Source organism: Phyllobates terribilis, unplaced genomic scaffold (genome assembly GCF_046119375.1).
Source record: "Phyllobates terribilis strain yellow unplaced genomic scaffold, ASM4611937v1 Scaffold_5__5_contigs__length_657084704, whole genome shotgun sequence".
In the NCBI taxonomy this organism is placed as follows: domain Eukaryota; kingdom Metazoa; phylum Chordata; class Amphibia; order Anura; family Dendrobatidae; genus Phyllobates; species Phyllobates terribilis.
Genome location: NW_027362765.1, coordinates 100,670,228 through 100,742,316, shown reverse-complemented (window position 1 = coordinate 100,742,316; position 72,089 = coordinate 100,670,228). Strand labels below are relative to the sequence as shown.

The 72,089-nt window shown below is 44.6% G+C and overlaps 2 non-coding genes and 4 pseudogenes across 2 annotated transcripts; all 6 read left to right on the top strand.

Annotated features, from left to right (window-relative positions):
• Positions 1–24,407: 24,407 nt before the first annotated feature.
• Positions 24,408–27,160, top strand: LOC141271476 (uncharacterized; annotated as a pseudogene).
• LOC141151185 (U2 spliceosomal RNA) lies at positions 24,906–24,997 on the top strand (annotated as a pseudogene).
• Positions 27,161–36,739: 9,579 nt separating the features above from the next.
• On the top strand, positions 36,740–36,920 carry LOC141150909 (U2 spliceosomal RNA; annotated as a pseudogene).
• A 16,961-nt stretch (positions 36,921–53,881) lies between these two features.
• On the top strand, positions 53,882–54,072 carry LOC141150733 (U2 spliceosomal RNA). The gene has a single exon (XR_012246856.1). It is a non-coding gene; the product is annotated as a U2 spliceosomal RNA (small nuclear RNA).
• A 1,108-nt stretch (positions 54,073–55,180) lies between these two features.
• LOC141151231 (U2 spliceosomal RNA) lies at positions 55,181–55,272 on the top strand (annotated as a pseudogene).
• Positions 55,273–56,062: 790 nt separating this feature from the next.
• Positions 56,063–56,247, top strand: LOC141150432 (U2 spliceosomal RNA). Its single transcript, XR_012246636.1, has one exon. It is a non-coding gene; the product is annotated as a U2 spliceosomal RNA (small nuclear RNA).
• Positions 56,248–72,089: the final 15,842 nt, after the last annotated feature.

Genomic DNA, 72,089 nt, shown 5'->3' with positions numbered 1-72,089 from the left:
CGAGGTAACAATCATGCTTCCTTCCTCTGTCCTCTCCCCCCAACCTCGCACAACAGAAATGTGATCAAGGTCTCCCTCATCTGATGAGTCTTCCATCAGTTCGTCCTTCACTTCTTCCTGGGCTCCTGCACCTTCCTCACTAGTTTGGCTGCTACCATGCGCCCTGGTAAAACCATCTCCCCCACCCTCACATGCCTGCCGCCTTGGTGCTGCCGACCGTCTGGACCTTGCAGATGTTAGCCCTTCCGCATACAACTCCTCCTCCTCTACTTCCTCCACCTCCTCTTGTGCCACCACCTGACTCCGAATTCTGTTTAACATGTGCTCCAGCATGTAAATCACCGGAATAGTCATGCTGATAATGGCATCGTCAGCACTAAACATCTTCGTCGCCATTTCAAAACTGTGCAGAAGGGTGCATAGGTCCCTGATCTGAGACCACTCCTCCAGCATGATTTGCCCCACCTCTGGATCTCGTTGGCCCAGGCTATACGTCAGAACATATTGCACCAGGGCTTGTCGGTGCTGCCACAGTCGCTGCAACATGTGCAGAGTTGAATTCCACTGGGTAGGCACATCGCATTTTAGCCGGTGAAGTGGCAGGCCCAACGACTTCTGTAGAGATGTAAGTCGCTGAGCTGCGGGATGCGAACGGCGGAAGTGAGCACACAGCGACCGTGCCCTCTGCAGAAGGCCATCTAGTCTGGGATAGTGGGCTAAAAATTGCTGGACAACCAGGTTCAACACGTGAGCCATACAAGGCACGTGTGTGACATTGCCCCGGCGAAGGGCCGCACGCAGGTTTGCAGCATTGTCGCACACGGCCTTCCCTGGTTTCAGGTCCAGTGGAGACAACCATTCATGAAATTGGTTCTCCAGAGCTGACCACAACTCCTCAGCTGTGTGACTCACATTTCCCAGACATTTCAAAGTAAAAACCACCTGATGACGTTGAGCCCTACTGCCAGCATAGTAAGTAGGTGTGCAGGATCCCTTCTGCGCAGTTAGAAAGCTTGTGGCATGACCAGACAGGCTTTGGGTGCAGGTGGAAGACCGAGAGGAGGTTGAGGAGGCAGAAGCAGTGGAGGAACTTTGACATAAAGAGGATTGACGCACAACTCGTGGGGACGGCAAGACTTGGACAGCAGCCCCTTGTCCTGCTGTCACCATAGTTACCCAGTGCCCAGTCAGCGACATGTAACGCCCCTGTCCATGCCTACTCGTCCAAGTGTCTGTGGTGAAATGCACCCTGTCACACACAGAGTTTCTCAAAGAAGTGGTGATGTTGTGTGCGACATGCTGGTGGAGCGCAGGCACACCTTTCTTTGAGAAGTAGTGCCGACTGGGCATCTGGTACTGGGGCACTGCGACGGACATAAGGTCTCGAAAATCCTCTGTGTCCACCAGGCGGAAAGGCAGCATTTCTGTAGCCAAGAGCTTGCAGATGGTGAAATTCAACCTCTTAGCTTTCTCATGGCTAGGAGGAAATGGTCTTTTACTTGTCCACATCTGAGGGACCGAGGGCTGGCTGTTGTGCTTAGACGGGGTTGATAAGGTTGTCCCCGGCAAACTGCCGGTCTGTGAGGAAGATGCAGGCGGACATGTTAGGTTGCCTTGATCCAAAGGTGGTGCTATCGATGTCGGACAGCGCTCAACACCAGCTGGTGTTACCACCTCCAAAGAAAATGATGACCTGCCAATCACGCTGGCTGTTGCGGGTAAAGAGGTGGCAGGTCTGCGCCCCAAAACAGGTGTGACTGCTGTCCCCCCAGTCACAGAGGATGAAGAGGCCGCGGATGCACAAGATATGGCAGACGGTGGTTGGCCCGGCCGGCTAGGCCGCATTGTAGCACACTGAGCTTCCCACTGCAACTTATGCTTCATGTCCATGTGCCGGTTCATGCATGAAGTACTCAAACTATGTATTTTTTGGCCTCTACTTAGCTTTTGCTGACAAATGTTACAGATAACACGAGTTGGGTCATCTTTATCGATCTGAAAAAATGCCCAGGCTATGCAAGGCTTAGCACCCATGCGACCTGAAGAGCCACCACGACTTGTGGTGAGAGGCAGAGTTGTGTTTGAGGATGCAGTTGTTGACGTGCTTCCAGTACTACGTCTCTGTCCAGGAAGGCGCAACCTGACCTCGTCGTCACTAGCATCTTCCTCCACCTCCTCTGCTGACCTCATCTCTTGGCTGACTGTGGGTTGACAGTAAGTGGGATCTCCAACCTCATCATCATCACCCTGTGCGTTATCACACCCGTCGTCCTCAGAGCCAACCTGTTCCTGCCCTGACAAAAAACTAAAGTTGTCGCTCCAATCAGGTATTTGAGTCTTATCATCGTCTTCCTCATTGTCTCCACCAACAGGAGTTACAGTTTGGGAATGAGGGTCTACATTATGGTCAGAACCTTCTGCATCTGGTCCTGCATCCGACTCATAAAGATTCTGGGCATCAGTGCAGATCATTTCCTCGTCTGGATTCACAGAAGCGCTGGAGTCGACCTCTGATTCCCAGGCTATAGTATGAGTAAACAGCTCTGCAGACTCAACCATCTGTTCTACCTCATACTCAGACGGGCAGCTGGAGATTTGGGAGCTGTGAGGAAGCAAGTGCGATTGGGGTGACACCTTTGAGGACTGAAGTATTTGTTATGTTGAACTTGATGTGGAGGAGAGCCCACTTAAAGGAGCACTTGATATCCGTTGAAGCACCTGCTGTGTTTTTTGTGCCTCATCTGGAATTTGTAGCGATTGGCGTGGCCGTAAGAAAGGGATCTTATCACATTGTCCGCTAAAAGAAGTAGACATTTTAGTTTGGCTGGAAGATGGTCTTTCTTCTGCAGATGTTACTGTTGCTTTAACACCTACCCCACGGACACAACCTTTTTTCCCCTTCCCAACACGCCTATTCCCCTTTCAACCAGCAGCAGGCCTTTTTACACTCATTTTGGTGGTTAACTAATTCACAACTCTGGAGTTGTTTGCACAAAAAAACAATGGATGGGAACCGAGCAGAGCTGAGTGGCCAAACTGTGGTATTAGGCCAAAACTATTGGCTGGGTTAGATGCAGAAAAAAATTATATTCAATTTGCAACCTGATGGAGGTCAGTATAGATGGACTAATAGAACAAGTCCCACACACAGCTAGAAGCCCAAATATTTTTTCAGAGCTAGATGCAGACAAAAAATTATTTTGAATTTGCAACCTGATGGAGGTCAGTATAGGTGGACTAATAGAACAAGTCCCACACACTGCTAGAAGGCCCAATATTTTTTCAGAGCTAGATGCAGAAAAAAATTATATTCAGTTTGCAACCTGATGGAGGTCTGTATAGATGGATTAATAGAACAAGTCCCACACACAGCTAGAAGCCCAAATATTTTTTCAGAGGTAGATGCAGATAAAAATTATTTTTAATTTGCAACCTGATGGAGGTCAGTATAGATGGACTAATACAACAAGTCCCACACACAGCTAGAAGCCCAATATTTTTTCAGAGGTAGATGCAGAAAAAAATATATTCAGTTTGCAACCTGATGGAGGTCAGTATAGATGGAGTAATAGAACAAGTCCCACACACAGCTAGAAGCCCAAATATTTTTTCAGAAGTAGATGCAGATAAAAATTATTTTTAATTTGCAACCTGATGGAGGTCAGTATAGATGGACTAATAGAGAAAGTCCGATACACTGCTAGAAGGCTAAATATTTTTTCAGAGCTAGATGCAGATAACAATTATATTCAATTTGCAACCTGATGGAGGTCAGTATAGATGGACCAATAGAACAAGTCCCACACACAGCTAGAAGCCCAAATATTTTTTCAGAGGTACTGTAGATGCAGATAAAAATTATTTTGAATTTGCAACCTGATGGAGGTCAGTATAGATGGACTAATAGAGAAAGTCCCACACACTGCTAGAAGGCCAAATATTTTTTCAGAGCTAGATGCAGAAAAAAATTATATTCAGTTTGCAACCTGTTGGAGGTCAGTATAGATGGACTAATAGAGAAAGTCCCACACACTGCTAGAAGGCCACATATTTTTTCAGAGGTAGATGCAGAAAAAAATATATTCAGTTTGCAACCTGCTGAAGTTGTATGGCAGATCCCTGTACACATTTAGGCTCAGGCCACATGCGTCATTCCACACTGAGATCTCAGTGTCACATTGCGACATCTCATCTAATGATTCCCTACGGTATCACAGTGTGAATTGCGTCCGAGTGAGACTACGAAAAAAGTCACAAATGTTCCAGATGTGTTGGATTATTTATTTCTTGTCACAAGTCACATGCCACTTACTTGCCATGGACTTCTATGCGACTTGTCTGCTTTGGCTCTATATTTCTGCCATAGTAAGTCGTGGACAAGCTGCACAAATGTTTTTGGCTGTGTGACTTGTCTGGTGACCCATGTCGTCGTGTGTCCCTGGCCAGATGGATCGGCAGTGATGGGGCAGCGAGGAGACCAAAAACGGCAGTGACATTTAATTGTTAAATTGGTGCCTGATTTTGCAGGAGGATAATTGGTTCGACCATTACACCCGGCTGCACAGTTTTCCTATTTGGCTGTAAATTATGTTTACCATATATATATATATATAATTATCATTGTTTTATTGGGCTTCACCTGTGCTAGCTAAAAAATACAGCAATTAGCAGCAAAAGCACTGGTGTTTTTTGCTGGACGCTTCTAGGCTGCATGACAACTGCTATGTGTGAACAGCTCCTCACTGTGAAGTTCATATGTTGGATCACATGGACCTGTCTGGTGAGGAAAGCGTTAAAGATTTCAGATCCCACTGTGGAGGAGGCGGATCTTCTCCTATAAACACCAGGAAGAAAGCACAAGCTCTTGATAAAGGTGTCACCATCTTGTAGGAGGAGGTTTAGTAGCTGCAGAGTTTCTGGAGGATTTAGCTGGAGACTGTTAGTATAGCTGAGCTGTACCGCCTTATATCAGGGCATAGGGCGGCTTTATATTAGAGCAGGGGAATTCCAGGTGCAATAGTCTGCAAGGACAGATATCAGGATTCATAGGTGACGCATAAATGCAAAAAGTGTGCAAAACTCCCCCTGTCTGCACTGTGGCAACCGTCCCTTTATCCTATAAGTGTCTCATTGTCTTCGGTGTGTAGAAACCTGCACTAATGTCTTGTAGAGCGGCTCTCACCCGAAATTTACCAGTCAGCCCATTAGTATATGTCAGGGAATGGTGCGGCCCTATAGTCAGAGTAGGGTCAGCTCTGACGTACTGCAGTTTATTGCCAATCCTAGATGTGTATTTTCTCCTGTCTGCACGCTCCTCTAATGCTCTGGCAGCAAAACAAAATGCAGTACATTTTTATTTTCTCTAGTTTTCAGGATTGCAAAAATATCTGTGCAAATCTATATATTAATGGGAAACACTCGGGTCGGCATTGAAGCAATGCACAAATTACATCACATATTAATTTTTACTTGCTCAGTGCACTCAGATAATTGATATTGCAGGTGGTCGGTCACCTGTGGGGGCTCAACTTAAATTTTGCAGGTTTTTTCTTTGTCTTTAGCAAAAGATTTACATAGGGCAAAATCAGAACAGTCTCAACACAACAGAATTTTTTAATTTAAGTGCTGCTACATTTCCAGGCTTCCATTAAAAATATGTGGGAAAATCACCAGGAAAATATTATATCCAAAACATGGGGCATTATAAAAAGTCACAAAACACCATAAAAACCAAGTGCTTTGTATGTGGTGCGTTTTATATTTCCCTATACAAATGTGTCCACAGGTATCAAGCTGATCTTATAGCAATGTGGAGATTCCTATTTCCCCCGTCTTCCCCCTCCCAAAAAAAACTAAAAAAATAATCAAATTGGCCTATTATTCCCACTGATTTCCATCAGCCTTTTGATGATATTACAGTAAATCACTGACTGATACCAAGCGGCTTTATAGCCATGTTCCCACATGTGCAAATATAGGGCAGCGGATTAATCTCCGTACTGTCCAGCCGTTCAACAGTGAATATATATTTCTTCAGGAACAAAGATCACATATAACTCTTATTTTCTATATCTTAGGAAGGATCTCAGCATCTTGTGTTTCCTATATCTTATAACAGTGCTTTACTGACCACATAACACTATTGCTGGAGACAGAAACTCATGCACTATTAAACAGTAGTCGTTGCAATATATACAATAATAAGCATTATTCCAACAGTTTCCACAGCTGCCTGCACCAAAACATGTTAAAGGAATTTGCTCTGGTTATTGCGCTTTTGCTGCTTTTTTTTATACATTTACCCCTTTATATGTGTCTGGTGCAGATTTGAGACATTTTTTTCTAAACTCTCCCCCTCTTTGGGCTCTGGCTCTGAGCTGCATGTTTTCAGGCACATGACAGCTGATCTGATCATTTATAGCAGATGAGCATTTCTGCTACACATAGCAAGGCTGAAGCCCTGCTATGTGTAGCACAAGCGATCAGAAAATCACAGCTTCAAGTCTCCTATGGAGACTATTGAAGCATGTAAAAAAAGGTATTTAAAAATACTAAATAAAAATATAAAAGTTACACCTTTTTGCCCCATAAAAAAAAATCAAAAATACACATTTGTTATTTCCGCTTTCAGAAATGCCCGATCTATCAAAATATAAAAATAATTAATCCGATCGGTAAAAGGAGTAACGAGAAAAAAAAATCAAAATGCAGGAATTACAGGTTTTTGGTCACTGCAACATTTCAATAAAATGCAATAACAGGCAATCAAAAGATAGTATGGTAACAATAAAAACATCAGCTCGGTGTGCAAAAAATGCCCAAGATCCCAAAAAATGGAGTGCAGTACGGGTAGCAATTTTTTAAATTTTTTTACAAATTTTGGAATTTTTTAGCACCACTTAAATAAAAAAGAACTTGTACATGTTTGGTATCTATTAACTCATAATGACATGGAGAATCATATTGGTAGGTCAGTCTTAGCATTTAGTGAACATGGTAAAACAAATTCAAAAAAACAATTGTGGAATTGCACTTTTTTTTTGCAATTTCACCTCACTTGGGATTTTTGTTCCCCGTTTTCCAGTACAATATATGGTAAAATAAATGGCGTTATTTAAAAGTATAAGTCGTCCCACAAAAAAACGAGCTTCATATTGATGGAAAAATAAAAAAGTTATGACTCTGGGAAGAAGGGCAGCAAAAAATAAAACGCAAAAATGGAAAATCCCAAAGTGGTGAAGGGATTAATGCAGAAGCCCTGGGTTTCCATACTTAAAAATAAAATTGTGTTTTAGTTCATGCATTTTTTCAGGCTGCTCATGGAAACTTATGGGGGAAAATGCAGCAAAAAACTCATGTTTACATCAATTATTATATTTTGCATTTCGAATTCTCACCAAATTTTTATTATTTATTTTTTTTCCAATAGAGCACAACCTTATGAATTATCCACATGTAAATATAAAAAAAAGTCAAGGTTCAAATATTATACAGTACAGACCAAAAGTTTGGACACACCTTCACATTTAAAGATTTTTCTGTATTTTCATGACTTTGAAAATTGTACATTCACACCGAAGGCATCAAAACTATGAATTAACACATGTGGAATTATATACTTAACAAAAAAGTGTGAAAGAACTGAAAATATGTCTTATATTCTAGGTTCTTCAAAGTAGCCACCTTTTGCTTTGATGACTGCTTTGCACACTCTTGGCATTCTCTTGATGAGCTTCAAGAGGTAGTCACCGGAAATGGTTTTCACTTCACAGGCATGCCCTGTCAGGTTTAACAAGTGGGATTTCTTGACTTATAAATGGGGTTGGGACCATCAGTTGTGTTGTGCAGAAGTCTGGTGGATACACAGCTGATAGTCCTACTGAATAGACTGTTAGAATTTGTATTATGGCAAGAAAAAAGTAGCTAAGTAAAGAAAAACGAGTGCCCATCATTACTTTAAGAAATGAAGGTCAGTCAGTGCGAAAAATTGGGAAAACTTTGAAAGTGTCCCAAGTGCAGTTGCAAAAAGCATCAAGCGCTACAAAGAAACTGGCTCACATGAGAACCGCCCCAGGAAAGGAAGACCAAGAGTTCCCTCTGCTTCTGAGGATAAGTTTATCCGAGTCACCAGCCTCAGAAATCGCAGGTTAACAGCAGCTCAGATTAGAGACCAGGTCAATGCCACACAAAGTTCTAGCAGCAGACACATCTCTTCAACAACTGTTAAGAGGAGACTTTGTGCAGCAGGCCTTCATGGTAAAATAGCTGCAAGAAAACCACTGCTAAGGACAGGCAACAAGCAGAAGAGACTTGTTTGGGCTAAAGAATACAAGGAATGGACATTAGACCAGTGGAAATCTGTGCTTTGGTCTGATGAGTCCAAATTTGAGATCTTTGCTTCCAACCACCGTGTCTTTGTGCGACGCAGAAAAGGTGAACGGATGGACTCTACATGCCTGGTTCCCACCGTGAAGCATGGAGGAGGAGGTGTGATGGTGTGGGGGTGGTTTGCTGGTGACACTGTTGGGGATTTATTCAAAATTGAAGGCATACTGAACCAGCATGGCTACCACAGCATCTTGCAGCGGCATGCTATTCCATCCGGTTTGCGTTTAGTTGGACCATCATTTATTTTTCATCAGGACAATGACCCCAAACACACCTCCAGGCTGTGTAAGGGCTATTTGACCAAGAAGGAGAGTGATGGGGTGCTACGCCAGATGACCTGGCCTCCACAGTCACCAGACCTGAACCCAATCGAGATGGTTTGGGGTGAGCTGGACCGCAGAGTGAAGGCAAAAGGGCCAACAAGTGCTAAGCATCTCTTGGAACTCTTTCAAGATTGTTGGAAGACCATTTCCGGTGACTACCTCTTGAAGCTCATCAAGAGAATGCCAAGAGTGTGCAAAGCAGTCATCAAAGCAAAAGGTGGCTACTTTGAAGAACCTAGAATATAAGTCATATTTTCAGTTATTTCACACTTTTTTGTTAAGTATATAATTCCATATGTATTAATTCATAGTTTTGATGCCTTCAGTGTGAATGTACAATTTTCATAGTCATGAAAATACAGAAAAATCTTTAAATGAGAAGGTGTGTCCAAACTTTTGGTCTGTACTGTATATTTCTGCTTTATTGTGGTTTACATTTTCTTATTTTATCAAAAAAACTGACACACTAAATGGTTCATTATTAGCCATCATCACCCTCAAATAGTGATGAATACCCAGTAACACTGGAGCCATACAAAGTATATTGTCAATTTACCATTTTTTATTTTTACACAGTCTTATGACTATAACAATTTTGGAGATTATAGTGATATCTTTTCTGGGTAGATCATCTAAGTGTAATGATATCAGTGGAAAATCTGGTTCCCAATATGGCAAATAAATAAGTATATTCAATATGGCAGAAAACCAAGCACCATATCCTGCATATCAATCCAATACATGAGAATATCTATACAGGGTCACCATGGGGCATTCTTATCTCTTTTTAAAACCTCAAGCACAAACTGTGAGTTTTGGGGTGGATTTTAAACGTACAATATGGGGTATAAAACCATCTGTACAGGAGTTTTCATGAACTTTTCAGGTGATTTGTTACTAAGGTGATACAGCAGGCCAGTTTTTCAGTTTGAAATTTCTTGGAGCATATATTCTAGGTTATACAGTCCTCATCCACAGTAAAAAATAAATAATTTCTTCTGTTACTAACGTGATACAGTAGGCCAGATCTCAGTTTGAAACTGTTTGGAGCATATATACGATTTAATACAGTCCTCATCCACAATAGAAAAAAAAAAATCTTCTGTTACTAATGTGATACAGCAGGCTAGATCTTAGAATATATGCTCCAAGTTATTTAAAACTATGTGTTATAGGCCTCATCCACAGTAAACAAAACAATTTCTTCTGTTACTAACATTATACTGTACAGTCATGGCCAAAAGTATTGAGAATGAGACAAATAGTAATTTTTCCAAAGTTTACTGCTTCATTTTTTGTAATGGCAATTTGCATATACTCCTGAATGTCAGAGTGATCAGCTTAACAGCAATTACTGTACTTGCAAAGTCAATATTTGCCCAGAAAATGAACTTTAACCCCCAAAAACACATTTCAACATCATTGCAGTCCTGCCTTAAAAGGAGCAGCTAACATCGTTTTAGTGATTGATCCATTAACACAGGTGTGGGTGTTGATGAGGACAGGGCTGGCGATCAATCAGTCATGATTAAGTAAGAATGACATCACTGGACACTTTAAAAGGAGGCTGGTTCTTGGTATCATTGTTTCTCTTCAGTTAACCATGGTTATCTCTAAAGAAACACGTGCAGCCACCATTGCACTGCACAAAAATGGCCTAACAGGGAAGAGTATCGCAGCTACAAAGATTGCACCTCAGTCAACAATCTATCGCATCATCAAGAACTTCAAGGAGAGAGCTTCCATTGTTGTCAAAAAGGCTCCAGGGCGCCCAAGAAAGACCAGCAAGCGCCAGGACCGTATCTTAAAACTGTTTCAGCTGCGGGATCGGACTACCAGCAGTGCCGAGCTTGCTCAGGAATGGCAGCAGGCTGGTGTGAGTGCTTCTGCACGCACTATGAGGCGGAGACTCTTTGAGCAAGGGCTGGTTTCAAGGAGGGCAGCAAAGAAGCCACTTCTCTCCAGAAAAAACATCAGGGACCGACTGATATTCTGCAAAAGGTACAGGGCGTGGACTGCTGAGGACTGGGGCAAAGTCATTTTCTCTGATGAATCCCCTTTTCAATTGTTTGGGACATCTGGAAAACAGCTTATTCGGAGAAGAAGAGGTGAGCGCTACCACCAGTCTTGTCTCATGCCAACTGTAAAGCATCCTGAAACCATTCATGTGTGGGGTTGCTTCTCAGCCAAGGGAATCGGCTCACTCACAGTCTTGCCTAAAAACACAGCCATGAATAAAGAATGGTACCAGAATGTCCTCCAAGATGGTACCAGAATGTCCTCCAAGCAACTTCTCCCAACCGTCCAAGAGCAGTTTGGCGCCCAACAATGCCTTTTCCAGCATGATGGAGCACCTTGCCATAAAGCAAAGGTGATAACTAAATGGCTCATGGAACAAAACATAGAGATTTTGGGTCCATGGCCTGGAAACTCCCCAGATCTTAATCCCATTGAGAACTTGTGGTCAATCATCAAGAGACGGGTGGACAAACAAAAACCAACAAATTCTGGCAAAATGCAAGCATTGATTATGCAAGAATGGACTGTTATCAGTCAGGATTTGGTCCAAAAGTTGATTGAGAGCATGCCAGGGAGAATTACAGAGGTCTTTAAGAAGAAGAGGCAACACTGCAAATATTGACTTGCTGCATTAACTCATTCTAACTGTCAATATAACCTATTGGTACTCATAATATGATTGCAATTATATTACTGTATGTGATATAAACATCAGACAAACACTAATAAAAACCAGAGGCCAGCAGATCATGTGAAAATATAATTTTGGTGTCTTTCTCAAAACTTTTGGCCATGACTGTACAATAGGCCAGATGTGAGTTGGAAATAGTTTGGAGCATATATTCTATGTTATACAGGTCTCATCCACAGTAAAAAAAAAATAATAATTCTTCAGTTACGAAGGTGATACTGCAGGCAAGATCATAGTTTGAAATTTCTTGGAGCATATATTCTATGTTATACAAGCCTCACCCACAGGAAATAAAATAATTTCTTCTGTTACTACCATGATACAGTAGGCCAGATCTCAGTTTGAAAATGTTTGGAGCATATATTCTATTTAATACAGGCCTCATCCGCAGTAAAAAAAATATTTCTTTTGTTACTAAGGTGATACAGCAGGCTAGATCTCGGTGTTCAAGCTATACGTGGGGTAGGTGGTAATGTTAATGAAAGCACTAGTGAACCAACACTATCGCGTCCTATCCAAAAACAACGGACAACTTCTGTTACTGGTCAGGTTACTCCACTCCCTTTCTTTGGCAGCTGTACATCTGTACGCCTTGTACATGAGAGCCATAAAGAACATGTGCTCCAGTAGATGGCAAGAGCTGCATCAAGTGGTGTCTCCTCCTCTTCCTGCACCTCAACATCACACACAGTACAGTCCTCAGAGTTGGCACCACAATTACCCTTGTTTCCCCCCACGTCACAACTCTCCAACCACCCAACTGACTGTAGGGAGCCACAGATGGGTGAGTCTGCAGCGCTGTTCACACATTCTATGCCATGGACATCAGAAGTCTGCTCCAAAGATTCATAGACTCAAGAGGAGAAAATCATCTGCACCGATGCCCAAATATTTTTTAGGTTAGATCCGGGCAGGGCGAAGTAGGGTCCAAGCAGCATCCTGACATTCATCACCAGACATTAACCCCCGGAAGGGAGGTGATCCTAATGAGACTCAGCTGTACTGTGCTGTCAGGGCAGGAAAAAGAGGGTGACTCTCAGGCGAGGAATCTGATAACACATTGGACTATGATGAGGTTGTAGATCCCACTTGGAGAGAACCAAGAGGCACGCATCTGAGGAGCTGGAGGAGGAGAAAGATGAGAAGGATATGTTGCACCCTACGGCACAGACACGGAGTGATGCAACCACGATGAGCACTGCATCCTTTGCCACAACTGTGGCTGTGGCTATCTGAGGTCACGGGTCTGCAGCTCACAGGGGCCAGCAAGGATTGCCTAGCCTGGATTTTTTTTTAAAACCGTATAGGATGAGCCAACTTACATCATCTACCAACTTTGCAAAAAAAAGACTCAGTAGAGGAAAAAAGTGCAATAATTTGACTACTAAATGCATGAACCTGTCACATGCGCGATCAACATGAGTTACTATGGCAATCTCACTGTGATAAAATGCGGGCCAGCAGGCCCCATCAACCGCATCTGCTGCTTCTTCCTCCTCCTCTGTCACCATGCCAAGTGTTGTCACGCAGGTCTAAGACCGCAGAATCTCCACTTGTTTACCAGCTCCATTCAGGCTGAGTGGGAGCCCGTCAGCTGTAACGGAAGTGGACATGCCTGCTGTAACGGAAGTGGACATGCCTGCTGTTTTTGCTTCAACGAGCACACCACATCTTTCTCAATCCACCGTAACATCTCAGCCTGCACCTCACTCATGGTCCAGCAGTTTGTCTTGTTCACCCTACTCCGCCCCCTCTCAGCACTGCCGTCAGCCCTCCGTCCTGCAGTTGTGGTCACGTAAAAGATTGTTTCCTCCTACAAATGACAAAGCAAAGATGTTGAACTCCACCATCTCCAATCTGTTGGACACAGAAATGCTGCCTTTCCACCTGGTAGATACAGACTGTTTCCGAAAGCCGATGGCCGTACCAGTTGCTTAGTCGCCATTACTTCTCTAAGAAAGCTGTGCCTGTGCTACACCAGCATGTCGCAGACAACATCATCCATTCCTAGACTAAATCTGTCTGCCAGGGTGCATTTCACCACAGACACCTGGACGAGTAAGCATGGCCAGAGGCGTTACAGCTCGCTGATGTGGCTGTGGGGGCAGGCGGGGAAGGGGCTGCTCCACAAGTTTTGGAATCCCCAAGGCTTGCAGGACAAACCTCTGTATTTAACACTTTCTCCACTGCTTCTGCTGCCTCCACCTGCGCAATCAACCTCTGCCTTAACGAGACACGAGTTCCAAAAGTGCAGAGTGAATCCACACCACCTCCGTACTGCGCAGCAAGGGTTCACCGCAATCAGGCAGTTTTCAAATTAATATGCCTTGGAGATCGCAGTCATACAGCTGATGACTTGTGGACAGCTGTCCAGGCCGAGTTTAAACAATGAGTGTCTCCGCTGAACCTGGAGCCAGGGAAGGCCGTGTGCTATAATGGTGCAAACCTGGTGTTGGCCCTACACTGGGGCAAGCTCACACACAACCTGGTGGTACAGCAATTTCTCCGCCACTATCTCGACCTGTATGCGCTGCTGCAGAAAGCACTGAAGCTGTGTGCCTCCCGAAAACAATGTTCCCATTATAAGGAAGTGGGTCTCCCATAGTGTTGGCCTATGCAGTGAATGCAAGGGCTGCCAAAAATTGGGTGGCACTCCAATACCCCTTGGAAGAGACGTAGAAGGCCTCATGAAAAAAATGTTCCCATTATTAGAAAGTGGTTCTCCCATAGTGTTGGCCTATGCTGTGAATGCAAGGGCTGCCAAAAATTGGGAGGCACTCCAATGCCCCTAGGAAGAGACGTGGAGGAGGGCCTCATAAAAAAATGTTCCCATTAGAAAGGAGCGGGTCTCCTATACTTGTAATGCCCATGTACTAAGTGTATGGGTTGACAAACATTTACCCCTGGGAGGGGTATACATGAACATACTGTATACATTTTTTTTTACAGGCATCATAAACACCCTTTAAAAAAATTATGTGGGTGTTCCATCACGGACCACGGTCACCCTGGTGATATGGTGGTGAAGGATGAGGATGATGAAAAGGAGGAGGACAAGAGTAAATAGCCAAAATCAGGAAGCGTATACCCATGTGAAAAGGTGCATGGGAATACACCTCCCAAAAAAAGACACTGAATTTGAGTTTGTTACGCTGCTATCATTCGGTGGTGTTGAGAAGTCTGGCCCAATCCAGCCCTTGTTCATTTTTATAAAAGTCAGCCTGTCAGCATTTTCAGTTGACAGGCGGATGCGTTTATCTGTTATAATTCCACCAGCGGCTCTAAAATCCCACTCTGATAAAACGCTAGCGGCAGGGCAGGCCAGGACCTCCAAGGCGTAGAGAGCCAATTCATTCCACGTATCCAGCTTGGATACACAGTAATTATAAGGCACAGAAGAATCACGGAGGACATTGTACGGTCGGCAAGGTGCTCCCTCAGCATCTTCCCAAACTTTGCACTCTTTGTGAGAGTACCCCACGACTTAGGGCATGTGCGATGGAAAGGGCTGAGAAAATTCTCCCAGAACTTTGACAGTGTTTCCCTGCCTCTGCTGAATTGGAGTTGTCTCTCTCTCGCCTGTAGTCCTTGGTTGTGACTGTGATCTCTGCCGCCAGCGATTTCAGATGGAAATTTTTTTAATAGTTCTGCAACAAGGGCCTTCTGGTAATGCCCCATTTTTGTCAACCTGTCCACCTTAGGAATAAAAGATATAAAGTTCTCCTTGTAGCGTGGGTCTAGAAGTGTCACCAACCAGTAATGACTGTCACCAAAATTTTGAGAACGGTTATTGGAAAGGCAGCGTAACATAAACTCAGCCATGCGTGCCAGACTGCTAACAGGCAAGACTTCAGTGTCCTCACCAAGAGGATGACTGACCATGCTCTCCTCCTCCTCCTCTCTGTCCTCAGGCCATCCATGCTGAACAGACGGTATGACAGTTGTGCAGGTAGTACCGTCTATAGTGCATGAAACTAGCTCCTGTTCTTACTCCTCCTCCTCATTGTTACACAATCCACATTTGCATGAGATGAGGCTGGGCTGTGTGTAATTACCCTGTATGGTTCCTTGCTCCATCTCATCGTGCTCAGCCTGCAATGCATCCTATTTATTTGTGAGCAGAGAGCGTTTCAGAAGACAGAGAAGCAGGATGGTGAAGCTAATTATGGCATCATCGCCGCTCACCATCTTGGTGGAGTCTTCAAAATTTTGGAAGATGGTAGATATGTCTGACATCCATGTCCACTCCTGAGGTCTTACGTGTGGAGTCTGAACTGAATACCGATGGCCTTGTTGATGCTGGTACTCAACAATTGTCTTCTTCTGCTCACAAATCCTTCCCAACATCTGCAGTGTAGAGATCCAATGCGTGGGGACATCACACACCAGTCTGTGAGCTGGAAGCTTCAAGCGCTGCTGAAACACGGCAAGGGCGGCGGAAGCTGTAGGTGACTTTCTAAAATGAACACACAGGCGGCATACTTTAAGAAGCAGATCCGGCAGCTCCGGGTAGAATTTGAGAAATCACTGAACCATAAGGTTCAGCACATGGGCCAGACATGGTATATTTGTGAGCTCGCCTCAGAGCCGCCACCAGGTTCCGGCCATTGTCACACACAACCATGCCTGGCTGTAGGTTCAGCGGTGTGAGCCACAGAACTGCCTGCTCTTTCAGAGCTGTCCACAACTCTTCAGCATTGTGCGGTTTGTCACCTAAGCATATTAGCTTCAGCACACCCTGTTGCCGCTTGGCCGAGGCAGTGCTGTAGTGCTTCCAGCTTGTGAATGATGTGGTAATTTCGGAGATGGAGGCTGAAGAGGATGAGGTGCAGGAGCTGTAGACTGTGGGGGCAACCCTGATTGACCTAGGGCCCGCAATCCTTGGCATTGGGAGGACGTGTTCCGTCCCAAGGTCTGACTGGGTCCCGGCTTCCACTATGTTAACCCAGTGTGCCGTCAGCGAGATGTACCGTCCCTGCCCACAAGCACTTGTCCACGTATCCGTGGTTACGCGGACTTACTCGGTTTTGGGACACGTGTTTGTGTAATGCGGGGACGGCACACCGGGAGAAATAGTGGCGGCTGGGGACTGAGTACCGAGGGACGGCAGCCGCCATCAAGTTGCGGAATGTTTTCGTCTCCACGAGCATAAAAAACATTTCGAGCACAAGCAGTCGCAAAATGTGGGAATTTAGTAGTGTGGCCTGTGGGGCTTTGGCTGCATATTTGAGCTTGCGTTCCAAGGACTGGGGTATGGACAACTGAACACTGGGACAAGGACGTGAACGTGCTTCCTGATGCTGCTACTTGAGTGTGTGCAATGACAGGTGCAGGGCAGGAGGCATCTTCACATGCACCATGGACAGGGGATTGGCTTGCATGCACCACAGCAGAAGAAGGTGTGGTGCCACCCGGAGACACTGTTCCTGGACCCTGGGGTTCGGCCCACAAAGTCGGGTGCTTTGCTGCCATGTGCCTGATAATGCTGGTGGTGGTCAGGCCGGTAATTTTGCCACCCCTGCTGATGCTGGCCTGGCAGGTGGTGCAAATGGCCTTTTTGGGGTTATCGGCTGAGTCTTTAAGAAACAACCAGACTCGGGAAGACCTAATTGTACTGGCAACTTCCCTCGTGTTGGTGTTACGGGGAACGGTTGCCTGCCTTCTGTCTGCGGCCACCACACTGCTTCTTCCTGCCTGTTGGGGTGCTCTGCCTCCCTCCCCCTGTATTTCCTCCTGCCAGGTTGGGTCAGTTACTATATCATCCACCACCTAGTCTTCCACTTCCGCACCCTGGTCCTCCTCCTGACTCTCTGGCAATTGTATCTCATCATTGTCCACCTCTTGTGACACTTTTCCACGTCGCCTTCGTGTGACCATGGCTGCTCAAATATTTTGGCACCGCTACATGCGATCTCCTCTTGCCCCACTTCAAGTGGACCAGACGAGAGGCCCGAATCTATAAATGGAAAAGTGAACGGCTCTTTGGAGTGTCCAAGTGTGGGATCAGTTGTCTCTGGGCACTCGGCATGGTGGGAAGAAGGAGGTTCAGGGTGAGGAATATGCAGTCCAGACTCACGGCTACTGAGACTTGACCGTGTGGAAGACAGGGTGGTGGTGGTGGCAAAGTGACTGGAAGCATTATCTGCTATCCAACCACAACCTTTTGACACTACTGTGTTCAATAGTGGTGTTCTGCAGTCCCCTAGTAATTGGGACAAGAAGGTCGAGCGACAGGATGTGAGTGTTTGTTGTGGCACAATTTCAGCTTGCCCACGGCCTCAGCCTCTGCATGCACCATCACCATCAGGTCCACTTTCCCATCCCTTGCCACGTGCCATGCCCACTTTAAATGGAGGACAATATTTTCCAAGTAAACTACAAATGGCTGGATTTGAACAGCAGTTATATGTGATATGTCTGATGGACAGCCACGGTTTTATATAGCAGCCCTGTAGTTTACTATTCTTCACAGCAACCACATGTGAATAGCTTCACTGACACACTGCAACAAACTGTAAATGGAGGACAGAAATGGCTGAATTTGGACCACAGTTATATGTGATACATCTGATGGACAACTACGGTTTTGAATAGAGGCCTTGTAGATTACTATTCTAAACAGCAAGCACGTGTGAATAACTTCACTGACACACTGCAACAAACTGTAAATGGACTAATTCACTACAAATTTCTGGATTTTTATTGCTGTAATATGGAAAAGATCTGGCTGTATTCTGCAGTGCTGACAAGCAAATGGAGCAGAAAAATGATGTACTCTGGATTGCTTTTTAAGCATAAAATCAGGATAAAAAAAATAGCCCTGGCCCCTGATATCTGGGGCTATGTCTACGGATATCTGTAACAGCAGCAGACAGAATGTGCAATGGACCCTCTTGTGCTGTATACACAGTCTGCCACAAACCCCACCTGCCTGCTATCACCACTGAATATATGCAGCTGGATTAGTGTTCAGATGGATATATAGATATGTTGTGGAATCTCTCCCTGACTCAGCAGCAGCTCTCCCTACTCTGCCTGTTTCCGGTGTAGACTGTGACGAGCCTAGCGTCACCGTGTCTTAAATAGACCCGATGACGCTATGCGGCCAGCCAGGCACTGTAATGCCACAACCAACATGGCTATGGCATTACAGTGCGTGGCAAGCAATCCCTGCTTGTTCATTGGCTCTCTAAAGAGCGCCAAACATGCAGGGTGGGGACCCGAGCTCCCTCCTGAGCAAGCCGGAAATAATTGCCGAGTGCCAAGCTTGTCAAGCACCATGATGCTCGGGCGAGTATCGGCGAGCACGTTTGCTCATCACTAGTGGAGACTCCTGGTTGGGTCGGCTGTAGTGTAAGAGGTGTCGGTCCCCATTATACTATTTCTACTCTAGTGAAATTGATGCCACTTTGGTGGTGTCAGCCCCTAATTTTTTTTAATTTGAAGACTCCTTGGTTGGGTCTCCATCTGCTGAGTTGTCTGTAGTAGAAGAGGTGTCGGTCCCCATTATACTATTTCTACTCTAGTGAAATTAAAGCCACTTTGGTGGTGTCAGCCTCTAACTTTTGGAAATATGGAGACTCCTGGTTGGGTCTCCTTCATGTGTGTTGCCTGTAGTAGTAGGCCTCCCAGACCGGCAGGCCTCCACTTACTTTCAGTCAACTGCCTTTGTTGTTATCCTTAAATTTCTGTATCAATACTACTCTAGGAAACTGATTATTCTGCTATCTGAGTGTGGCTGAGTAGAAACGCTGTTTGGGCTGCTGCATGTGGTATCAGGGCTCCCAGCACAGCAGGCCTATATCGATTCCTCACAAACCTCATCTTAATTTGAAGTTCAATTCAAAGCTGTAAATGCTGGCCTAGACCCTGATACCTCATGCATGGCCCATGGCTAACTGCTGCTGTGCCATTATAAGATTTGTACAGAAAAATTGATGCCACTTTTCCTGGTGGCTGCCCCTAATTTGAGCTGTTTTGGCAGCTTTTGGGCCCATTTGAAGGTGTTGTGTATGCGTTTGGTTTTGCCTCCCATTGAACCCAGTGGGGTTCGGTATGTTCGCCAAGCTTGGACAAACTGAACATTTAAAGGTTCGCTCATCTCTAGTCAGGAGGGAGTTTAGAAATAAGGAGATATCAGCAAAAGGAACTTCTACATATTATACGGTTTTGGGACCCTACTTGTGCAAGATGTATGGTAATTTTCTATTTGTTAATGTGTTTAGAAGTAAAAAAAAAAAAAAAAGTTTTAACAGTAATCATCAGTCCTATGGAGCATTTTTCATCAAAACTAGTAGATAGGATCTGGGTGAACATAAATTATGATTATTTATCAAATGAACATAGAGATTTATTATGGTGCATAGTAAAGGATTGCCTGTCCACTTGTGAGTTCCAGCATTGGCATGGGCTTGTCCAGTGTCCAAGGCCCAGATACTGCGATGGTAAAACACCAATACATGTATCATTTTTTTCGGATTATAAGAGCCACTTTTCCCCCAAATTTTCCCTCAATCTGCACATGCGTTACCTCCGGCAGCCATTTTCTTGAAGTCCACCGCATTGAAGAGGATGGGAAGTGTAGGGACTCCAGACATTTTGTGATAGCCCGGGGCCTCCAGCACCGCCTCTCACCCCCTCCTTCCAATTCAGGGCCCGCAGCATCGCCCCACTCCTGCCACCAGCAGCGACCCAACCTCCTGGGACTCCGATAATCTACTGTACAATCAGACTAAAAGATGCACCACCATTTTAGTAAAAAAAAAATGTTTTTCTATTTTCCGCCCCAAAATTTGTGGTGCGCCTTATGCTCTGGTGCATTTTATAATCCACAAAATACAGTATTTTGAAATTGTAGTTTTGCACAGACAGTATGGCGGAAAGTGTGTAATCTAATAAAAGGTGTGAGTAATGTGAATTTTTTAGATTTTAATAGGGTATTTTATGGGATGAGTATAAATGAAGATTTTAAGATGGTATGGGTAATTATTACATGTGTAAAAGTGGCACTTTGGAAAGTATAGATATCTTGATTTTTAAACATAATACAGTTCCAGTAGAGCATTGTACTAAGTTATGTCAAAGCTATTTATTTATATACTTCTGAAAGATAAAGTGTTGTTAGAGATAAAAAAGGCAAATGTGATATAGAAACAGTGAATTGAATGTAATCACTGTTGTCCTTTATAACCTGGTTTTGGGAAAACAAGGTTAAACATAAGAAAATAAATATATGTAATAATAAATAAGGAATGATAAAGCAAGAAAAGAGGAAATAATACACTATGATGGATTTGAGTCTTTAATCCTTTTTTTCTGAGATTGGATTTCAGATTTTGTAATCTTTGTGAAGAAAAAAAAATGTTATCGGTTTAATATCTGATACGTCCCCTATCTGGGGACCAGATATTAAATGGATTTTTAGAACAGGGAGATGGAAAAAGACGTTGCTCTGTCCACGCCACGCAAATGCCCTTTTTATCAACTGCACCTGTTTAAACTCACTTGACCCAACAGGTAGGTGTTGCTAATTACCCTGCGCTTAAAATTAGTTTTTTGGCTTGCTACAATGTCTTTTCTGAAATGTTGTCTCCCTCTGGTGGAGCATTGACTTCTTTAATTTTATGCCTGTGGATTATAAAAAATATCAAAAAAAGTTTGGTCTGTGGAGTTCTTTTAAAGTGCTGCCTATGTCTGTCTGTGTGAGCTTCCTATTGGTGTTCAGCCAGCCAGGTCTCCTGCCTGCAGTAGATGGAGTGTGGCAATGGAACACTGCACGTGTCACAATAGGCTCTGACGCTTATCTGGCTGTGTACAGCAGCCATGCTCAGTCTGCTCAACAACCAGCAGCAGCAGTTAAGTAATCAGCAACACTCATGCTAAGGGTAGACAGCTCGTTTATTTTCGTTAATTGGTTCTCCTCCCTCCCCCTGGTGTTGAGGCGCGTGAGAACATCAGGGGGTGAGGGTGGTGTGTTAAAATAGGTGGAGTTATGCAGATATAAAACGAGTGGATTGCAGCAGCAACAATCCGAAAAGTGGAGGCATGTAAGGGATCTAGAGTTTGACAACATGTCTAATTAACGGGAATCCTGGTGCCCATCTCCACAAAGGGAGGGTTCAGGATACGAGGATGCTACACTAGGCCGAAACCAATTCGGGTTATTGCTTCTCGGCCTTTTGGCTGCGATCATTTGGTTGCAACCTGATATTTGCGAGCTCTCTGGAGGAATCCAGGTCTTTTTTCAAAATGATTTGGCGATTTTCTGTGGTATTATACTGACAGGTTTTGAATATGAATTTCGTGAAGAACACCATCTGAATTGGAGTGGATCCAACAGGTTCCGAGAGGAATAATGTGTCCTTCATTGTGGAAAAACTCTTGGAAGGTAAAGCCGGAGCAAAATGAGGCAATTTCTACAGCGTCAACGAGTTTACTAAATCAGGTATATATGACGTGATTTTTGTAGAAGAAAATTCTTGCCTTGATGTGTATGAGTGGCTTCGGAGTCACACTGATGATCCTTTCTTGGAAGGGGTGCGGTTTGAACCCTTGTTTGGACTTCAAGAAAAGATTGTGTGGGTAACAGTTTATAACCCTTTTACTGACCCAGCATTGCTTGAAGGCTTCCTTGCACGGTACTGTGATTATATGAGGAAAGGGGAAAAGCAGTTTAATTCTCTGGGTATTTTCAACTACAAATACAAGTTTCGGGTGAAACTGAAGAAGGATCCTGGAAGTGTGGGAGGCTTTAGACATCCTCCTGCAAATTTTTCTGTGGCAGGACATAGGGGCTTCCTTTACTATGTGGGGCAGCCTATGTATTGCTGGAAATGTTAATGCTTTAGACATGTGCATGATGCATGTAAGAAAGGGCAATGTTGCCGTAACTGCAAAGAGGAGGGGTATGTGGCAAGTGCGTGCCCGAAGCCCAAAGCTTGTGACATGTGTGGAAGTGGTGAGCACATGTTTAAGGATTGCCCGCAAGGTGTGCCTAGGAAAACTGATAAGGAGAGGAAGAAGGAGGAGGAGGAAAGGAGGCGTGTGCAGCAGATAGAAAGAGAAACTGCCAGAATGGGGAGAGAGCAGAGGAGGCAGATTGAAAGCTCTGCCCCTGAAACTGTGAGTCTGAGGCCTGCTTACCAGAAGGAGAAGGAGGCACCAAAAATGGAGAAGGGGTTTGGGAAAGAATTGAAGAAAATGGAGAAGCAGATGAAAGCAGCGGGAAAAGTAATGTGTCCAGATACGTTGTACTTTCAGGACACTGTAGATGCTGCAGATTGTATGGAATCTGGGGAAGGTTCATCACACTCTTCAGATCCTGAAAATATTGATGAGTACTTCTCCGATGAGGGTGCGGGGAGTAGAAAGTGTCACAGGGAGGGTGGTGGGGCAAGTGATGAAGAAGATATCAGGGAACCACAGAGAAAAGTGGTTGTCAAGAAAGCAAGGTGGGGTGACGGTGAAGCTGCTAGCGGCTCGGAAACGAGTTGCTCGGTTCAGATGGTGGAAGAAGATGGTGGGGGTGTTGGTTAAGGTTGCCTTGCAATATGCATGATAATACCTATTATGAGCTTTGACTTAAGTCAAAGGCTTTTTTGTGAGTGGAGTTTTGTAGTAGTTTTGTAACTTTTCTGTATTTGTTTTAGTATGTGAAATGGGTTTTACTATAATTTCACAAAATGTGAGAGTGTTTAAAAATAAAATCAGGAGGGCTTCAATTTTTGATTTTTTGTTTGCAAGAGTGTGATGGGGTGAGAGGGGATGAATGGTCTCATGGAGTGTCTGTGTGGTCGGGGAGTGCCTGTAATAAAAATGATGGTGTGGGGATTTTAGTTAAAGGGAGGGAGGTGGTTTTGAGTGATTATGTGGGGATTGATGTGGGGAGGTGTATTTTAGCTAATTTTGAGTATAAAAATGTTAAATTTTGTGCTATTAATGTTTATGCACTGGTGGAGAAAAATGACCGGAAAAAATTAAACTTTTTGTTCCGGGAAAAATGCCTGTGGTGATTGTGGGTGATATGAATTATGATGTGGGGAGAGTGAATGTGGATGCGTCTGGGAAAACTTTGTTAGAGTTGGTTAGTGATTTTGATTTGCATGATATGCAAAGTGTATGTAAAGTGAGGCCTTTATTAAATACCTTCTTTTCCGAAAGTGGAAAAATACAATCCAGATTGGATTATTGTTTTATTTAAAAAAATATGATTCCTGTTGACTATAAGCAGGAGAATGTTTTGTTTTCAGATCATGTGTGTATGTCGTGTGAGTTGGATGTGAATGGAGTGTTTGGGAAAGGTTTGTGGAAGTTGAATGTTAAGTTATTGGAGCATGAGGAAGTAAGAAAGGAATATGCAAGGCGGTATGAGAAGTGGTGTGAATGTGGAAATGGTTTTGGAAATGTTTGTGGGTGGTGGGATTGGGTTAAAAAACCAAAAAAAATGTTAAAAAAAATTTGGGTTATAGGATGGCAGCAGTCAAGAGGAGACATTTTGTGAGTTTAAATGCGTGTTTAAGTTTCTTGTATAAATTTAGGGAGGGAGGGGTGGAGGTGGAGGAGGATATTTTACTAGTGAAAAAGAAGGTTCATGAGTTCTTGTGGGAAAGAGGGAGGAGTATTGTCTTTAGAGCAAAAGTTGATAATTTGGAGTATGATGAAAAATGCTCACGTTTTTTTTTTCAAGAAGGTTTTTTGGAAAAAACAAAGTACGTGTGTGTTGAATGGAGCTGATGGAAGTGAGGTGAGTGGAGAGGATATGTGTGAGGAAGTGGCAAAGTTTTATGAGGATTTGTATGCTGTAAAGTGGAGGGATGAGTGTTTGGAGAATGGTGTTTTGAGTATGTTAGAGAGTAAATTGAGGCAGAAAGAGAGAGTGATGGGTGCTGTGACAAGTGATGAAGTATGGAAGGTTATGTGTAGTATAGCTTTGAATAAAACGGCGGGGGGAGGATGGTCTTCCAGTACAATTTTACACTACAGCAGCCATGCTCAGTCTGCTGAAGAACCAGCAGCAGCAGGTAAGTTATCAGCAACACTCATGCTAAGGGTAGACAGCTGCTCGTTTTTTCTCCTTAATTGGTTCTCCTCCCTCCCCCTGATGTTGAGGCACGAGGGAACAGCAGTGGGTGAGGGTGGTGTGTTAAAATAGGTGGAGTTATGTAGATCTAAAATGCGTGGATTGCAACAGCAACAAGCCGAAAAGTGGAGGCATGTAAGGGATCTAGAGTTTGACAACATGTCTTCTTAACGGGAGTCCTGGTGCCCATCTCCACAAAGGGAGGTTTCAAGATACGAGGGTGCCACACTAGCCCGAAACCAATTCGGACTATCGCTTCTCAGCCTTTTGGCTAAGATCAGGTGTAGTGATCTACCGGTTGCTGCATCTGGTCTGACCTGAGGTGTCTGGGGTACCCGTCCTGTTGGCCTTGGGGGATTGTCCTTGTAACAGAGGGTGCCACACTAGCCCAAAACCAATTCGGGTTATCGCTTCTCGGCCTTTTGGCTAAGATCAAGTGTAGTATCTTTCGAAAAGACGGTTTTGGATGTTGGCCGCCCTAGTAGATTGATACATTATGCACACTGGGGTTTGGGCGCTTGTTAGTACGCCAGGTGGCTTATATAGTCATCTGGTGGAAAGCATGGCCCCCCTGGATCGACGCCATTGGGCCGGGGAAGATCGAAAGCCCTAAGTGTGAAGTGTCCCTGGAGTGGTGACCCTGGGGTGCCTTAACTCACTGGGATTGGGAACTCCACTTAAGTTTCTGGCACATTTGCACTAGCACTTATATATTTCTTTCTTCGCACACACCCTTATTCCGGGCCTTCTGGCCTTAGGATGGGGAATTTTTCAATTCCTGGTCGAAGGTCCGGGCAGTATTATACTGTGAAACCTTCACTATTTAATTTTTTTGTCACTGTGTGTCCACTTATTCACGTTTGTCATGTCCTACTAGTATTTTGTCAGGATGCGGTTCCCTAATGGGTTCCTCTTGGCAGGTCTAGGGGGGGAGTGTGTGGCAATCAGGTTCCGCTCCCCCCTGAACCCCTCTGGCTCTCCTCTTTCAGGAGGAGAGCATTGTTGGCTTCCCTCTTCCGGGAGGGAAGCACAGTCTTTGGCTCCCAGTGCCTTGCTCGGGTGAGAACTCAGGCAGGTACTGGGGGTAAGATTGGGTCACCTCTGGCTTCGGCTAGAGGTGGCTATTTGTCCCAGTTCCTCGCTGTGGCCTTCTGGTGGGAAATGGTTTGGGGGACCTTTCTCCTGTTGGAGAGGGTTTCATGTTGACCAGCATCCTAGTGCACTTTTTTTGTGGCACTTGTAACTTTTTTGAGTGCACTCGGGTTTAGTACACGTATTTGGGCTTTCAAAAAAAAAAAATCTGTTCTTTTAAGAACACAAGAGCTACGAGCTACACTTGACGAGAGCGATCTAACTCGGAAGGAGAAGAGCTTCGGAGCCCAGCTGACATCGGAGAAGGAAGGCGGATATCGGTCGGAGGAAGAAGCTCTAAGGAATCCAGAAGAAGACGAAGACTCGGAGAAGAATCGGGCTGTCCTGAGGAATCTTCGAGGAAGAAAATAAGCAAGACAAAGTCCTTTCAGGGAATTTGTCCAGAAAATGATGGTAGAAGAATCTGCATAGCTCCACCCCACGGGAAGAGTTCCAGATCCTGCCCTACGAATCACCTGCAGGAACAAGCCATGGCAAGCTCAGCGAGAAGGGCCGAAAAGAAGAGCCTGGAGCAGGGGACCGCCAGGAGGGCCCAGCCAGGAGCCTATTCTGCCCCCAAGGACACTGCCTCCACAACTGGCCAGCAGAAGGGACCCCAGAAGCCCTGCCATGAAGCTCCATCCCTGGAGCCCTGGATGAGGCAGACGGTGGCCTTGAAGCTGAAGGAAGTGGATGCCAGACATGTCCTCCACCGTGTTTTGCCAGAAGATGCTGCTGGATCGAGGCGTCTCCAGGTCGGATACCCTCAGCATTCAGACCTTCTTGACAGGGATCTTCTTCATCACCTTTGCCACGGTGAACACCTGCAGGAGGTTCTGGGAAATGGTGAGTGCAAAAGGACCTGATAACTCTTTCTCTGCCTTCACAGGTAGCTGCCCTATCCAGAGGGACGAGAGGAGGATCACGGTGTCCATGCGTAACCCACACACCCCAGACAAAGACATATGTACCTTTCTAAGATGCTTCTGTTTAGTTGTGAAGGAACCCTCTCACATCCTGAATGGACTCGGCTTCTGGACAGGTAAGTGGTCGGTGACCATTAGACTCCACAGGAACCTGGCTTACTCGGACGGCCTTCGGCACCTGCCCCCAACATTCTTCCTGGGCAACTCCTACGGCCTCATCTATTACCCAGACATGCCGAGGAACTGCAGGAGATTCCGCAGGAAAGGCCATGAGATGAAAAACTGCAAGGAGGACGCCTGCAGGATTTGTCGAGTGACGGGACACAGCTCGAAGGACTGCCCGAAGAAGACGTCCTGCAACCTATGTGGGCTGGCGGCTCATCTCTACAAGGATTGCTCAAAGCGTGAGAGATCCTGGGCATCGTTGGTTGCGACGACCCCAGCTCTGGAGGACAAGGCCCCGAAGACCAGGCCTGTGAAGGTCAAGGATGCGACGACCAAGGTCGAGATGACCAAGGCCAAAGCGGGCAAGGAAGTCGGTAGCCAAAGCCCCAGCCACGGTCCCAGCAGCCCAGAAGGAGAAGAAAAAGTCAAAGGAGGTTAAGAGTTCTGTCGCCCCTCTCCTGATCCCCCCCCCTGCCACCTCCGTCCAATCCCCGGCCACCCCTGCTGAGGATTCCACCTCCTCCTCCTCCTTCCCCTACTCCTCAGCAGGTGTCCTTTCCCCCGCCCCGGCAGCCACTCTCCCTCCCCAGACCATGGTAGCGGTGGAATTAACCTTTCCTCCACCCGCCGCTATCTATTCTGTGGAGGATTTTCCCCTTCTTGTCTCCACAGGTCCAACCTGGGGAAAGAGAAAGGTGGAGGGCAGCCCTGCTACTGAAACCTCCAAAAAGAAGATTCTGGACTTCATAGGCGAAAAGGAGGACACCCTCCCTGAGCCAGAAGAGATGGAGCACATGGTTGAGACCCTGGTGGCCGAGCCAGAAGAGGAGGAACTGGTGGTCGCCGAGATCGAGGCCGCACTGCTCAATCAGATGGAGGAAGAGGGCCTGCTGGTGATCCCATCACGAGCAGTCAACACCGACGAGGGACCACCCGACCGGAGTGATAACTAAGCTGTATTGCCTGCGCTAACTTTTTCCTTTTTCCCTACATGATGGCTAATAACTTATTTTCCATTAATGTCAGGAGCATTAGGGACAAGTTCAGACGTCACTGTTTATGCCTTTCTTACTTCCCAGTTGTGTGATGTTTATATGTTGCAGGAGTGTTCCCTCCCCCCCTCTAGGTCATTAAAACATCTGGCCAGGGAGTGGTCCCACAGTCCGTCCTACTGGTCTGGTGGGGGTGACTGCAAGTCTGCGGGGGTCGCAATTCTGATCGGGGGGCGCATTCACGCTTGAGTCCGTCCAGGAGCTCGTCTGCGGCAGGGCTCTTGTCGTAGATGGCAACTGGGCGGGAGAACCCATCAGGTTCATCAACGTGTATGCGTCCCCACTGAAAAATGAGCGTTAGGAGCTTTTCCAGACCCTGCAGCTTCAGTTAGCCACTACCAGGACCTTAGTGATGGCCGGCGATTTTAACTGCCCCATTGAGGAGGACGGTCATAGTTCCGGCACATCTGCCAAGTTAAGCATCACGTCCAAGCTGCTCATCGAGATGGTAACCAAGGCCTCTCTTCAGGATGTGGTGGGCTCCATAGGGAGAGGCTGGTGGCTCGCTCCGCTCCAGGATTGACTTACTGTTCACCTCTCGGGCAGTCAGGCAGAGTAGGCACTCGATGGTCCCCTGCTTCTTCTCCAACCACAGAGCCATTCACTTACAAGGTGTCCTCGGCGACGGTTTTCCGTCCGGCCCCGGCTACTCGAAGCTAAATTGCACTCTGTTGGCTCAGGATAAAATCGTGGAGGAGCTGAGAGCAGCCTACGCAATGTGTCGGTCCTACAAGGGTAGCTTCCAAACAGTCTCTGATTGGTGGGAGTATGTTAAACTTGAGTTTCGCTGTTTATTTCAGGCCAAGGGTCGACAACAGGCGTGCGAGAAGAGGAGGTACTTCAGAGGGCTGCAGCGCTAGCTGTGGTCGCTGCAGGACCTATTTCACTATGGCTGGCATGTGAGGGAGGAGCTGGAGGAGACCAAGAAGAGCCTGAAAAGGCACTTTGAGGAGGAGTCCAAGCAAATCGTCTTCCGTTCCAAGCTGGAGAATCTGGAGAAGGGTGAGAAATGTAACTCATTCTTTTTCAGGAAACTCCATGCCGGCCACACGCTCTTGAACGATCTGCGAGACGAGAGCGGAAACATGCAACGTGAGAAGGAGGACGTGATGAGGGTCGTCAGCGACTTCTACAGCGAACTCTACTCCCACAAGACTACCGACTCCGACGCTGCTGATAAGTTACTGTCAGGTATCACTAACCATCTTGATCCTGCAGGCACAGCAGCCTTGGACAAACCTCTGACAGTGTTCAAATTGCTCTCTGCTGATGAATCCTTAAGGATCGGCAGGACCCCGGGCAGTGAAGGGCTTCCAGCGGAGCTCTATGTAGGGCTGGCAGACCTCATCTGTCAGGACCTGTTGGACCTGTACGAGGAGATGGTGGTGGATGGTAGAATGCCTCCGTCATTGAGGGAAGGAATAGTCACGATCGTGTACAAGCGGAAGGGAAAGAGGTGCGACCTGAGGAATTGGCGTCCCATCACTTTGCTCAACGTGGACTACAAGATCCTGGCCAAGATGATGGCGACAAGACTGAAGACGGTCATCGGACGGATAATCCACCCAGACCAGAACTGCGGCATCCCTGGAGGTCGCATAGCAGACAGCTTTGCTCTCGTGTGGGACACGGTCGAGTACATTAAGGTCCGCCGTGCACACGCGGCCCTGGTCTCCTTGGATCAGGAGAAGGCCTTTGACCGGGTTTCCCACGAGTTCATGGGCCGAGCTCTGCACCGGTTATGTTTGGGTAACATGTTTTGTTCGTATGTCCGTCTGATGTATTTTGACATCCACAGCTCGGTGTTGGCGAACGGATGGAAGACTGACCCCTTCCCTGTTCTATCTGGGGTCAGACAAGGCTGCCCTCTATCACCTCTTCTTTTTGTTTGTGTTATAGAACTCTTTACTGAGGCTATCCGGAAGAATTGAGAGATCAGAGGGATCACTGCACCGGGTCCGGGATGACACGAGGTCAAGTGCCCGCTCTACATGGATGACGTCACCGTCTTCTGCGCTGAACGGGGTTCAGTCAAATCCCTCGTCCAGACGTGTGAGAGGTTTGGCCTGGCTTCAGGGGCCAAAGTCAACTGCGGGAAGTCAGAAGCCATGCTCTTCGGGGATTGGCAGCTGGCCTCCTCCGTCCCCTTCCCCTTCAACATCCAACCGGATTTCCTCAAGGTGCTGGGAGTCTGGATCGGGAAGCCAGGAGCGAGAACACTTGGCAAAGGTTAAACAACTGATTGGACTCTGGAGCCTCAGACACCTCACTTGTGAGGGTAAGGCACTCGTCCTGCGTAACGATGTTCTGCCCGTGTTGCAGTACACGGCGCAGGCCTGGTCCCCACACGTCACCGTGTGCAGGGCCATTACCAGGACGGTGTTTCACTTTGTGTGGGGATCCAAGATGGACAGTCAGGTGGGCCATCATGTAAAAGGAGCCTCGCAAGGGTGGGAAGGTTGCTCCAGATATCCCCACCCTCCAACAGTCCTCTTTTGTATGTGATTGTGTCTTTGCAAGTCAAGAACGGCTCTGCGGGCAGGTCCATGTCTCGCTTCTTCCTGCTTCCTCTTTGGAGGCGACTAACCTGGGACAAGTGGGACAGCTCCTTCCCCTACAACTGGACGACGCCATGGTTCTACAGAGACGTCGTTCGATTCGTGGGGAACACCAACTGGAGGGACTCAAGCCCAACTTGTGGAAGCCCAAAACTATCCACAAGCTCATCAGAGCCAAGGATGACGCATAGAACATCACAGGACTTCACCAGGACACGCTGGAGACTGTGTGGACAAATGTGTCGTCTGACAGGCTGACCAACGGGCACAACGACTTGTCGTGGATGGCAATTCAGGGCGGACTGCCCGTCCGGTCATTCATGCATACCCTGAACCTGTGCAAGACCCGGTACTGCCCAAGGTGCCCCTCTGTGGAGGAAACATCTTTGCACACTTTTTGGGACTGCTGATTTGCACAGCGCCTGTTGACTGCCCTTGAGGACGACCTGAGGAACTCTGTCCCCAGTGCGAGCCTATCGCACCATTCTGTGCTTTACGGACTCTTCCCTGGGGTTCATCCCGTCGGAGCCATCCAGGAAGCTTGGTGCCTTATGAACTGCTTCAAGAACGCCGTTTCGGTCGCCAGGAACCAGCTCATCTTGAGGAGGGAGAGGATGTCCGTCCGGGACTGCCGCAGGCTGATCCACAGCCTACTCAGAGACTATTCCATCGTGGATGGTCTGCAGGACGAGGGCGAAGACTAAACCCAACCCCCCACCCTTCCCCCTTATGTGTCTTGTCTTTCAATAAAGCTTCGGGCCTGTGATTTTCCCCTCCCTATCTCCTCTTTCCCACTCCCCATTCCCTATCATGGTTCATCGTACAGTATTGATTGACATGCTGTACATGAGTGTGATGTGTCTAGTTAGCATAAGGATACGACGCACTATGTACATATGATGTAGAATTCTGTGTGTACTGGGCTGCGGCACTGTACACTGTCTATTAACTTAGTGGTCGAAAAATATTTAGTGATGAGCAAGCATACTCGCAAGTACTCGGTACTCGCCCGAGCATCTCAGTACTCGAGATGCTCGGAGCTCGCCGAGTACTTGCGAGATGCTCGGGCGGATGCTCGGGTCCCCTTCCTGCATGTTTGGCGCTCTTTATAGTGCCAATCAACATGCAGGGATTGCCTGCCACTCATTGTAATGCCGCAGCCATGGTGGTTGTGGCATTACAGTGATTGGCTGGCCGAACAGTGTCATCGGGTCTATATCACACCTGGTGCTGCCGTGCTCGTCACAGTCACTCCGGAATCAGGCAGAGTAGGGAGAGGTGCTGCTGAGCTAGGGAGAGATTTGCTTGTGTATTAGGTAGTGTAGGAAGAAAAACCGTACATTACACATATCCATCTTAACAAACAGTTCTTTTGAGGACTAACCAATCCATCTGCATAGAGATCAGGCAGGCAGTGTATATAGCAGACTGCAGTGCATATAGCACAAGAGGCTCCATTCCAATTCTGTCTTCTGCTGCTGTTAGAGATTTCTAGACAAAGGCCCAGGTCTCAGGGGCCAGGAATACTTTTTTTTTTGGATCTTAATCCTGATTATTTGCTTAAAAAGCAATCCAGAGAACACCGTTTTTCTGCGCCATTTGCTTGTTGGCACTGCAGAATACAGCCATGTCCTTTCCTTATTACAGTGCTAAAAATCCAGCTATTTAAAACGGTGTTTTCTCCATCACACGGATCTCATATATGTTTTCAGAAAATACTGCCATTTCTGGCCTCCATTAAAAATTTGTTTCAGTGTGTCAGTGAAGCAAATGACACCAGTTTGCTGCTCAAACTAGTTACCTACACGCCAGGTATTTAAAACTGTGGTTTCTCCGTCACACGGATCACATATAAGTTGGCTCCAAATTCAGTCATTTGTAGTGAGCGTGGAAGATATTGTCCTCCATTTAAAATGGGCAAGGCACGTGGCAAGGGCCGGGGAACTGGGCGTGATGGAGATGGTGCATGCAGAGGCCAAGGACAAGGCCGTGGGCAAGCTGAAATTGTGCCACAACAAACACCCACATCTTCTCGCCTGACCTTCCTGTCCCAATTCCTAGGGGACTGCAGCACACCACTATTGAACCCAGAGCAGTGTCAAAAGGTTGTTGGTCGGATAGTAGATAATGCTTCCAGTCACTTAGCCACCACCACCACCACCACTCTGTCTTCCACATGGTCAAGTCTCAGTAGCCGTGAGTCTGGACCGCATATTCCTCACCCTGATCCTCCTTCCTCCCACTATGCCGAGTGCCCGGAGACAACTGATCCCACACTTGGACACTCTGAAGAGCTGTTCACTTTTCCATTTATAGATTCGGGCCTCTCACTCGGTCCACTTGAAGTGGAGCAAGAGGAGATAACGTGTAGCGATGCCCAAATATTTGAGCAGCCACGTTCACACGAAGGCGACGGTGGGAAAGTGTCACAAGAGGTGGACGATGATGAGATACAATTACCAGAAAGTCTGGAGGAGGACCCGGGTGCGGAAGTGGAAGACGAGGTAGTGGATGATATAGTTACTGACCCAACCTGGCAGGAGGAAATGCAGAGTGAGGACAGCAGCACTCAGGGGGAGGGAGGCAGAGCACCCCAACAGGCAGGAAGAAGCAGTGTGGTGGCCGCAGACAGAAGGCAGGCAACCGTTCCCCGTAACACCAACACAAATGAAGTTGCCAGTACAACTGTTAAGTCTTCCTGAGTCTGTTTGTTTTTTAAAGACTCCGATGATAACCCCAAAAAGGCCATTTGCACCACCTGCCAGGCCAGCATCAGCAGGGGTAGCAAAATGACCAGCCTGACCACCACTATCAGGCACATGGCAGCAAAGCACCCGACTTTGTGGGCCGAACCCCAGGGTCCAGGAACAGTGTCTGCAGGTGGCACCATTGTTTCTACCGCTGTTGTGCATGCAAGCAAATCCGCTGTCCATGGTGCATGCGAAGATGCCTCCTGCCCTGCATCTGTCATTGCACACTCTCAAGTAGCAGCATCAGGAAGCACGTCCACGTCCTTGTCCCAGCGCAACATTCAGTTGTCCATACCCCAGTCCTTCGAACGCAAGCGCAAATATGCAGCCAACGCCCCAGAGGCCACACTACTAAATTCTCACATTTCACGACTGCTTGCACTCGAAATGTTGCCTTTTAGGCTCGTGGAGACAGAAGCATTCCGCAACCTGATGGCGGCGGCCGCCCATTGGTACTCAGTCCCCAGCCGGTACTATTTCTCCCGGTGTGCCGTCCCCGCATTACACAAGCATGTGTCCCAAAACATTAGCCGTGCCCTCAACAACGCAGTTACTGGGAAAGTCCACCTAACCACGGACACGTGGACAAGTGCTTGTGGACAGGGACGGCACATCTCACTGACGGCACACTGGGTTAACATAGTGGAAGCCGGGACCCAGTCAGACCTTGGGATGGAACACGTCCTCCCGTCGCCAAGGATTGCAGGCCCTAGGTCAATCAGGGTTGTCCCCACGGTCTACAGCTCCTGCACCTCATCCTCCTCAGCCTCCTCCTCTTCAGCCTCCATCTCTGAAATGACCACATCAGTCACAAGCTGGAAGCACTGCAGCACTGCTTCCGCACAGCCTGTTGCCGCTTGGCTGAGGCAAATATGCTTAGGTGGCAAACCGCACAATGCTGAAGAGTTGTAGACAGCTCTGAAAGAGCAGGCAGATATGTGGCTCACACCACTGAACCTACAGCCAGGCAAGGTCGTGTGTGACAATGGCCGGAACCTGGTGGCGGCACTGAGGCGAGGCGAGCTCACACAAGTACCATGTCTGGCCCATGTGCTTAACCTAGTGGTTCAGCGGTTTCTCAAATCCTACCCGGAGCTGCCGAATCTGCTTGTTAAAGTACGCCACCTGTGTGCCCATTTTAGAAAGTCACCTACAGCTTCCGCCGCCCTTGCAATGTTTCAGCAGCGTTTGGAGCTTCCGGCTCACAGACTGGTGTGTGATGTCCCCACGCACTGGAACTCTACACTGCTGATGTTTGGAAGGATTTGTGAGCAGAAGAGGGCAGTTGTTGAGTACCAGCATCAACAAGGCCGTCAGTATTCAGTTCAGACTCCACACATAAGACCTCAGGAGTGGACATGAATGTCAGACATATGTACCATTCTCCAAACTTTGAGGACTCCACCAAGATGGTGAGTGGCGATGACGCCATAATTAGCATCACCATCCCGCTTCTCTGTCTTCTGAAACTCTCTGCTCACAATCAAAGAGGATGCATTGCAGGAGGAACACGATGAGATATAGCAAGGAACCGTACAGGGTGATTACACACAGCCCAGCCTCATCTCATCCCAACATGGATTGGGTGACAATGAGGAAGAGGAGGAGGAAGGGCAGGAGCTAGTTTCATGCACTATAGACGGTACTACCTGAACAGCTGTCATACCGTCTGTTCAGCATGGATGGCCAGAGGACAGAGAGGAAGAGGAGGAGGAGAGCATGGTCAGTCATCCTCTTGGTGAGGACACGGAAGTCTTGCCTGTTAGTAGTCTGGCACGCATGGCTGAATTTATGTTACACTGCCTTTCCCATGACCCTCACGTTCTCAAGATTTTGGGTGACAGTCATTACTGGTTGGTGACACTTCTAGACCCACACTACAAGGAGACCTTTATATCTCTTATTCCTGAGGCGGACAGGTCTCCAAAAATGGGGCTGTACCAGAAGGCCCTATTAAAAAAATTCCCATCTGAAAACGCTGGCGGCAGAGGGCACACTTCGTTGGACAACCAAGGAGTACAGACGAGAGAGACACAACTCCAATCCAGCAGAGGCAGGGGAACACTGTCAAAGTTCTGGGAGAATTTTCTCAGCCCCTCTCATTGCACAAGCCCTGAGGCGCAGGGTACTCTCACAAGGAGTGCAAAGTTTGGGAAAATGCTGAGGGAGTACTTTGCTGACCGTACTAACGTCCTCCGTGATTCCTCTGTGCCTTATAATTATTGGGCATCCAAGCTGGATATGTGGAAATAACTGGCTCTCTATGCCTTTGAGGTCCTGGCCTGCCCTGCCGCTAGTGTTTTATCAGAGCGTGTTTTTAGTGCCGCTGGTGGAATTATAACTGATAAGCGCATCCGCCTGTCAACTGAAAATGTTGACAGGTTGACTCTTATAAAAATGAACAAGGGCTGGATTGGGCCAGACTTCTCAACACCAACGAATGATAGCATCGTAACATAAACTCAAATCCAGTGTCTTTTCTTGGGAGGTGTATTCCCATGCACCTTTTCACACCCACACATGGGTATATGCTTCCTGATTTTGTCTATTTGCTCTTGTCCTCCTCCTTCTCCTCATCCTCCACCACCATATCACCAGGGTGACCGTGGTCCGTGATGCAACACCTACATAATTTTTTTTAAAGGGTGTTTATGATGCCCGTAAAAAAAAATGTTTTATACAGTATGTTCATGTATACCCCCCAAGGGGCATTGGAGTGCCTCCCAATTTTTGACAACCCTTGCATTCACAGCATAGGCAAACACAGTGGGAGACCCACTTCCTAATAATGGGAACATTGTTTCATGAGGCCCTCTACGTCTCTTCCAAGGGGTATTGGAGTGCCTCCCAATTTTCAAAGTGGTATTGGGGTGCGTCCAAATTTTGGGCAGCCCTGCCACTCACTGCATACGCCATTACAGTATAGGAGACCCACTCTTTAGTAATTGGAACAATAAAACATAGCCGGCTGGCTCTCTAAGAATAGTGAGGGCCGACTGCTGGCCCTTTAATAATAGTAAAGGCCACCTGATGGCCCTAAAAAATAGGCTTTGTGACTTTCAGAGTCCCTCCTTAATAAATGAAACACGATGTGTCTGATGATATCTCACACATCACATGGCCAGTTAAGGTTGTAAAATGATTAAAATGACATTTCCTGGTGAATGCATTTGTCACGGCTGAAAGCAATGCAGAAGTGAAAAAACGCACCAAAAACACTACGTGTGAACATAACCAAAAACAAAAATGCTCCTCCACACCTTGGGCTATTTATTTTGCTTTATGTACAAGTCATTATCCTGGAAAGGATGTTCCTTAACATATTTCCCAGGAAAATCCATTTTGGTTTCGTTTTGGTATGTTTTATTGTGAGTCCCTAAAAGTGGCGTAATACCTCTGACAACGTTGTTGACAGAAGTGACCTGGGAGTCAGAAATGCTACCAGTGGTCTTCCCCATGCTGTCTCCATGACATTTGAGCACTGTTCCCATCGATTTGGGCAATTTTTAGGCCCTCTGCAGACCGCCGGGGGGAGCCGCCTGAAAAATGCTCGAGTTTCCCATAGACTTACATTGGGCTCGTTGCTCGGGTCGAGCACCCGAGTGTTCCAATGTGCTCAACCTGAGCATCGAGCACCCGAGCATTTTAGTGCTCGCTCATCACTAATTATATTCCGTCAAAAAAAATCTGTTCTTAACAGTTTAATATATGGTCCCCAGATAGGGGACGTATCAAATATTAAATGGATTTTTAGAACAAGGAGATGGAAAAAGAGCTTGCTCTGTCCACTCCACGCATTGACCTGGTATTGCAGTACCTCCAGGACTGGTCAACCCCCTTCCTAATGCGGTTTCCAAAATCAGAAAGAATTGAATTCAATGCGTTTTGTTTATTTTGCTTGTTTGTCGGTTATTGGGGGGGATTTTTTGGCTTTGCTTTTTTCCCCTCATTTGATTTTTCACGTTAAAAGTTGCCGAAGCCAGATGACAAACTCGTTTCGGTTGAACTTGTGCAACTCTGTTACATTTACTATATGTGCATTGCTTTTACCAATGTAATGTAATGTATTGTATTGTAATGCAATGCAATGCTATCTATCTATTATTGTACACACACCATCTATTTAGCAAATGCCCTTGTTATCAACTGCAGACATTTAAACTCACCTGAGTCAACAGGTAGGTGTTGCTGATTACCCTGCGGTTAAAATTACTTTTTTGGCTTGCTACAATGACTTTTCTGAAATGTTGTCTCCCTCTGGTGGAGCATTGACTTCTTTAATTTCATGCCTGTGGATTATAAAAAAATACCCCAAAAAGTTTGGTCTGTGGCGCTCTTCTTAAGGTCTGCCTATGACTGTCTGTGTGACCTTCCTATTGGTGTTCAGCTCGCCAGGTGTCCTGCCTGCACTAGATGGAATGTGGCAATGGAACACTGCGCATGCCACAATAGGCCCCTGACCTTTAATTGGCTGTGTAGGAGCAGCCATGTTCAGTCTGGTGAACAACCAGCAGCAGCAGGTAAGTAATCAGCAACACTAGTGCTAAGGGGAGACAGCAGCTTGTTTTTTTTCCTTAATTGGTTCTCCTCCCTCCCTCCCTCCCCCTGGTGTTGAGGCGCATGGGAACAGCAGGGGGTGAGGGTGGTGTGTTAAAATAGGTGGAGTTATGCAGATCTAAAATGCGTGGATTGCAGCAGCCACAAGCTGAAAAGTGGAGGCATGTAAGGGATCTAGACTTTGACAACATGTCTTCTTAACAGGAGTCCTGGTGCCCATCGCCATAAGCGAAGATTTCAGGATACGAGGGAGCCATACTAGGCCGAAACCAATTCGGGTTATCGCTTCTCGTCCTTTTGGCAAGATCAGTGGTGAGTTTCTGCTGTTGGTGTTGTTTGGAGGGCAGTTGTGACCAGGATTCCCCCTTGTGGGGCCCTGGTGTCCAATTGAGCGGCGATTGTGTTTATCTGCTGTAAAAATGGTGGAGAAAGCATGTGGATTAAAGGACTCGGTCCGTCTGAAGGTGACTGCAGGTCATGAAGAAGAAATCGGTTTGGACCAAATTTGCGTTGATGTCTTGTAGAACATTAAAGGCTTGAAGGTAACGGATGTATTGGTACTGCAGGATTTTCAGAAAAAAGGGATTTATGATATTACTTTTGTTTCTTTGAGTATGTGCCAGAGAATGTACATGGAGTTGGTACGAATGAAGGAAAAAAAGGAAGTGGAATGCCTAGAGTTTATCGTGCTGGAACCTCTGTTCCAGCAGACATATATAAGTATGTGGTTGTGCACATGTATAACCCTAAGGTTCCGGATGAGACTGTTTATAATTTTTTAGCTCGGTATTTTTGTGAGGTTAAATTTGTGGGAAGAATGAGGAACAAACACAATTATCTAAATGGCAAGAGGAGATATGTTGTGAAACTGAGACCGGATGATAGAGCTATTGGGGGTGCCAAGAGCATTCCTGCACAATTTTCTATCGGAGGAGAAAGGGGATTTTGTTTTCATAATGGACAGATGGAACATTGTAGGAAGTGTCATGAGTTTGGACATGTGCAAAAAGATTGTCCTGTGCAAGGTGATGTTTGTAGGGGTTGTGGGAAATCTGGTCATGCTGCAAGTTGTTGCCAAATGAAGACGGTGTGTGATTTGTGTGGACATGAAGATCACCTTGCAAGGAAATGCAAATTGTTGGCTCAGATTCCTAGGTCACAGGTGGACGCTGAAGAGAGGCAGAAGAAGGCTCGGCAGGATAGTGGGGAGGAGGACGAAGGCTCAAACTCAGAGGGAGAAATCCAAACACAAGATGGTGGTAGGGAAAGAGAACATGCAGTGCCCAAGATGGAGGAAAATAGGCAGAGCCGGAAGAAAGTTGGTTTGAGGGAGGTGCTGGAAGTAATGGAGACAGTAGCTGATGTGCATGACCCAGGTGATGGGATGGATTTGTCTAATATGGCAGAGTCCGTGAATCCTGTTTTGGGAAGAGAGGGGGGTGAGGAAATAGAGGTTTTGGAGGAGGAGGAGGATAGAACTGTAACCCCTCGGCAGTATGTTAGGGTTGACAGTGATTGGAGTGAAAATGGGGAGGAAGATGATGGCAAGGAGGAGAGTTATGCCTCCGTGATTAAAAGAAGTAAGGTGGAGGGGTGCTGGTGTGGGGGGCAGGAAGATCCAGTCTCCCTAAAGATCAGGTTCTTCTAACAGGAACTCGCATCTTGAGTCGCCTGATATGCGTAGAAAAGTGGGTGGGTGGGAGGAGTGGGTTTCCTCCTGGTTCATGATGGAACAGGTATGGTGGAGATTTTTTCCTGTTGCTATGATGGCGTTGTGTGTTACTTCTCTGAATGTACGAGATATTGGTTCTGCTTGTAGGAGAGCAGGGATACTGGATTACATTGAGCGTGTGAATGCAGATATTGTCAGTCTGCAGGAATGTATAATTAAATCTGCCCCGCATGAGAGTGAGTGGAATAAGGGGTAATCCTTTTGGTCCCCATGCTCAGAAAACAGGAATGAAGGGGTGGGCATTTTATTGTGTAATTCTAGTCTAAAGGTTTTAGAGTTTAAAGTAATCATACCTGGGAGATGTTTGATTAGTGGAGTTTTTAGGTCAGCGGGTATGGGTTTTAATGTTTATGCCCCTGCAGATAAACTAGCAAGAGTTGGGTTTTTGGAGTCTTTAAAGTTGTTTTTACCAGGCAGAGACTTCACTATAGTGGCTGGAGATTTTAATTGTGTCAGATCTGCAAAAGATCGTAAGAGCTCTACGGAAGGTAGGACTGATGTCACTTCTAATATTTTAAATCAGATTGTGCAGGATTTACATTACACGGATGCTGGTCTGATGATTGGGCCAAGTGATAAGTTCACATACATATCAGATAGTGGACATAGTAGTTCCCAAATTGACTAAGTTTTTACGTCTGAGGGGATTAAGGTGGCCAAATGCAACCACGTGATGATGACTTTTTCCGACCACAAGATGGAAGTGGTAGATCTGTGTATAGCTGAGTCCCTGGCTTTTGGAAAGGGACTCTGGAAGCTGAACGTAAGCCTGCTGGAAGAGGAGAGTGTTAAGGCTGGTTTTAATAAAGTGTTTTTGTCTTGTGTGTCTGAACAACACCTTTTTAAAGACTTGCTGGAGTGGTGGGACTGGGCCAAGGAGAAATTTGTATGTTATTTTAAAGGGGTGTGTTTTAGGAAAGCGAAAGCCAAAAGGGATCATGATGCTGCTGTTTTTCAGAACTGGAAGTACTCCATAAGTTTAAGAGGGCGGGGATGGAGGTGGATAAAGAGATTGCAGATTTGAAGGATGTGCTGAAGAAGATACTTATTGAAAAAGGGAAGACTATTATGTTTATGGCAAAAATAAAGCACATGGAGGAAAATGAGCAATGTTCGAGATATTTAAAAAAAAAAAATGTTTTAAACCTAAAGGGGTTTTTAAGTTTATTTTTTCTCCTGCTGGTGAGGTATGTGGGGATGAGATGATTGGCAGTATTCTTTCCTTTTATGAAACACTCTTCTCAAACGATAGTAGAGCCAGTGATGCGGATATGAATGATTATTGTAAAGTATTAACTAATAATATTTCTGAGGAGAAAATTGAGTTTTTAAGTGGGGAGGTTGGGAAAGATGAAATTAGATGTGCGGTGAATGACTTGGCGAAAGGCAAGATGCCAGGCTGTGATGGTCTTCCTGCTGAATTTTATGTTGCATTTTGGGAAATTATAGGTGTGGAGTTTTCCCATGTGGTGCAATATGGTTTTACTCATGGGATTTCATCGGTTTCTATGAGGAGGGGGATTGTTACACTGATTCATAAGAAAGGGACATGAGGGATATTAAAAATTGGAGGCCCATAACACTGTTAAACTGTGATTACAAAATTATTTTGAAAATTGTAGCTGGTAGACTGACAGATGTGATAGGTGATATGGTGGGGGAATATCAGGCATGTGCAGTGCCTGGTAGGAAAATTTCACATAATTTGCTGCCTCTAGGAGACTTAATTTATCTGGCTAATTTGAATAACAACGCTCTTTACAGTCGGTGGACCTTGAGAAAGCATGTGATAAAGTATCACATAGATTTTTGTTCTCTGCTTTAAGTCACCTTGGTGTTCCAGATAAATTATTGATGGTCAATAAGAGTTTTTAATGTGGGGTCAGTAGTAGAGATGAGCGGTGTTCGACTAGAACTGTTCGCCAATCTCAAATTCGAGCTGTTTTGGGCGGTGTTCGAGTTGTTCGACGAACCCGAACGATTTGCAAAAAATTCGGCTGTTCGAGGTTATGTTTGATAACTGTTCGTGCACCAAAAGCGTGTCCTGCATGTCTGGCGCTATTTAGAGCACCAATCATGCAGGGATTGTCTGCCACTCACTGTAATGCCACAGCCATGGTGGTTGTGGCATTACAGTGATTGCCCAAATCGATGGGAACAGTGCTCACAGTGAAACATGAAAAGCCGGCAATTCAGCAGCGGCATACACCGGTACCCGACAATTTAGAACCGAAAGAATAGAGCTTCACACATAGATTAGATAGATAGAAACATGTCAGCCACATATATATGAAGTACAGTGACAGTGTTGCTTACTGTACTTGTCATTTAGTGTAAAGGATTTATCAAAAAAAATAATAGTGTTTTCATGCACCGTCTCTTTAAAAAAGCCGGCCGGCAATTCAGCAGCGTACCCGACAATTTATAACAGAAAGAATAGAGCATCACACATAGATTAGATAGATAGAAACATGTCAGTCACATATATAAGAAGTACAGTGACAGTGTTGCTTACTGTACTTGTCATTTAGTGTAAAGGATTTATTAAAAAAAATAATAGTGTTTTCATGCACTGTCTCTTTAAAAAAGCCGGCCGGCATTTCAGCAGCGGTACCCGACAATTTAGAATAGAAGGAATAGAGCTTCACACATAGATTAGATAGATAGAAACATGTCAGTCACATATATATGAAGTACAGTGACAGTGTTGCTTACTGTACTTGTCATTTAGTGTAAAGGATTTATTAAAAAAAATATTAGTGTTTTCATGCACTGTCTCTTTAAAAAAGCCGGCCGGCATTTCAGCATCTGTACCCGACAATTTAGAATGGAAGGAATAGAGCATCACACATAGATTAGATAGATAGAAACATGTCAGTCACATATATAAGAAGTACAGTGACAGTGTTGATTACTGTACTTGTCATTTAGTGTTAAAATAAAGGATTTATTTAAAAAAAAAATTGGCGTGGGGTTCCCCGTAATTTTAAGCTCTAGCGGAGGTTAAGCAGACGGCTGGGGCAGATGTTTGAAGCCTGGGAAGGGGGTAATACCCACGGAGCTTCCCAGGCTACTAATATCAGCCCCCAGCGGAATACCTAGCCTTTACTAGCTATTAAAATGGGGGACCCCCCCAAAAAAATGACGTGGGGTCCCCCCTATTTTAATAGCTAGCAAAGGCTAGGCAGACAGCTGGGGGCTGATATTAATAGCCCAGGAAGGGTGCCATGAATATTGGCCCCCTCCCAGGCTAGAAACACCAGCCGTCAGCCGCCCCAGAAATGGCGCATCCATAGGATGCGCCAATTCTGGCACTTAGCCTCGCTCTTCCCACTGCCCTGTAGCGGTGGCAGTGGGGTAATAGGGCTGGGGTTGATGTCAGCTTATAATGCCAGCTGACATCAAGCCCAGGTTAGTAATGGAGAGGCGTCTATAAGACACCCCCATTACTAACCCCATAGTCAAAGTTAAAAGAAAACACAAACACCCAGAATAAAGTCCTTTAATTGAAATAAAGACACAATCCTTTATTGTTCTAAATTAAACCATACTTACCATCACGCCCATTCCAGCTGAAGCCAATGTCTTCTACAATAAAAGTAAAATAATAAAGCAACCTCATCCTTACCTTTCCATGGTTCCCAGGACAGCTCCAGCTCTGCTACATCGAGATGACAGGCTGGACCGCAGCAGAAAGCTGCCATCCAGCCTGTCATCCCGCAGACACTGAGAAGCGCAGGCATGCTTGCGCTCCTCAGTGTCTCGCTGTGACGGCATAAAGATGAGCCGACAATGAACTCGGCTCACCTCATGCACGTCACTGACAGCGTGGGAGAATTCTCCTGCACTCAGCGCTTCAGCGTGAGAATTTTCCCACGCTGTCAGTGACGTGCATGAGGTGAGCCGAGTTCATTGGACATGAATGAGCTCACCTCATGCACGTCACTGACAGCGTGGGAAAATTCTCACGCTGAAGCGCTGAGTGCAGGAGAATTTTCCCACGCTGTCAGTGACGTGCATGAGGTGAGCTCATTCATGTCCATTGAACTCAGCTGACCTCATGTACGTCACTGACAGCGTGGGAGAATTCTCCTGCACTCAGCGCTTCAGCGTGAGAATTTTCCCACGCTGTCAGTGACGTGCATGAGGTGAGCTCATTCATGTCCAATGAACTCGGCTCACCTCATGCACGTCACTGACAGCGTGGGAAAATTCTCACGCTGAAGCGCTGAGTGCAGGAGAATTCTCCCACGCTGTCAGTGACGTGCATGAGGTGAGCCGAGTTCATTGTCGGCTCATCTTTATGCCGTCACAGCGAGACACTGAGGAGCGCAAGCATGCCTGTGCTTCTCAGTGTCTACGGGATGACAGGCTGGATGGCAGCGTTCTGCTGTGGTCCAGCCTGTCATCTCGATGTAGCAGAGCTGAAGCTGTCTGGGAACCATGGAAAGGTAAGGATGAGGTTGCTTTATTATTTTACTTTTATTGCAGGAGATCGTTGGCTTCAGCTGGAATGGGCGTGATGGTAAGTATAGTTTAATTTAGAACAATAAAGAATTGTGTGTTTATTTCAATTAAAGGACTTTTTTCTGGGTGTTGTGTTTTTTTTAAATACTTTACTAGAAATTCATGGTGGTCATGTCTAATATTGGCGTGACCCCATGAATTTCGGGCTTAGGGCCAGCTGATAATGCCAAGCTGGCCCTAACCCCTTTATTACCCAGTGAGCCACCGCACCAGGGCCCTGGATGAGTTGGGTACAGCGCCAGAAGATAGCGCTTCTATGAACGCGCCATTTTCCGGGGTGGCTGCGGACTGCAATTTGCAGCTGGGGGGACCCAGAAAGCTTGGGCCTCCCTGCGCTGCAGATTCCAGCCCCCAGCTGCCTAGTTGTACCTGGCTGGACACAAAAATAGGGCGAAGCCCCACGTATTTTTTTTTTTAATTATTTCATGAAATTCATGAAATAATTAAGAAAAAAAGGGCTTCCCTATATTGTTGTGTCCGGCCAGGTACAAATAGGCAGCTGGTGGTTGGGGGCAGCCCGTTCCTGCCTGCTGTACCTGGCTGGACACAAATATAGTGCGAAGCCCCACGTCAATTTTTTTTAAAATTATTTCATGAAACTAGATGGTGGCCCGATTCTAACGCATCGGGTATTCTAGAATATGTATGCGGCAGACCCGGCGCAATCAGCAGAGCGGTGTTTAAATTTGGCGCCAAAATCGCTGACTAGTCGCGGCCAGCAACCGCGACCAATCAGCAAAGCGGTGTTGAAATTTGGCGACTATATCACTGATTGGTCACGGCCGGCGGTCGCGACTAATCAGCAGAGCGGGGTTTAAATTTTGCGCCAATAATGCTGATAGGTTGTGGTCGCGACCAATCAGCAAAGCGGTGTTTAAATTTGGCGCCAATAATGGTGATTGGTCACGACCTCGACCATTCAGCAGAGCGGTGTTTAAATTTGGCGGCAACAATGTTGATTAGTCGCGGCCAGCGGTCACGACCAATCAGCAGAGCGGGGTTTAAATTTGGCGCCAATAATGCTGATTGGTCGCAATCGCCGGCCGCGACCAATCAGCAGAGCGGTGTTTAAATTTGGCGTCAAAATCGCTGATTGGTCGCGCAAGGCAACTGTGACCAATCAGCAGAGCGGGGTTTAAATTTGGCGCCAATACTGCTGATTGGTCGCGGCCGGCAACCGTGACCAATCAGCCGAGCAGGGTTTAAATTTGGCGCCAATACTACTGATTGGTCGCGGATGGCGACCGTGATCAATCAGCAGAGCGGTGTTTAAATTTGGCGCCAATAATGCTGATTAGTCGCGGCCGGCATCCGCGACCAATTAGCAGAGCGGGGTTTAAATTTGGCGCCAATCTCGCTGATTGGTCGCGGCTGGAGTCCGCGACCAATCAGCAGAGCGTTGTTTAAATTTGGCGCCAATCTCACTGATTGGACGCGTCTGGCGTCCGCGACCAATCAGCAGAGCGTTGTTTAAATTTGGCGCCAAGCTCGCTGATTGGTCGCGGCCGCTATTTAAATGTGGCGCCCAAATCGGTGATTGGTCGCAGGCAGCGTCCGCGACCAATCAGCAGAGCGGTGTTTAACTTTAGCGCCAAGATCACTGATTGGTCGCATGCGGAGAGCGCGACCAATCAGCTAATCGTATTGGTGAGGACCGGGGAGCGCCGCTGCCTGGTCGGATACTTCCGTTGCAAGAAGCCGGGAGATGAGCGACTGCTCGCAGCAGAAGTATCCCGACCCGCAGCGCCGCTCCCCGGTCCTCCCTTGACACCCTAGCCGCTGATGTCCCCACAGTATCCGCATGGTGTTACAAAGATCCGGACATTTGTGTTAAAAGTCGCCGATTGGTCGCGGGCGCTGCCCGCGACCAATCACCGATTTGGGCGCCAAATTTAAATATCGGCCGCAACCAATCACCAATCTTGGCTCCACATTTAAACACCGCTGTGCTGATTGGTCGCCGACGCTGGGCGCGACCAATCACCGATTTTGGCGCCACATTTAAATATCGGCCGCGACCAATCACCGATCTTGGATCCACATTTAAACAACGCTGTGCTGATTGGTCGCGGCCGATATTTAAATGTGGCGCCCAAATCGGTGATTGGTCGCGGTCTTGGCGCGCGACCAATCACTGATCTTGCCGCCAAAGTTAAACACTACCGTGCTGATTGGTCGCGGACGCTGCCCGCGACCAATCACCGATTTGTGCGCCAAATTTAAATATCAGCCTCATGCACGTCACTGACAGCGTGGGAAAATTCTCCTGCACTCAGCGCTTCAGCGTGAGAATTCTCCCACGCTGTCAGTGACGTACATGAGGTGAGCTGAGTTCATTGGACATGAGCTCACCTCATGCACGTCACTGACAGCGTGGGAAAATTCTCACGCTGAAGCGCTGAGTGCAGGAGAATTTTCCCACGCTGTCAGTGACGTGCATGAGGTGAGCTGAGTTCATTGGACATGACCTCGTCTCATCTTTATGCCGTCACAGCCAGACACTGAGGAGCGGAAGCATGCCTGCGCTTCTCAGTGTCTGCGGGATGACAGGCTGGATAGCAGCGTTCTGCTGCGGTCCAGCCTGTCATCTCGATGTAGCAGAGCTGGAGCCATCGTGGGAACCATGGGAAGGTAAGGATGAGGTTGCTTTATTATTTTTCTTTTATTGCAGGAGATCGTTGGCTTCAGCTGGAATGGGCGTGATGGTAAGTATAGTTTAATTTAGAACAATAAAGAATTGTGTCTTTATTTCAATTAAAGGACTTTATTCTGGGTGTTTGTGTTTTTTTTAACTTTGACTATGGGGTTAGTAATGGGGGTGTCTTATAGACGCCTCTCCATTACTAACCTGGGCTTGATGTCAGCTGGCATTATAAGCTGACATCAACCCCAGCCCTATTACCCCCTGCCACCGCACCAGGGCAGCGTGGAAGAGCGAGGCTAAGTGCCAGAATTGGCGCATCCTATGGATGCGCCATTTCTGGGGCGACTGACGGCTGGTGTTTCTAGCCTGGGAGGGGGCCAATATTCATGGCACCCTTCCTGGGCTATTAATATCAGCCCCCAGCTGTTTGCCTAGCCTTTGCTAGCTATTAAAATAGGGGGGACCCCACGTCATTTTTTTGGGGGGGTCCCCCATTTTAATAGCTAGTAAAGGCTATGTATTCAGCTGGGGGCTGATATTAGTAGCCTGGGAAGCTCCGTGGGTATTACCCCCTTCCCAGGCTTCAAACATCTGCCCCAGCCGTCTGCTTAACCTCCGCTAGAGACTAAAATTACGGGGACCCCCACGCCAATTTTTTTTTTAATAAATCCTTTATTTTAACACTAAATGACAAGTACAGTAATCAACACTGTCACTGTACTTCATATATATGTGACTGACATGTTTCCATCTATCTAATCTATGTGTGATGCTCTATCTTTCTGTTCTAAATTGTCGGGTACAGATGCTGAATTGCCGGCCGGCTTTTTTAAAGAGACAGTGCATGAAAACACTTATTTTTTTAAATAAATCCTTTACACTAAATGACAAGTACAGTAACCAACACTATCACTGTACTTATTATATATGTGATTGGCATGTTTATATCTATCTATGTGTGATGCTCTATTCTTTCTCTTATAAATTGTCGGGTACCGATGCTGAATTGCCGGCCGGCTTTTTTAAAGAGACGGTGCATGAAAACACTATTATTTTTTTAAATAAATCCTTCACACTAAATGACAAGTACAGTAAGCAACACTGTCACTGTGCTTCTTATATGTGTGACTGACATGTTTCTATCTATCTAATCTATGTGTGAGGCTCTATTCCTTCTTGTCTAAATTGTCGGGTACCGGTGTATGCCGCTGCTGAATTGCCGGCCGGCTTTTTTAAAGAGAGCGTCTTCTGAGCAGTTTGTCAGCTTTTGGACACCTTTGAAGGTGTTTTCTATGTGTTTCTATGTGTTTTTGTTTGCCTGCCATTGGTTTTAACGGTGTTCGACGGTGTTCTAAGGTGTTCGACGAACAGTTCGACGAACAGTTCCTCGAACCGAACCGAACCCGAACACTACGGGGGTGGCTCAACACTAGTCAGTAGCCAGATTTTAATTAAAGGGCATGTGAGTTCCAGTTTTAATATGTTATCAGGAGTTAGGCAGAGTTGTCCCCCGTCACCAATCCTTTTTATTTGTGTGGTGGAGGCCCTTTGAAAAAGTGTGCAAGTTGACAAGTGTGTGGCTGGTGTTTATATTCCTGGGGGATCCGGAGGTCCAGTTAAGTCTTTAAGTTATATGGATGATATTGTTTTTACTTGTGGTACACAAGCGGATCTTAATCGATGGAATTTGCGTTATAGGATATTTTGTTTTTTGGCTAGCATGGCTGTGAATTGGGGAAGTGCCAGCTTTGTAACTTTGGGAGGCAGGTTGAGGTTAAGGTGGCAGGGGTGGAGAGTAGGGAGGAAATTGAGGTTCTTGGTGTCATCTTCGAGAAGGAGCTGAAAGGGAAAAGCAGCCTGAAGATTCGAGAAGACAAAATGGATCAGAAGTTGAACTTTTGGAAACTAAGGAACCTGTCGCTGAGAGGGAAAGTGCTGATAGTCAAGTCTGTGATTCTCCCGCTTCTGCTGTACACCGCTTTGATTTTTCCGCCTGCTGTTCTTTGGACCAAGAGAGTGACAAGGAAACTGTTTGTGTTTTTTTGGGGTTCCAAAATGGAGAAACTTAGAAGAGGAATGATTTTGTGTTCTGTGGAAAATGGGGTTTGTGATATTCCTAACATTGACTTATTTTTAAGAATGCATTATGTTTTGAATATTTATAAATTATCCCATTGCAAGAACAGGACTGCGGACATGTGCAAATATTTAGCAGGACGGCTTTTCCAGAAGTGGAGCTGGTGTGAGAAGGACTTAAGAAAACCAGTTTTGTTTGTGATACCGTTTTTTTTATGTGGTGCTTAGGTCCTTCTATGATCAAAATGGGATAAGCTCCATGGTTAGACCTGATAAAAAGCAGATTGTCTCAGGTATTAAGAAGAAGGAGGTGTTATGTGATGTGTCGTTTTGTAATAATGCACAGTCTGGACAGGTGTGGAAGCTATTTTTCATGCGTGGAATCAGCAACAGACAGAAGGATGTTACCTGGATGGCGTTGCATGGATGCTTGCCAACAAGTGCTTTTTAGAATGGATGGGGCATGAAGGTTCAAGAATTATGCCCTAGGGAAGGTTGGAATAAGGTGGAGACGATACAGCATATTTTTTGGGACTGTTTTTTTACTAAATAAGTTTTTACCCTGTTGTTAAGTATAATGAAACAGGAGAAAAGGCAAGTATATTGGCTTACAAAAGTTTATTATAATTTCATGTTAAAAAATCCATATATAGATGGTAAAACAGTAAGATGCAGACAAACAGATCCAAAAGAAAAATAATAATCCATATTATCAAAAAGAAATAGAGATAACAGTAGAGTGGAGCAGAGTAAGAAAGAATGTGACACTTAGTATATGGGGATCACATATACCATAGTCCTGTACAGTAACTCCATTGCTACAATGCATATCATGTACATGGTATAGGTAACTCACCCCAAAGTGTCACACGTAGCTAGGGACAGGTAAGGGCCGGTGTCTGTCAGGGAGTGCAGCCTCGACGCGCGTTTCGCAGGTGCTTTTTCGAGAAATGAGAAAGCAAGCAATGAGAGGCGTAAATGGCAAGGGCACAAGGACCTTTTTTAAATGTATAGCTCCGCCCCCTATAGGCATCACGTGTAAGGTCATGTGATAATTCAGGATGGCCGTCAACGGAGAGGTACAGGCGGCGCATACATTGGGAGAGTCAGCGCCCCCCGGAGTCCCGCACCGCCCATCATGATGCGGGCGCGATCCGGAAGTGTCAAGGAAACAACATCCGAGAGGCACGCCAGCGCCATGGAGATGGGCGACGCGAGAGCAGGGGGAGCGAGTGGCCCAGCGCATGCGCACAGTAGAACCCCAAAGACGGTTCCCTATATGACGCTGCAGTGAAATACAGCTCCGTGCTGATAGGGACCCTGTGACTGCGGCAGAGAGGGAGGCCTTGGATAATCTGGAGGATCTCCTACAAGAGCAGTTTCAACCATTTACCACAGGTGGGTTGCCACAAACTAGAAAACCCAGGTCCACCAAATTCCCTCCCTTGTCTCTCTGTCCTGCTATTGAGATCTTCGTGCGTGCAGAGGCTGAGGAATTGGGGCGCCTCCCTACCAGTAGGCGTTTTGATAACCTCACCTACTCTCATTGTACGGCACTCAATCAATTACGATCCTTGCCTGATACAGTTATTAAACCAGCAGACAAGGGAGGGAATATTGTTTTGTGGCCTTGCTCTCAATATGAGAAAGAAGCGTTACGCCAACTCAGAGACCCCCAGATTTATACAAAATTATCATTTAACCCCACGGTCTCCTTCTCTGACGCACTCCAGGGGATCTTGGGTCGGGCATGTGATTCGGGTATAATCGATAAACGTACTGTTGAGGCTTTGACGGTCCGTTTCCCGAAAACTGACACATTTTACTTACTTCCGAAAATACACAAGGACACCCTCAATCCGCCTGGACGTCCGATTGTGTCTGGTTTGGACGGTTTGTATGGCCCCATTTCTCAGTATATTGATAGCCACCTACGCCCATTAGTTGGAAATCTCCCATCTTACATCAAAGACACAACGGACGTCCTGACCCGGGTTGACGGCGCCCTTGTTACGGATGACACCCTCCTGGTCACGGCCGACGTCGAGAGCCTTTACACCTGTATTAGCCACGATCTTGGTCTGTCTGCAGCTCGCCTCTTCCTGGGGGGTTCCAACCTGAGCGGCCCTTCTAGAGAATTCATCCTCGAGCTCCTCCAGTTTGTCCTTTGCCATAATTATTTTTTATTTGAAGATAGAATATACCTCCAAATCCGTGGCACGGCGATGGGGGCGGCCTGCGCCCCCTCGTACGCCAATCTCTTCCTGGGTGCCTGGGAGAGGGAGATCTTTGGTGATGGGGGGACGCGGGGCGCAGACCGTGTCGTGTCATGGATGAGGTATATTGACGATATTTTATTTTTTTGGCATGGGACAGTGGAGGAGCTCGATGATTTCATGGCACGTTTGAATTCCAATTATCGTGCTGTGAAACTGATGTATACTTACCATCATCCCACGCGGATCGATTTTCTGGATATTAGACTTTTAGTAGATTCAGAGGGTCGTATCCAGACTGATCTATTTAGAAAATCCACCTCAGTGAATTCTCTGATACATGCTGCTTCTGCACATGATTCATCAACCATTCAGGCCGTTCCTGTTGGACAATTCCTCAGGATGAGGCGTATCTGCTCCACGGACACGGATTTCGAGAGACGTGCCTTAGATCTGGCGGCACGTTTCCGACAATGTGGCTATAGCAATCGATGTATCGGCCGTGGCTATAGGAGGGCACGTAATACCCCTTGGAACAGCCTTATTCATCCCCCTCCCAGACACCCTCATGGGGTACCGGAGAGGATCCGCTACATCTCCACATTCAATCATGAGTGGGGGTCCATGCGGCGGATCCTCTCTCGGCAATGGAACATCCTAAGCGCGGAGCCTTCCCTTCGGGAATATATTGGAGAAGCTCCGTGTATGACACCACGACGATCGAGCACTCTAGGGGACTTATTAGTTAATAGTCACTATGTTCCTCCTGTTTCCAACCCTTTCGGATCCCGTGGCCCTAGGTTGGGTACTTTCCCATGTGGCCACTGTGTGGCCTGTACTAATGTCCTACGAAGTACGTCGTTCACGAGCTCTGACGGCTCCCATCATTCCGATATTCGCCACTATATTTCCTGTAGCACGTCACATGTGGTATATTATGCCACATGTGGGCGTGGGTTAATATATGTTGGTTTAACATCTAGGGAGCTACGCATCAGGGTTCGTGAACACGTCAGGGACATTGGTGAGGCCCGGTCAGCCACTGATCCCTGGGAGCTCAAGACACTGCCTCAACATTTCAGGACTGCTCATAATTGTGATTCGCGCTCACTGAACATACGGGGCATTGATGTAGTTGGTTTGGGCTCTCAGGGTGGGAATGCCAAACGCCTCCTGGCACAAAAGGAGGCGAGGTGGATTATTACCCTGGACACCATGGTGCCACGGGGTCTGAATGAGAACTTGGGGTTCGCGCCATTTCTCTAATTTCACCTGTCCTGGTTCTGCGGTTTATGTGGATCTTGCCATGTGTCCATATTTTACTTTTTGGACTATGTAAGGCTTTATGTTATTTGTTTTTTATTTTTTGATGTGCTCTCCTGTGACCCCTGCAGCATATGTATTGTTTATATACAGGTGCTATTTGGGTTCTCTGTCTTTTTAACCTCTTTTATTTTTTAATTACGTTTCTGATTTTCTTCTTCTTTGTGATTTATTCTCAAAGGACCTTATTGGATTTCTTCCCTGATGTCCAGATACCAGATGTGTCAGAACTCTCCCAACAACGATTAATTAAATATATATATCTCTTGGAGGAGTGATTAGCAACAATATATCTGTCTGTTCACCATGGTGTTGTTGTTATTTGTCTTTGTTTCATGTGTCTTATTTATATGTATGTGTTGTACTATCTTTTCTCTTTGCCCCCTCCTCCTTTTTCTATTCCCCTTCTCTTATATTTATATATATATTTTTTTGCTATCATTATTCATTATTTTTTGTCCCCAATTATTCTGCTGTATTCCCCTGTCTATTCATATCCCCCTATATCTTTACAATGCATGACAGCCCCTATCAGCACGGAGCTGTATTTCTCTGCAGCGTCATATAGGGAACCGTCTTTGGGCGACTCGCTCCCCCTGCTCTCGCGTCGCCCATCTCCATGGCGCTGGCGCGCCTCCCGGATGTTGTTTCCTTGACACTTCCGGGTCGCGCCCGCGTCATGATGGGCGGTGCGGGACTCCGGGGGGCGCTGACTCTCCCAATGTATGCGCCGCCTGTACCTCTCCGCTGACGGCCATCCTGAATTATCACATGACCTTACACGTGATGCCTATAGGGGGCGGAGCTATACATTTAAAAAAGGTCCTTGTGCCCTTGCCATTTACGCCTCTCGAAAAAGCACCCGCGAAACGCGAGTCAAGGCTGCCCTCCCTGACAGACACCGGCCCTTACCTGTCCCTAGCTACGTGTGACACTTTGGGGTGAGTTACCTATACCATGTACATGATATGCATTGTAGCAATGGAGTTACTGTACAGGACTATGGTATATGTGATCCCCATATACCAAGTGTCACATTCTTTCTTACTCTGCTCCACTCTACTGTTATCTCTATTTCTTTTTGATAATCTGGATTATTATTTTTCTTTTGGATCTGTTTGTCTGCATCTTACTGTTTTACCATCTATATATGGATTTTTTAACATGAAATTATAATAAACTTTTGTATGCCAATATACTTGCCTTTTCTCCTGTGTCATTATATTCTGTTCAAGTTGGCTACATAATATGGGGTGTGAGTGGTTATTTATCCACACCACCCTATTTTGAATCTCAAAATGTGGGCTATTGTGTTTCTCATCCTGTTGTTAAGTATGTTTGTTGCTTTAGTTGATTTTCATTGTTATGATTTTGAAAGGATTTTAATAGGTCAAGATTTTAAGTACTCACAAAGGAAGCTGGCAAGCTGGATTATTTTTACCATATATAAAGAGGTTTTATGGGACGTTCGGAATTTGGTGATTTTTAAAAAGATTGTTCTTTCCCCCATGGAATGCAGAAGGATTTTTCTTGCTAGACTGTTTTATGTCTATTTATTGGATAAAAAGAAGTATGGTGAGACAGCAGCAGAAGCACTCTGGAACTTTTCACATTGGACTTCTTACAGTAAGTAATAGTTAATTGCGGGGTTGTGTTTTTTGGACTTTGTTTTCTTTTTCTGAATGATGATTTAATAACCTGTTATGTGAAAATGCACTATGATGCATAAATTAATGTGGGTCTTAATCTGAGTAAAAAAAAAATCTGTTTTTATCAGTTTAATATCTGATACGTCCCCTATCTGGGGACCATATATTAAATGGATTTTTAGAACAGGGAGATGGAAAAAGAGCTTGCTCTGTCCACTCCACGCATTGACCTGGTATTGCAGTATCTCCAGGACCGGTGCACCCCTTCTTTAATGCAGTTTCTAAAATCAGAAAGAATTGAATTCAATGTTTTTTGTTCATTTGCTTGTTTGTCGGATTTTGGGATGGACTCTTTGGCTTTGCTTTTCTTCTCCTCATTGGATTTTTCATGTTAAAAGTTGCAGAAGCCAGATGACAAGCTCATTTTGGTTCAACTTCAGCAACTGTGCATTGCATTGCCATGTACTGTAATGCAATGCTATCTATCTAGCTCTCCCTCTTTACTTCCTTTTGGATAAATGGACATATTAGGCAAGCATTTTGGAGCTTTCACCTAACTAACTACAGGTGGTGAAATAAGCTGCACAATATAATTGACCTTTCAGTATATTGTTGCACACACACCATCTATTTAGCAAATGCCCTTGTTATCAACAGCAGCCTTTTAAACTCACCTGAGCTAACAGGTATGTGCGCTGGTTACTCTGCTGCACTTAAAATTTATTTTTTGGTTTGCTACAATGCCTTTTCTGAAACGTTGTCTCCCTCTGCTGGAACACTGACTTCTTTCATTTAATGCCTGCAGACTATAAAAAATAACCCAACCCAAAAAGTTTGGTTGATTAGTCTGTGGCATTCTTTTAAACTGTTGCTTATGGCGGTCTCTGTGAGCTTCTCAGTGACATTCAGCCAGCCAGGTATCCTGCCTGCAGTAGATGGAATGTGGCAATGGAACGCTGGCTGCGCGTGTCATAATAGGCTCTGAGCCTTTATATACCTGCGCACAGCAGCAGCCACCTTCAGTCTGCTGCTGGACAGCCAGCAGCAGCAGCAGGAGAGGTAAGTAATCAGCAGCCCTCCTGCTAAGGGTAGACAGCTGCTCGTTCCACCCCCCCCGCCTTAATTGGTTCTCCTCCCTTCCACCGGTGTTGAGGCGGGTGGGAAAAGCAGGGGGTGAGGGTGCTGTGCTAAAAGAGGTGGAGTTATGCAGATCTAAAACGCGTGGATTGCAGCAGCAGCAAGCCGAAAAGTGCAGGCATGTAAGGGATCTAGAGGTTGACAACATGTCTTCTTAACGGGAGTCCAGGTGCCCATCTCCACAAATGGACTTTTCAGGATCCTTGGGTGGCACCGTAGTCCGAAACCAATTCTGGTTATCGCTTCTCGGCCTTTTGGCTAAGATCAAGTGTAGTATCTTTCGAAAAGGCGGTTTTGGATGTTGGCCGCCCTAGTAGATTGATACATTATGCACACTGGGGTTTAGGCGCTTGTTAGTACGCCAGGTGGCTAATATAGTCATCTGGTGGAAAGCATGGCCCCCCAGGATCGACGCCATTGGGCCGGGGAAGATCGAAAGCCCGAATTGTGAAGTGCCCCAGGAGTGGTGACCCTGGGGTGCCTTAACTCACTGGGATTGGGAACCCCACTTGAGTTTATGGCACACTTGCACAAGCACTTCAATATTTCTTTCTTCGCACACACCCTTATTCCGGGCCTTCTGGCCTTAGGATGGGGAATTTTTTAAATTCCCGGTCGAAGGTCCGGGCAGTATTATACTGTGAAACCTTCACTATTTATTTAATTTCTTTGTCACTGTGTGTCCACTTATTCACGTGTGTCACGTCCTACTAGGATTTTGTCGGGATGCGGTTCCCTTACGGGTTCCTCTCTTGGCAGGTCTAGGGGGGGAGTGTGTGGCCATCAGGTTCCGCTCCCCCCTGAACCCCCCTGGCTCTCCTCTTTCAGGAGGAGAGCGTTGTTGGCTCCCCTCTTCCGGGAGGGGAGCACAGTCTTTGGCTCCCAGTGCCTTGCTCGGGTGAGAACTCGGGCAGGTGCTGGGGGTAAGATTGGGTCGCCTCTGGCTTCGGCTGGAGATGGCTATTTGTCCCTGTTCCTCGCTGTGGCCTTCTGGCTCGGAGGGACGGGGAATGGTTTGGGGGACCCTTCTCCTTTTGGAGAGGGTTTCAAGAAGACCAGCATCCTAGTGCACTTTTTTTGTGGCACTTGTCACTTTTTTAAGCGCACTCGGGTTTTGTACACGAATTCGGGCTTTCGATAAAAAAAAAAAAATCTGTTCTTATCAGTTTAATATCTGATACGTCCCCTATCTGGGGACCATATATTAAATGGATTTTTAGAACAGGGAGATGGAAAAAGAGCTTGCTCTGTCCACTCCATGCATTGACCTGGTATTGCAGTACCTCCAGGACCAGTGCACCCCCTTCCTAATGCAGTTTCCAAAATCAGAAAGAATTGAGTTCAATGCATCTTCTGTTTTTTGCTTGTTTGTCAGTTTTTTGGGGGGATTTTTTGGCTTTGCTCTTTTTTCCCCTCATTTGCTTTTTCACGGTAAAAGTTGCAGAAGCCAGATGACAAACTTGTTTCCGTTCAACTTGTGCAACTCTCTTACATTTACTATATGTGCATTGCTTTTACCAATGTAATGTATTGTATTCTATTGTATTGTACTATAATGCAATGCAATGTAACAAAATGCAATGTAATGTAATGCTATCTATCCATCCCTTCTTTCCTTTCTTTTGGACAAAAAGTCAGATCAGACAAGGATTTTGGAGTTTTTTCCTACCTACAGGTGGTGTGATAAGCTGCAACAATATATTTGTCCTTTGGTATATTGTTGCATACACACTATCTAGTTAACAAATGCCCTTGTTATCAACTGCAGCTGTTTTAATTTACCTGAGCCAACAGGTAGGTGCTGCTGATTACCCTGCGCTTAAAATTAGTTTTTTGGATTGCTACAATGTCTTTTCTGAAATGTTGTCTCCCTCTTGTGGAGCATTGACTTCTTTAATTTTCTGTCTGCAGATTAAAAGAAAGACACAGACTGAACTTTTTTTAATATGTTTTATAAAGTGCTGCCTATGTCTGTGTGAACTTCCTATTGGTGTTCAGTCAGCCAGGTGATCTGCTTGCAGTAGATGGAATGTGGCAATGGAACACTGCGTGTGTCACATTAGGCCCCTGACCTTTTTCTGGCTGTATAGGAGCAGCCATGTTCAGTAGAGATGAGCGTTGTTCTACTCGAACTGTTCGCCAATCTCAAATTCGAGCTGTTTTGGGCGGTGTTCGAGCCGTTCGGCGAACACGAACAATTTGAGAAAAATTCGGCTGTTCGAGGTTATGTTCGATAACTGTTCGTGCACCAAAATCATAACTGGATTTTTTCTCAGTAATGATGAAAATTAATGTTAATACGCAGTTTGAGTGTACAGCGGGGTGGGGGGAGGGGCAGGGGATGGATCTCTGCAGGAACAATGAAGATCTCCATTTTTTTTTTCTCTTTCCCGCATTTACAGTGGGGAGGTGCAATCTGTCAGCCTATCAGCAGCGCACACACAGAGCGAAGTGCTTTTTTTCACACAAGCAAGGGCATGTGTCATTGGCAGTGTATGTCACATGTCCTTGCCCTATAAGACCAAGCCATTTTCCCCGTCGCCACCATTTTCTCACTGCTGCAGCTGCGTGTTAGACGGCACCGCTGTTGCTGTGTGCGCTATACCTTGTTAATTTCAAGCCAATTTTCGCACAAATATACAGATAGCTTGGGAGTAGGGAATAGTTGTGATTGCAGTCCTTTTAAGGACTAGGTTACAGCATTTCCTACGACTTTTATCAGGCAGGTCTGTGCTCGTAAATAGATAGATTGTGGGAGTAAAGACTAATTGTAATTGGAGTCCTTTTCAGGACTAGGTTACATCAGTTCCTATCAGTTTTTGCCAGGCAGGTCTGTGCCAGTGCTGTGCAAGTTTTTTCCACAGGATTTGGCTGAATCTAGCAAAGCTAATCCTTTTCGGCCTATTGCAGAGTGTGTTAGTCAGTGGAGTAGCCTATCTGTGTTGCAAGATATACTACCTGTGTATAGAATACCAATTTTTTTACTGCACCTAGTGAAGTAAAATCTTTTGGGCATAGCATCATTCTATTAGTCCATCTATACTGACCTCCATCAGGTTGCAAATTGAATATAATTTTTTTCTGCATCTAGCTCTGAAAAAATATTGGGCTTCTAGCTGTGTGTGGGACTTGTTGTATTAGTCCATCTATACTGACCTCCATCAGGTTGCAAACTGAATATATTTTTTTCTGCATCTACCTCTGAAAAAATATTGGGCTTCTAGCTGTGTGTGGGACTTGTTCTATTAATCCATCTATACAGACCTCCATCAGGTTGCAAACTGAATATATTTTTTTCTGCATCTACCTCTGAAAAAATATTGGGCTTCTAGCTGTGTGTGGGACTTGTTGTATTAGTCCATCTATACTGACCTCCATCAGGTTGCAAATTAAAAATAATTTTTATCTGCATCTACAGTACCTCTGAAAAAATATTTGGGCTTCTAGCTGTGTGTGGGACTTGTTCTATTAGTCCATCTATACTGACCTCCATCAGGTTGCAAATTGAATATAATTTTTATCTGCATCTAGCTCTGAAAAAATATTTGGCCTTCTAGCAGTGTGTGGGACTCTCTATTAGTCCATCTATACTGACCTCCATCAGGTTGCAAATTAAAAATAATTTTTATCTGCATCTACCTCTGAAAAAATATTTGGGCTTCTAGCTGTGTGTGGGACTTGTTCTATTAATCCATCTATACAGACCTCCATCAGGTTGCAAACTGAATATATTTTTTTCTGCATCTACCTCTGAAAAAATATTGGGCTTCTAGCTGTGTGTGGGACTTGTTGTATTAGTCCATCTATACTGACCTCCATCAGGTTGCAAACTGAATATATTTTTTTCTGCATCTACCTCTGAAAAAATATTGGGCTTCTAGCTGTGTGTGGGACTTGTTCTATTAATCCATCTATACAGACCTCCATCAGGTTGCAAACTGAATATATTTTTTTCTGCATCTACCTCTGAAAAAATATTTGGCCTTCTAGCAGTGTGTGGGACTTTCTCTATTAGTCCATCTATACTGACCTCCATCAGGTTGCAAACTGAATATAATTTCTTTCTGCATCTAGCTCTGAAAAAATATTTGACCTTCTAGCAGTGTGTGGGACTTTCTCTATTAGTCCATCTATACTGACCTCCATCAGGTTGCAAATTCAAAATAATTTTTTGTCTGCATCTAGCTCTGAAAAAATATTGGGCTTCTAGCTGTGTGTGGGACTTGTTGTATTAGTCCATCTATACTGACCTCCATCAGGTTGCAAATTAAAAATAATTTTTATCTGCATCTACAGTACCTCTGAAAAAATATTTGGGCTTCTAGCTGTGTGTGGGACTTGTTCTATTAGTCCATCTATACTGACCTCCATCAGGTTGCAAATTGAATATATTTTTTTCTGCATCTACCTCTGAAAAAATATTGGGCTTCTAGCTGTGTGTGGGACTTGTTCGATTAATCCATCTATACAGACCTCCATCAGGTTGCAAACTGAATATATTTTTTTCTGCATCTACCTCTGAAAAAATATTGGGCTTCTAGCTGTGTGTGGGACTTGTTCTATTAATCCATCTATACAGACCTCCATCAGCTTGCAAACTGAATATATTTTTTTCTGCATCTACCTCTGAAAAAATATTGGGCTTCTAGCTGTGTGTGGGACTTGTTCTATTAATCCATCTATACAGACCTCCATCAGGTTGCAAACTGAATATATTTTTTTCTGCATCTACCTCTGAAAAATATTGGGCTTCTAGCTGTGTGTGGGACTTGTTGTATTAGTCCATCTATACTGACCTCCATCAGGTTGCAAACTGAATATATTTTTTTCTGCATCTACCTCTGAAAAAATATTGGGCCTTCTAGCAATGTGTGGGACTTTCTCTATTAGTCCATCTATACTGACCTCCATCAGATTGCAAATTCAAAATAATTTTTTGTCTGCATCTAGCTCTGAAAAAATATTGGGCTTCTAGCTGTGTGTGGGACTTGTTGTATTAGTCCATCTATACTGACCTCCATCAGGTTGCAAATTAAAAATAATTTTTTTTCTGCATCTACCTCTGAAAAAATATTGGGCTTCTAGCTGTGTGTGGGACTTCTTCTATTAATCCATCTATACAGACCTCCATCAGGTTGCAAACTGAATATATTTTTTTCTGCATCTACCTCTGAAAAAATATTGGGCTTCTAGCTGTGTGTGGTACTTGTTCTATTAATCCATCTATACAGACCTCCATCAGGTTGCAAACTGAATATATTTTTTTCTGCATCTACCTCTGAAAAAATATTGGGCTTCTAGCTGTGTGTGGGACTTGTTGTATTAGTCCATCTATACTGACCTCCATCAGGTTGCAAACTGAATATATTTTTTTCTGCATCTACCTCTGAAAAAATATTGGGCTTCTAGCAGTGTGTGGGACTTTCTCTATTACTCCATCTATACTGACCTCCATCAGGTTGCAAACTGAATATAAGTTTTATCTGCATCTACCTCTGAAAAAATATTGGGCTTCTAGCTGTGTGTGGGACTTGTTGTATTAGTCCATCTATACTGACCTCCATCAGGTTGCAAACTGAATATATTTTTTTCTGCATCTACCTCTGAAAAAATATTGGGCTTCTAGCTGTGTGTGGGACTTGTTCTATTAATCCATCTATACAGACCTCCATCAGGTTGCAAACTGAATATATTTTTTTCTGCATCTACCTCTGAAAAAATATGTGGCCTTCTAGCAGTGTGTGGGACTTTCTCTATTAGTCCATCTATACTGACCTCCATCAGGTTGCAAACTGAATATAATTTCTTTCTGCATCTAGCTCTGAAAAAATATTTGACCTTCTAGCAGTGTGTGGGACTTTCTCTATTAGTCCATCTATACTGACCTCCATCAGGTTGCAAATTCAAAATAATTTTTTGTCTGCATCTAGCTCTGAAAAAATATTGGGCTTCTAGCTGTGTGTGGGACTTGTTGTATTAGTCCATCTATACTGACCTCCATCAGGTTGCAAATTAAAAATAATTTTTATCTGCATCTACAGTACCTCTGAAAAAATATTTGGGCTTCTAGCTGTGTGTGGGACTTGTTCTATTAGTCCATCTATACTGACCTCCATCAGGTTGCAAATTGAATATATTTTTTTCTGCATCTACCTCTGAAAAAATATTGGGCTTCTAGCTGTGTGTGGGACTTGTTCGATTAATCCACCTATACAGACCTCCATCAGGTTGCAAACTGAATATATTTTTTTCTGCATCTATCTCTGAAAAAATATTGGGCTTCTAGCTGTGTGTGGGACTTGTTCTATTAATCCATCTATACAGACCTCCATCAGGTTGCAAACTGAATATATTTTTTTCTGCATCTACCTCTGAAAAAATATTGGGCTTCTAGCTGTGTGTGGGACTTGTTCTATTAATCCACCTATACAGACCTCCATCAGGTTGCAAACTGAATATATTTTTTTCTGCATCTACCTCTGAAAAAATATTGGGCTTCTAGCTGTGTGTGGGACTTGTTCTATTAATCCATCTATACAGACCTCCATCAGGTTGCAAACTGAATATATTTTTTTCTGCATCTACCTCTGAAAAAATATTGGGCTTCTAGCTGTGTGTGGGACTTGTTCTATTAATCCATCTATACAGACCTCCATCAGGTTGCAAACTGAATATATTTTTTTCTGCATCTACCTCTGAAAAATATTGGGCTTCTAGCTGTGTGTGGGACTTGTTGTATTAATCCATCTATACAGACCTCCATCAGTTTGCAAACTGAATATATTTTTTTCTGCATCTACCTCTGAAAAAATATGTGGCCTTCTAGCAGTGTGTGGGACTTTTTCTATTACTCCATCTATACTGACCTCCATCAGGTTGCAAACTGAATATAATTTTTATCTGCATCTAGCTCTGAAAAAATATTTGGCCTTCTAGCAGTGTGTGGGACTTTCTCTATTAGTCCATCTATACTGACCTCCATCAGGTTGCAAATTAAAAATAATTTTTATCTGCATCTACCTCTGAAAAAATATTTGGGCTTCTAGCTGTGTGTGGGACTTGTTCTATTAATCCATCTATACAGACCTCCATCAGGTTGCAAACTGAATATATTTTTTTCTGCATCTACCTCTGAAAAAATATTGGGCTTCTAGCTGTGTGTGGGACTTGTTGTATTAGTCCATCTATACTGACCTCCATCAGGTTGCAAACTGAATATATTTTTTTCTGCATCTACCTCTGAAAAAATATTGGGCTTCTAGCTGTGTGTGGGACTTGTTCTATTAATCCATCTATACAGACCTCCATCAGGTTGCAAACTGAATATATTTTTTTCTGCATCTACCTCTGAAAAAATATGTGGCCTTCTAGCAGTGTGTGGGACTTTCTCTATTAGTCCATCTATACTGACCTCCATCAGGTTGCAAACTGAATATAATTTCTTTCTGCATCTAGCTCTGAAAAAATATTTGACCTTCTATCAGTGTGTGGGACTTTCTCTATTAGTCCATCTATACTGACCTCCATCAGGTTGCAAATTCAAAATAATTTTTTGTCTGCATCTAGCTCTGAAAAAATATTGGGCTTCTAGCTGTGTGTGGGACTTGTTGTATTAGTCCATCTATACTGACCTCCATCAGGTTGCAAATTAAAAATAATTTTTATCTGCATCTACAGTACCTCTGAAAAAATATTTGGGCTTCTAGCTGTGTGTGGGACTTGTTCTATTAGTCCATCTATACTGACCTCCATCAGGTTGGAAATTGAATATATTTTTTTCTGCATCTACCTCTGAAAAAATATTGGGCTTCTAGCTGTGTGTGGGACTTGTTCTATTAATCCATCTATACAGACCTCCATCAGGTTGCAAACTGAATATATTTTTTTCTGCATCTACCTCTGAAAAAATATTGGGCTTCTAGCTGTGTGTGGGACTTGTTCTATTAATCCATCTATACAGACCTCCATCAGGTTGCAAACTGAATATATTTTTTTCTGCATCTACCTCTGAAAAAATATTGGGCTTCTAGCTGTGTGTGGGACTTGTTCTATTAATCCATCTATACAGACCTCCATCAGGTTGCAAACTGAATATATTTTTTTCTGCATCTACCTCTGAAAAATATTGGGCTTCTAGCTGTGTGTGGCACTTGTTGTATTAGTCCATCTATACTGACCTCCATCAGGTTGCAAACTGAATATATTTTTTTCTGCATCTACCTCTGAAAAAATATTGGGCCTTCTAGCAATGTGTGGGACTTTCTCTATTAGTCCATCTATACTGACCTCCATCAGATTGCAAATTCAAAATAATTTTTTGTCTGCATCTAGCTCTGAAAAAATATTGGGCTTCTAGCTGTGTGTGGGACTTGTTGTATTAGTCCATCTATACTGACCTCCATCAGGTTGCAAATTAAAAATAATTTTTTTTCTGCATCTACCTCTGAAAAAATATTGGGCTTCTAGCTGTGTGTGGGACTTGTTCTATTAATCCATCTATACAGACCTCCATCAGGTTGCAAACTGAATATATTTTTTTCTGCATCTACCTCTGAAAAAATATTGGGCATCTAGCTGTGTGTGGGACTTGTTCTATTAATCCATCTATACAGACCTCCATCAGGTTGCAAACTGAATATATTTTTTTCTGCATCTACCTCTGAAAAAATATGTGGCCTTCTAGCAGTGTGTGGGACTTTCTCTATTAGTCCATCTATACTGACCTCCATCAGGTTGCAAACTGAATATAATTTTTATCTGCATCTAGCTCTGAAAAAATATTTGGCCTTCTAGCAGTGTGTGGGACTTTCTCTATTAGTCCATCTATACTGACCTCCATCAGGTTGCAAATTAAAAATAATTTTTATCTGCATCTACCTCTGAAAAAATATTTGGGCTTCTAGCTGTGTGTGGGACTTGTTCTATTAATCCATCTATACAGACCTCCATCAGGTTGCAAACTGAATATATTTTTTTCTGCATCTACCTCTGAAAAAATATTGGGCTTCTAGCTGTGTGTGGGACTTGTTGTATTAGTCCATCTATACTGACCTCCATCAGGTTGCAAACTGAATATATTTTTTTCTGCATCTACCTCTGAAAAAATATTGGGCTTCTAGCTGTGTGTGGGACTTGTTCTATTAATCCATCTATACAGACCTCCATCAGGTTGCAAACTGAATATATTTTTTTCTGCATCTACCTCTGAAAAAATATGTGGCCTTCTAGCAGTGTGTGGGACTTTCTCTATTAGTCCATCTATACTGACCTCCATCAGGTTGCAAACTGAATATAATTTCTTTCTGCATCTAGCTCTGAAAAAATATTTGACCTTCTAGCAGTGTGTGGGACTTTCTCTATTAGTCCATCTATACTGACCTCCATCAGGTTGCAAATTCAAAATAATTTTTTGTCTGCATCTAGCTCTGAAAAAATATTGGGCTTCTAGCTGTGTGTGGGACTTGTTGTATTAGTCCATCTATACTGACCTCCATCAGGTTGCAAATTAAAAATAATTTTTATCTGCATCTACAGTACCTCTGAAAAAATATTTGGGCTTCTAGCTGTGTGTGGGACTTGTTCTATTAGTCCATCTATACTGACCTCCATCAGGTTGCAAATTGAATATATTTTTTTCTGCATCTACCTCTGAAAAAATATTGGGCTTCTAGCTGTGTGTGGGACTTGTTCGATTAATCCATCTATACAGACCTCCATCAGGTTGCAAACTGAATATATTTTTTCTGCATCTACCTCTGAAAAAATATTGGGCTTCTAGCTGTGTGTGGGACTTGTTCTATTAATCCATCTATACAGACCTCCATCAGGTTGCAAACTGAATATATTTTTTTCTGCATCTACCTCTGAAAAAATATTGGGCTTCTAGCTGTGTGTGGGACTTGTTCTATTAATCCATCTATACAGACCTCCATCAGGTTGCAAACTGAATATATTTTTTTCTGCATCTACCTCTGAAAAAATATTGGGCTTCTAGCTGTGTGTGGGACTTGTTCTATTAATCCATCTATACAGACCTCCATCAGGTTGCAAACTGAATATATTTTTTTCTGCATCTACCTCTGAAAAAATATTGGGCTTCTAGCTGTGTGTGGGACTTGTTCTATTAGTCCATCTATACAGACCTCCATCAGGTTGCAAACTGAATATATTTTTTTCTGCATCTACCTCTGAAAAATATTGGGCTTCTAGCTGTGTGTGGGACTTGTTGTATTAGTCCATCTATACTGACCTCCATCAGGTTGCAAACTGAATATATTTTTTTCTGCATCTACCTCTGAAAAAATATTGGGCCTTCTAGCAATGTGTGGGACTTTCTCTATTAGTCCATCTATACTGACCTCCATCAGATTGCAAATTCAAAATAATTTTTTGTCTGCATCTAGCTCTGAAAAAATATTGGGCTTCTAGCTGTGTGTGGGACTTGTTGTATTAGTCCATCTATACTGACCTCCATCAGGTTGCAAATTAAAAATAATTTTTTTTCTGCATCTACCTCTGAAAAAATATGTGGCCTTCTAGCAGTGTGTGGGACTTTCTCTATTACTCCATCTATACTGACCTCCATCAGGTTGCAAACTGAATATATTTTTTTCTGCATCTACCTCTGAAAAAATATTGGGCTTCTAGCTGTGTGTGGGACTTGTTCTATTAATCCATCTATACAGACCTCCATCAGGTTGTAAACTGAATATATTTTTTTCTGCATCTACCTCTGAAAAAATATTGGGCTTCTAGCTGTGTGTGGGACTTGTTGTATTAGTCCATCTATACTGACCTCCATCAGGTTGCAAACTGAATATATTTTTTTCTGCATCTACCTCTGAAAAAATATTGGGCTTCTAGCTGTGTGTGGGACTTGTTCTATTAATCCATCTATACAGACCTCCATCAGTTTGCAAACTGAATATATTTTTTTCTGCATCTACCTCTGAAAAAATATGTGGCCTTCTAGCAGTGTGTGGGACTTTCTCTATTACTCCATCTATACTGACCTCCATCAGGTTGCAAACTGAATATAATTTTTATCTGCATCTAGCTCTGAAAAAATATTTGGCCTTCTAGCAGTGTGTGGGACTTTCTCTATTAGTCCATCTATACTGACCTCCATCAGGTTGCAAATTAAAAATAATTTTTATCTGCATCTACCTCTGAAAAAATATTTGGGCTTCTAGCTGTGTGTGGGACTTGTTCTATTATTCCATCTATACAGACCTCCATCAGGTTGCAAACTGAATATATTTTTTTCTGCATCTACCTCTGAAAAAATATTGGGCTTCTAGCTGTGTGTGGGACTTGTTGTATTAGTCCATCTATACTGACCTTCATCAGGTTGCAAACTGAATATATTTTTTTCTGCATCTACCTCTGAAAAAATATTGGGCTTCTAGCTGTGTGTGGGACTTGTTCTATTAATCCATCTATACAGACCTCCATCAGGTTGCAAACTGAATATATTTTTTTCTGCATCTACCTCTGAAAAAATATGTGGCCTTCTAGCAGTGTGTGGGACTTTCTCTATTAGTCCATCTATACTGACCTCCATCAGGTTGCAAACTGAATATAATTTCTTTCTGCATCTAGCTCTGAAAAAATATTTGACCTTCTAGCAGTGTGTGGGACTTTCTCTATTAGTCCATCTATACTGACCTCCATCAGGTTGCAAATTCAAAATAATTTTTTGTCTGCATCTAGCTCTGAAAAAATATTGGGCTTCTAGCTGTGTGTGGGACTTGTATTAGTCCATCTATACTGACCTCCATCAGGTTGCAAATTAAAAATAATTTTTATCTGCATCTACAGTACCTCTGAAAAAATATTTGGGTTCTAGCTGTGTGTGGGACTTGTTCTATTAGTCCATCTATACTGACCTCCATCAGATTGCAAATTGAATATATTTTTTTCTGCATCTACCTCTGAAAAAATATTGGGCTTCTGGCTGTGTGTGGGACTTGTTCGATTAATCCATCTATACAGACCTCCATCAGGTTGCAAACTGAATATATTTTTTTCTGCATCTACCTCTGAAAAAATATTGGGCTTCTAGCTGTGTGTGGGACTTGTTCTATTAATCCATCTATACAGACCTCCATCAGGTTGCAAACTGAATATATTTTTTTCTGCATCTACCTCTGAAAAAATATTGGGCTTCTAGCTGTGTGTGGGACTTGTTCTATTAATCCACCTATACAGACCTCCATCAGGTTGCAAACTGAATATATTCTTTTCTGCATCTACCTCTGAAAAATATTGGGCTTCTAGCTGTGTGTGGGACTTGTTGTATTAGTCCATCTATACTGACCTTCATCAGGTTGCAAACTGAATATATTTTTTTCTGCATCTACCTCTGAAAAAATATTGGGCCTTCTAGCAATGTGTGGGACTTTCTCTATTAGTCCATCTATACTGACCTCCATCAGATTGCAAATTCAAAATAATTTTTTGTCTGCATCTAGCTCTGAAAAAATATTGGGCTTCTAGCTGTGTGTGGGACTTGTTGTATTAGTCCATCTATACTGACCTCCATCAGGTTGCAAATTAAAAATAATTTTTTTTCTGCATCTACCTCTGAAAAAATATTGGGCTTCTAGCTGTGTGTGGGACTTGTTCTATTAATCCATCTATACAGACCTCCATCAGGTTGCAAACTGAATATATTTTTTTCTGCATCTACCTCTGAAAAAATATTGGGCTTCTAGCTGTGTGTGGGACTTGTTCTATTAATCCATCTATACAGACCTCCATCAGGTTGCAAACTGAATATATTTTTTTCTGCATCTACCTCTGAAAAAATATTGGGCTTCTAGCTGTGTGTGGGACTTGTTCTATTAATCCATCTATACAGACCTCCATCAGGTTGCAAACTGAATATATTTTTTTCTGCATCTACCTCTGAAAAAATATTGGGCTTCTAGCTGTGTGTGGGACTTGTTCTATTAATCCATCTATACAGACCTCCATCAGGTTGCAAACTGAATATATTTTTTTCTGCATCTACCTCTGAAAAATATTGGGCTTCTAGCTGTGTGTGGCACTTGTTGTATTAGTCCATCTATACTGACCTCCATCAGGTTGCAAACTGAATATATTTTTTTCTGCATCTACCTCTGAAAAAATATTGGGCCTTCTAGCAATGTGTGGGACTTTCTCTATTAGTCCATCTATACTGACCTCCATCAGGTTGCAAATTCAAAATAATTTTTTGTCTGCATCTAGCTCTGAAAAAATATTGGGCTTCTAGCTGTGTGTGGGACTTGTTGTATTAGTCCATCTATACTGACCTCCATCAGGTTGCAAATTAAAAATAATTTTTTTTCTGCATCTACCTCTGAAAAAATATTGGGCTTCTAGCTGTGTGTGGGACTTGTTCTATTAATCCATCTATACAGACCTCCATCAGGTTGCAAACTGAATATATTTTTTTCTGCATCTACCTCTGAAAAAATATGTGGCCTTCTAGCAGTGTGTGGGACTTTCTCTATTAGTCCATCTATACTGACCTCCATCAGGTTGCAAATTAAAAATAATTTTTATCTGCATCTAGCTCTGAAAAAATATTTGGCCTTCTAGCAGTGTGTGGGACTTTCTCTATTAGTCCATCTATACTGACCTCCATCAGGTTGCAAATTAAAAATATTTTTTATCTGCATCTACCTCTGAAAAAATATTTGGGCTTCTAGCTGTGTGTGGGACTTGTTCTATTAATCCATCTATACAGACCTCCATCAGGTTGCAAACTGAATATATTTTTTTCTGCATCTACCTCTGAAAAAATATTGGGCTTCTAGCTGTGTGTGGGACTTGTTGTATTAGTCCATCTATACTGACCTCCATCAGGTTGCAAATTGAATATATTTTTTTCTGCATCTACCTCTGAAAAAATATTGGGCTTCTAGCTGTGTGTGGGACTTGTTCTATTAATCCATCTATACAGACCTCCATCAGGTTGCAAACTGAATATATTTTTTTCTGCATCTACCTCTGAAAAAATATGTGGCCTTCTAGCAGTGTGTGGGACTTTCTCTATTAGTCCATCTATACTGACCTCCATCAGGTTGCAAATTCAAAATAATTTTTTGTCTGCATCTAGCTCTGAAAAAATATTGGGCTTCTAGCTGTGTGTGGGAATTGTTGTATTAGTCCATCTATACTGACCTCCATCAGGTTGCAAACTGAATATATTTTTTTCTGTATCTACCTCTGAAAAAATATTGGGCTTCTAGCTGTGTGTGGGACTTGTTGTATTAGTCCATCTATACTGACCTCCATCAGGTTGCAAACTGAATATATTTTTTTCTGCATCTACCTCTGAAAAAATATTGGGCTTCTAGCTGTGTGTGGGACTTGTTCTATTAATCCATCTATACAGACCTCCATCAGGTTGCAAACTGAATATATTTTTTTCTGCATCTACCTCTGAAAAAATATTGGGCTTCTAGCTGTGTGTGGGACTTGTTCTATTAATCCATCTATACAGACCTCCATCAGGTTGCAAACTGAATATATTTTTTTCTGCATCTAGCTCTGAAAAAATATTGGGCTTCTAGCTGTGTGTGGGACTTGTTGTATTAGTCCATCTATACTGACCTCCATCAGGTTGCAAATTAAAAATTATTTTTTTTCTGCATCTACCTCTGAAAAAATATTGGGCTTCTAGCTGTGTGTGGGACTTGTTCTATTAGTCCATCTATACAGACCTCCATCAGGTTGCAAACTGAATATATTTTTTTCTGCATCTACCTCTGAAAAAATATTGGGCCTTCTAGCAGTGTGTGGGACTTTCTCTATTAGTCCATCTATACTGACCTCCATCAGGTTGCAAATTCAAAATAATTTTTTGTCTGCATCTAGCTCTGAAAAAATATTGGGCTTCTAGCTGTGTGTGGGACTTGTTGTATTAGTCCATCTATACTGACCTCCATCAGGTTGCAAATTAAAAATAATTTATCTGCATCTACAGTACCTCTGAAAAAATATTTGGGCTTCTAGCTGTGTGTGGGACTTGTTCTATTAGTCCATCTATACTGACCTCCATCAGGTTGCAAATTGAATATAATTTTTATCTGCATCTAGCTCTGAAAAAATATTTGGCCTTCTAGCAGTGTGTGGGACTTTCTCTATTAGTCCATCTATACTGAGCTCCATCAGGTTGCAAATTAAAAATAATTTTTATCTGCATCTACCTCTGAAAAAATATTTGGGCTTCTAGCTGTGTGTGGGACTCATTGTATTAGGCCATCTATACCAAGCTCCACCAGCTTTGAAATTAATAATAATTTTTAGCTGCATCTAGCCCTGAAAATAATTTTTCCCACTAGTGGTAGCAATAGAAATATGGGGCGCGCGCCTGGCTAACAAAAATATACGCTTCATAACACAAAACACCAGCCTAGCGCACTGAATTAATAAGATGGCATCATCGTCTCTCCCAGTGCTAGGCCTACTACGCAGGCTAGCATTCCTGTGCCTAAAACACAATGTATGGGTCCGCGCTAGCCACTATGCTGAGGGGTATAAAGCTGCTGCTAACGCTTTATAACAATTCAATTGGCAGATTTTCATAGAGCTCTTCCACAACACCCACCCATCGGGCAACAGTTGCCCACCCTCCCTATGGGATCTAGTGGCGAATAGTTGATGTCATTAATCAGAGCGTCAGTTGCCCCGTCAACGTGGCAAGCATACGGTAAGGCATGGGAAGAGTGGACACGACTAGTAGCAGGCAGACCGGTTGACCAATGTGAACAAGCCAGATCACAAGTCACCATAGAATTTCTCCACCAGCTAATGATGAGGGGCATATCTGGGGCGTCAGCGCAGCGGTGTCTGACCGGAGTAGCATTTCACTTCCAACTACTGAATTGGGGAGATGTGACAAAGATTCATCATCAGACAATCCATAAAAGGGTGGAAAAGGGGTCAGCCAAGTCAGGAATGTAGACGTCCCGTCCCGTGTCACTAAAACTGATTTCTCACATCTTATCCCTAACACCATTAACATGACACTCACAATTTGAAGCAACACTAATGTCTACTGCATTTGTGATCGCCTTCTTCGGGGCACTATGTATAAGCGAATTAGTCCCTCAATCCAAAATTACCACCAGTGGAGGCTTATTACACCAGGACGTAGTCATAGCCAATAATGCAATACGTCTACGCATACACCAATCAAAAACGGTTCCAGCGGGCAGGGGTGCTTGGGTACTTCTACAACCCACAAACGGTACACTGAGTCAGGTAACAATAGTAAAAACATATCTAACCATCAGATCACAAAGTAATTTCTTCCCATCACACATTGATGGAACGCCATTATCAAGATACCTGTTCCAAGCTATATTTAATAAATGCATAACATCGGCAGGGAACCACCCCAAAGATAACGGGACACACTCATTCCGCATAGGGGCGGCCACGGAAGCAGCAAGAGCAGGACTGTCAGAAACGGAAGTTCAGAGGATAGGGAGATGGCGATCCACGTGTTTGGCGAGATACATAAGACCGGACTTGTTATCCTAACGTGGTTTGTTTCTTTTACAGGTGACGCTAAGCCAACAGTGTGAGTGATAGGCCACTCGTATATATATTGGGCACAAAAAAGGGCGAAAGTCCGCCCAGGCGGGAGGAAATTAGAGTTTCATAACACATATTTCAACTGGAGAGGTATTAGAGGCCTGCTATGGCCACAGGTACTAATGGAGGTAATCAAGGTAGGGAGAGAGGCAAGAGGTCCGGTCATCTTAGTTATACAGGCCGGGGGAAACAACCTAGGTCATCACAAGAGCGCATAACTAATGGCAATAATGAAACTAGACACTGAGCGCTTCAGAGAATTTTTCACAAAATTAGCTATAGTATGGTCAGAGATTGTGCCGATAGCGGTATGGCAAGGTGCGCGAGACATCACGGCCATCGAATGGACAAGGCGGGTAATAAATATTCGGATGGCAAAATTTAGAAGAGACAGAGGCGGTGTAGTGATACGACACCGACAACTGGAAGGAGATAAAGCAGGCCTCATACGGCCCGACGGTGTTCACTTAATAGATATTGGACTGGACATATTCCTGTCAGGACTCCAGGACGGAGTGGAACAAGCGTTAAGAGTGATGGGTGGGGGTCAGAGT